At 34.1% G+C, this 72089-nt stretch overlaps 1 pseudogene; it reads left to right on the top strand.

Annotated features, from left to right (window-relative positions):
• Positions 1-35385: 35385 nt before the first annotated feature.
• Positions 35386-47913, top strand: LOC149542349 (DNA-directed RNA polymerase II subunit RPB1-like; annotated as a pseudogene).
• Positions 47914-72089: the final 24176 nt, after the last annotated feature.

Here is a 72089-nt window from a genome sequence, read left to right as displayed (position 1 = left end):
TATAGCCCTGTTGGAAGCTAATTCTCTTATCGTCTTTTGTGAGGCATCTCTTGAACTCTAAGCCTTGCATTTTGCGTGGTATGGTGAATTTTACTTGCATTGTTTCATCAACCAATGGAGGGTAGTTAAAATATCAACAGCAAATCATCTATATCCATCACAATATAATAGGAGAAAAATTGAGCAGTTTTGATGGAGCAATCTACTATATAAATGTTGCGTGTTTGTATGCTTTGCTTGTACCAACATATTTTCTCCAAATTATTAAGTTGGGTAAGAGTTAGTTCAACTCTTTGGAAATAAAAATGGCTGCAAGTGCTGCTATATTCCCTCATTCTTTCAATCACTGCCTTTATTCTCAACTATTGGAGGAAAATTCAGTCAAGGGTGAGATTTTAAATAATGTCATATTAGTGAATCACAATTTTTCTTCACTAATCTAGATTGTAGAGTCTTGACTTCAATTGTTGAATTGTTTATATTGAATATGAAAATCCACTACTGTTATTATATTCTATTGACCTATTTATAATTGATGAGCTAAATAAGGGAGTCCTAGCATTTACCTTCACATTATATAAAAAATTTGATACAATTTTTCATTTACTAATACTTACAACTCTTGCTTGAAGTTTCGAAAAACCACCAGAGCCGAGCTTGTGTGTCCTGTGCTTTTCTAGTCTTGCCTTTGTTGCCTTTGATGTGTTAGGCAATCTATGAAAAGTTTGAAATATGTTAGATAGTATAAATATGGAGGTTAATTAGTACATAATTAGATTCTCAACAGTATCACATACCTTGTTGTACTCTCCACTAGTGTAATATTATTTTTCTTGTCAGCTTTATACTTTCCATCCAAAATCAGAGCTTGCCACTCAGCCTCAGGAACATAGGGCGGACGCTTGTACCTGGGGTTATCCTGTAAATTTTTTCTATACTGGTCCCTAATATACTTCAAACATAAACTAGCTTTTTCAAGGAGCTTGTTTCTCTCGAATGCACGAGGTCCAAAGAGTTAGGTCATGCTCTCTATAAGATCATCCTTCAACAGTTTGCGTTGGTGATTCCACCTTTTAAGTAAAAAAAAACATGTTAGACTCATAAATGAAGTGAAGCTACCTTTAATATAGTTCAAGAAATGGACGAAAAAGAAAACTATTATAGCAATGATATGAAATCAAAATAGTGGTTTGGGGTTTTAGTTAGGATATGATGTTCCACCAGGTACGCATGGTGGGCCCAAATATTTGCAAACACTCATCACCAAGTTTTCTCCAAAAAAGATCATCCCCTACAAAACAATCATGGGATCATTAGTCGATGAAGAGTGATCAAAAATTAAATTACTATTATATCACTATAGAATAATAATAACTTTAAAGTACCTGGAACTTTGGCTACTTTTAATGGAATGCCTTCATCGTCGCCGACGATCAATGTGACATCCTTCACCGTTCCTATACTAGGAACGTAGGAACATCCAGGAAATGATGTTGCAAGTCCTATTGCAAAAAGTTTCATAAGTTTCACAAGTCTTTGTCAGGATCGAATTATAAAAGAACAAATGATAATTGATGTTATAAAGTTGTAAAAAAGAAAATGTTTGTTGCTGTCATAAGAGAGAAAAAGAGGGATTTGTGTACCAGCAGATGGTGCAACAGTCGATGCATGTAAGCTGCGTGTTGCTGACTCAGTAGTCGGAAAGAGATTTTTGGTTGTCCTGGATAGAGGCGGCATCATCGTAGGATTCAATTGATGTGAAGCTGAAGAATAAAATTGTTAGAGCATGCATAAATATAGAACGCATGGACTAGCATGGACAAGATTGTTAGAGCATTAAAAAAAAGGATTGTTCACGCATGTATTGTCAATGATTATGATCATTCCTATATATATTCAGTGGAAAACAGAAGTGGGGAATGGAACATGCGATCTACCTGAACCACCTGCAACACCCTCATCATGGGAACGAAGCTCGAAATCAAGCAAAAAACTCTGTAAAGACAACGCATCCATATTTTAATTAATGCCATAAAAGAGCATAACATAAAAACCATTATTGAACTCTTGTTATAATTAAAAATTTCATTAGTACTTACTTTTAAGGACTCAGAGGTGTGCAACAATTCAAATGCCCTATCTTTTATTTGTTGAGTCATAGGCTTTATGGTTGCCAAACGTAGAATTTCTTTGCTAATTTTTTTAAAATTAATTTTAATCGAACCGATTGGGTCATCGATCTCTACTAAATCAATATAGAAAGGGTCCTCCTCAGGGGGGGCCTGCCGAGGGACTGTAGGTTCCTTTCCCTCCCTCTGACCACTAGCCCTCTGTGACAACAATAGTATTAGTATTATCAAAATTACTCCAAAACAATAAAGAAAACAATATTAAAAAAATAAAATTTTGCTTCTATCTAGTTTGCACAATTACAAATGAGTTTTACCTGCTCATGTGTAGATGAGCCGGGAGCATCGTCAGCATCCCCTTCGGGCGGTTGCTCCATATTGTGCCCCTGTGTCAAAGATGAAGTATAAAAATGTTAGCCAAAAATTTATTGACTAAATGGTATGTTGGAGTCATTGATTAGAAGTTGGTTTAATAGTGTGTACCACCATGATAATAGCCTCGTTTCTATCTATGTAGTTCAAGTTGTAATCAATAAGAAGCTCTTCCCCTGCACGTATTGATTTTATCGCACAGATGAATACACGATTTCCCTCGCGCGCCTCAAATATGCAATTGGGTTGCTTTATAGTTGACCCAGGTTGTGTACTATTTATAAAACCCACAATATTCCCTGTTGCTTTTGGCCTTCCATCAATGTATATAGCCACACTTTTACTTTGATTATTGTCTTGCTATTGTATATAATTTTGCGAGAGGGCATACCTACGCATACTTTTTTTATATTTAACAATATGCCTCCAACTTTTGTAATCGTAACATGGTCCAACATACTCCATCAATTCAAAAACTTTGTTGTAAGACACCTTTGTGCCGTCCATAGAAAATAGGCACAAACCATGTAGTGATGATGGTGTTATGCGATATATCCTCTCGTTAACACAAAAATTAGTGTTTATTGGAGGAAGTTCCTTGGGTACGCAATGTTTCTGTAGATGTTGGTACCTCAAGGGCACCTCGATGTCGCCTTCCATCTCATCATCATAAGAACATGACCCCCCTTGAGCAAGGAAAAATTTCATGCATTTATTGAATTTTCTTCTAGTCCTTTGACCTCTAGTTAATCTCCTTGTTCTAGATAAACTACATGTCTCGCTTTCCTCTTCTATTCCTATATTTCCCTCACTCGAGGAAGACACTTCTGACAAATACCTATTCGTTGGTACCTGAAAATGGGAGAGATCTTAGAAGACATCAATATTACTATTGATAAGTGTATTAAATAGACTGTCTATAAGGAGTATTGACTTATACCTGTCAATCCATGAGACTGTGCGGGATGCTCCTGAAAGGGGTTCAATTTCCTGCAAATGTAATTCAATTATCATGAGCATAATCACATCATAATCATAATCACATCCATCATTAGCATCACATAAAAATTAAAAACATTAAAAGGTACACAATAAAATACTTAAATTAGGCTCACATTATAAGCCTACTAGGGAAGTAGGCCTAGTGAAGGGCTAAAACTGGGTTTTTGTATCAGCTGATGAGTTGAGGGCTTAGTCACCTTGGGGACATGCTATTTGAAGTTGTTTGATGTGTGTGGAGGTGGAGGAAACACCTAGACTAAAGCCACTTGCATAAAATTTTGAAATTCAGTTAGATATTTTATATTAATTAAGATAACTGTAATTTCTTCCAAAACCCATTATAATAATTTTAAAATGGATTACTGGTTTCTTTTTACTTACCGTGTAAATCCCATAGATCCAAGTACATGTACTGAAATAAGTTTTCTAGTTTTAGTCTGTAAATCAACATATTGATACAATGTTAGTCCTATTCTAAAATGAAATGTTAGAGATACTTGAATTATTAACCAACAAATTGGGTAAGCACTTATATTATGTTTTCCCTATGAATTTTATTCTAGGTACAACTCCCTTTTATAGATATTTAATGAATTCCCTTTTCTAAACTAAACACTTACAAATGCTTTTGACCTAAAAGAAAATAAGGCTCAATACATTCACGCATCAATATGTGTTTTAAATAGTTTTATTTAATTAATTTAGATTAATAGTTAATTTAGATTAGCAGTATTCTATTTGTAGTTGAAACTTGTAGCTTTTAAATAGATAATGAATAAACTATGTAACCATATATATAAGACAAATATATTTCTATCAAGAAATGAATATTAAATAGATTAAGGATTGATGGCATACCTCTAAATTCCATCATCATCATCCTCATCGTCATCATCATCATCATCATCATCATCATCATCGTCCTCGTCGTCATCATCGTCGTCGTCATCATCATCCTCCTCGCCATCATCGTCGTTGTCGTCGTCATCATCATCAACATCAACATCATCTTCATCATCATCATTAGTAGCAGCATCATCGTCATCATCTTCTTCTTCTTCATCATGAAAATTTGTGTCAAGAACATCATCCAATAACTGTCGATCATGATCACCATCTACATCATCTTCTACTTCTTCGGTATCTTCTTCTTCCATCGCATTATACTTTATTGGCCTTCCTCTCGGTTCATGTCTAACAACAAATGACCAACTCGGTTTATGTGGAACCTCTGAGTAAAACACCTGCTCACATTGGCTTGGAAGAACATAAGGCTCATCCCCAACTGGCTCAAACGACCTTGTATTAACCATTGTAAATCCATTATCATGTTCAATAACAGTTCTATTAGGATTATTTGGATTAAGTCGTAGCCTGTACCATTTGACAACGAAGAGTACTAATTTCAAGGAACTAAAGTCACACTCAATTATCTCATCCAAAATGCCATAGTATCAATTTTCAGACTCTTGAGGATGTAAGTTGTTTCTAGATGAAATATTAGTCACTTGAAAGACTGCAATTATTCCTAAATCACAATTTTTCTTCGTGTCATCCAACACTTTGATGCAAAATTTTTGACCATTACAGAACATAGCCTTGTGGTGTTTAACCTGCAATAATATGTGAAACATATCAAAATTATTGTATCGTGAGTTGATAAACGTACGGGTGATTAATAAATTTGTACGTACCTAGAAATCTCTTGAACCACATGCTAAATCTATTTCCCTTTGCGTAACATTGGAATCTCCATTACGATGAGCTTCTTTAACCAATGAAGATACACCTTCCCATGTTAATGTGCGACCAGAATGTTGACATCGTTCAATCCATTCGGTCATCCAATCAAGATTGTTTGCAATATACAAATGTAGTGCATCCCACTCTCGAGCACCTGTACAAAAAAAAAATAGACAACTTACAACCGATTTATTTTGAAGATTAAGAAATAATTTATTACAATAACATCTTATAATTTATTACCTCTCACTTTCCTCAATGTACCTTTCCCCATCAAGTACTCCCCTTCTAATTTTTTAAAAGGCTCGAGATCCCAAATGCGATCTACATGGATATTTGATGCAAATTTAGGAAGATATTCAGTAATGTACACCATAGTCTGGTATACCATATATCCCTCTACCATAGAACCCTTAGGATGTGCTCTTTGTCGAACCAAAGCCTTCAAATATTTCAAATGCCTCTCAACCATCCACATTGACCTAGTGTGTATAGGTCCACACAATTCAATCTCCTCAACTAGGTGTATGAGGTAGTGTTCCTTTGCATTGAAAAAAGTTGGAGGTAGACACTTTTGCATTTCACACAGTAAATGAGGAATTCTTCTCTTCCAATAGTTTATATCTTCTTTATGGATTTCTTTAGATGACAACGACCTACATTAAGAGATTCAAGTCACAAAAAATATATATATATGAGACTTTAAAAAATAATATACAATATATTACATAGCAAGAAAAACAAATCACGAATATAATAAATATATACAACAAATTGAACAGATATTACTGCTTACCTCATATATTTTCCAAGATCGTATATCACTTGTTTGATGTTATTGTTGAAGTGCTCTGGGAGAGATAGAGGAAGCACGTACTGCAGTAATTATAAACAATCATTTCATTGTTTTCTAACATAACATAACGAACAATTCACGTAGTTTATGAATATATTGTAAATACAGAAGAACATAACTTACCTTGACGAAAGTATGCCAATCATGCGTTTTGAGCCCTGGCCCAAATTCACTTTTTTTTTATATGAGATTGTTTATGTTCGCAGCAAATCCTATGGGAAATCAAATTTTTCGTATGACTTCTTTTATGGCATCACTTTGTTGCTCCATTAATAACCATGGAAGGGCACTTATATTAATCTGATCTCTGTTGCTATTTGAGTGAATGAAATTTTTCAATGCATGATTGTATTCATGTATGTCATTACAAATTTTGACAATTTTTTCTTTGTCACGCCTTCCATCCAATATTTTCCACAATGTCTCTGTTATATTCTTTCCAATATGCATAGTATCAAACAAATGCACAATTTTTAAGTGCTCGTAGTAGGGCAACCTACTAAATTGTCTAGGATAGCTTTTTATTCCCTTTGGAAGGTTGTTAGTATTGCCTTGATGACCTTCACGATCATCAATTACACAATTAGTCAACAAAAATCACAATAGAAATATATAAATTACAAACATAAACAATTAGGTGGAACGACATTACCTCGATGATTAATTCTATTATATTCCAACTTCCATAGGCGAGGTGTCCTTCTTCGTGGCTTTGATGTAGTCTCTTCTTTCCCATTGAAAAGATGTTTTTCCGTACTTCGATACTTATGATTCCTGTGGAGGAAGTGTCTACACTCATCAAATACCTGCTTTCTTAAACTTTTTGAATGACGAGATTTCATCTTTGGACCACAAACTAGACATGCAAATTTTCCCTTTGTTTGAAGACCTACAAGATAATGATGTAATTGGATTATTAAATATGTTGATTTTTATAATTAGAATTATTGTGCGCAACTTGAATTCACTATAACATACCACAAAAATGTGTTAGCCCTGGGGCATCATGTATTGTCCATGCAAGTATTGCATAGAATTGAAATTGTCTTTGTCGTATTGGTCTAGACACGTCATACATAGTGACACCGTTCCATAACTCCACCAACTCATCGATAAGAGGCTCAATAGATACATTCATATCTTTTACTTGATATTTACCTACTTGAATGAACAGTAACATTACATAGTTATTGTGACCGTTTTACTACAAGATTTGTAAGTACGTGTAAATTAATAACTATCAAATGATAAGATACCTGGAACAATCATTGCCAAAATAATGTGCTCCCTCTTTATTGACATCCACGGAGGAATGTTATTGTTGATAACAAAAATAGGCCACATCGAGTAAACAGATCTCATCTCTCCAAATGGATTGACACCGTTCGTTGCCAATGAAAGCCTGAGATTACGAGGTTCTTCTTTGAAGTGTTGCCACTTGTCCTCTATGTGCATAAATGTCGAACCATCCGCAGGGATTCGAATAATGTCATCTCGACTTCTATTGCGTGCATGATAATCCATAAATTGAGCCAAGCTACTACACTTGAATAATTGTCGCATCCATGGAATAATGGGGATGTAACGAAGAACCTTTTGAGGCACCTTTTTTGTTAGTCGATCTGTTCTATATCTACTCATATGACATACAAGGCATTGTGTTGCAAATTCATGTTCTTTATAATATATAATATGATCATTGGGACAAGCATGTATTGCTTCATACTCCATTCCAATATCTTTCATAACAGTAGTTAATTCTTGATATGAGCGAGGTAGAATATTTGATGATGGTAACAGAAACTCGCCTATCAATCTACAACAAAAAATATAAGTTGTTAATATAAACAATATTAGTGGTACATTATTCACCCTTTTTTAACTATTAAGACATATATGACATACCTTAACATACGTGACATTGTTATGTTGGATAAACCATTCATAACCTTCAAGTTCAACAACAACAATATAGCAGAGAGAAGAGTTGTTTGGGAGTCTTTGTATAGGGTCTCGTATTCCTTCTGAAGTAGAGGTACATCGAGGCTATCATCATCATCATGATCAGATACGCTTGGACTATATGTGTCATGGATCAATGTATTTATACCATCCTCTTCAATTGTGTTTTCTGGCGCATGATCGTCATCTTCCATGGGATCATTATCTTCACCTTGGATATTTGCACCTCCATGTTCCTCCACTTTGAAAACCATATTCTTCGGATTGTTGTGGTTCATATCATGTACTTCCCTGGGAAGATCAACCTATATAAAATTGATTAACATAAATAAACCATGATCATCAACTCATCATCAAGTGATTTCATATGTATATAAATTGTTAAAATGATATAATGAATGACTTACCAGTGGATGATAGTCATGCCCCCCTTCAATGTGACCATTCTCCCTACAATGTCTCTTAACTGTTTTGATTATCAGTCTTCTACGGTTTAAGACCTTACAAATATTGCAAGGACAATAACATTTTCCATCACCTTTTCTTTTCAAGTTAGACCACAATCTAGCGATTGTCTCCCTGTTTTGTTCTTCACTTATATTATCTGACATGATCGTTCTTTGTAGGAAGCAAAAATCGGGCTATGAAAACTTCGGTCTACAACTTTCAAAAACTAAGAAAAATTGTCGAAAGTACACAAATCTTCTTAGACCTAGCTAAATACTTTAATATTTTAAAAATACTTTCTTTGACTTTATTCCTAAGATTATTTGTAAAACTTTGACCAACTGCCTGAAGGTCTTATTTCAAGAGACCTTACAACATTAAGCCACTAAAAGCAATTTCAAAACATATAAGCTAAAAGTCTAGTTAAAATATACATTAGAATTAAAAAAAAACAATTTTCATACCTGTGTGCGTGGCTATAACTCGTGCAACGGCCTTCTTGCTTAGCTGCAGAAGCTCTCCAGCAATCAAATTATACAAACTACAAGGCCTAACAAAAATTTCAAAACATATAAGCTACAAGTCTAGTTAAAATATACATTACATTAGATTCAACAATAGCAAGCAATGTTATTCAAAATTAGATTCAACAGACCTTAGCAGTGTAAATAGCCATCTCCTCTAAATTGGACTCCAAACAAGAGGGGGCATTCACATACTCTTCCCCTAAAGGTATCCTGAAAAATAAAAGCCACTATTCTTGAGTTTGTGAATTGCACCTCGAGATGAATGAAGCTTAAAAGGAATGAAAATTGTTTTCATACATTTAAATCAGGATGTAATATTTATTCATAAGTAGATACCTTGCAAGCACTTAAAATTGTTGTTATATGTGTTGCGGGAAAAGAAGAATTTTATACTTATGTGTATAGACGCACTTCCTGTATCTGATCCAAAGCTTGAATGTTATCAAGTGTGTCCAATGATGGGGAGAGACCTCCATGCAAGCAGAAGATATGCAATGAAACAAAAGAAAAGAAAATTTTCTTATAGTAAGAACAAGTTTGTTGTGCTGCATAGGGTACAAAAAAAATAGTGTATAATATATTTTTCTTTACTTGGGTTTCAATTCAGCATGAGAGCCTTTAATAGAAAAGTCAAGTTGATAACATATTTAACAAGAGCTGCAGGGCAGCATAGTTCCTGCGTAAGTCCAAGAAAATGTGTGAGGATTGACATAGATTTGCGTAAGTCCAAGAAGATGTGTGAGCATTGACATAGATTTTGTGAACATTTTCTATGTAATGAAGATTTTACTGCAAATGGAATGAACCTGGGGGTGGATTGGTAAACTGATTATTTGTATCAAATGGTGTAAAATTGAAACTAAAAGCATTTCAATTGGCCACGCCACTCATGGACTGTTCCTCCATATGTTATAATACTTTCATCATATATCACAAATATGAAATAGAATATGTAGCACACTGAAATAAAGCATTAAAAGATAGTGTCTAAATGTAATTAAATATATGGAACTGGTTATAAGAATCTGTACAAATCAATCAGAATGGGTTGAAATCAGTGCCCAACTTAAGAAGATCAGCACTAATAATATGTCAAATATTTATTGTTAATTTATGCTCGTAGCTATAGGGAAATTAGGTAAGCGAGAAACAAAAGAGCTAATAGTTTGTAAGAGTATACCATTTAAACTGTGTATGCTCATTTAACAAGAGAGCCCATAATTTGGCATGAAATACTCAAGACAATATATTTGATATGCATCTTACTTCAGCATTTCATGTAAACGTGCATATCAACTCCAAGTGTCAAATGTCAGCTGTAAGTGCAACAATGAAAGTTTCCATCTGTGTAACTTGTTTTTCTACTACAGTCAATGTTGATACATCCTGCTTTAACATAAATAGATTCAAAAGGAAGCATTGTCAACTTAGGAAATATAGTAAAAATATACAGATGGATAAATGATGCATTTGTTTGGTATATTGTTAACTAGTTGAGCAATAACAGAAGCTACGTTGACTGCTTGAAACTTTTTGTATGGCTTTTCCTACCCTTGTGAAGAAGATGAAAAAATGCCATAGATAGTAATCAAAAGGAATTAAGCCTACTAACAACAACATGATTTGCATTGACAGAAAAAACCACAAATCCATACATTTAAAGAATGACTTGAGTGGTCTTTCAAACAATTTGAAAATGAGCTCTGAACAAATACTTTTAACCATATTTCCTTTTATTATGCTATGTCTCCCTGCAAGAAAAATAAATAGATCTACAAGAAAAATATTACACATGCTCATCTACATGCCAAACTAAACATGCAATTAAACAAGTGTTACACCATTTGTAGAAATGGGAAGCTCAGGAGCACCCTCTGCAAGAATGATAGGCCCAACACTTTGGTACTTGCTCCCTCATGCCAAAATGTGCCAGCAAGCACATCAACCTTCTGCTCTCTAACATCTAGATGATAGATCATAGAGTGAGATCTGAAACATTGTGATTCAAAAAACATATACAATCTCTTCTAGAAAAAACATCAAGTAAAATATTGGATAGCAAAAAAATTGTTATGTATAACAGAAAGTTGTTTTTAAATAAACTTAAGCAATTTTTAATTTACCAAAGTTTTTGCTAAGCCCACATTTGCCAATTGTGTAAGGAACTTCATATGATGCTACGAGGAATGTGTTGATGAAGCCAAAAAATGTGATTTTTTGATTAATCACTAATTGCCAATGTTCATGATTATGTAATTCTGAAGGACATGTCTGAATTGTATCTACTCTAATTTACAATCAATTTTCATCCTATCACTGTGAAAAATGGTTGAGAAATGTCAGGATAGCAATAAAGTGAAAGCTCGACTTGGAAGGGAGACATAGTGGTGCATGTGAGGCTGAGCCCAATAACGATGGAGTGAGAGGTTGTTCTTAAAATTGGTTGATACTCTACCAGTTTTGGAGGCTGGTAAGAGTATTTTTGGGAGATTTAATATGCAAAAGCTGATGTGTAATGAGGGGAGAAACCCGATAGAGGGAGCTCGAGAATGGAAGAATGGAGAGCGGGTATGAAACCCGATAGTGGTAATTAGATAGTAGAAGGTAGTAGAAAACTTTGATAGCAGAGTGGGAGATTGCAGGAGCCTGCAAGCAAGGAGGAACCGAGACTTAGACTAAGGTAAACAAAAACAAAGGAATATGTGTGATGACAAATTTCCTTACTAGAATTTTGACATTTAAGCTAGCATTTCCCATTTTCCCTCCAAAGGAAGAACAAAAAAAAGTAAAATGAACTTAAATTAGTCAATCTACAAGATCAAACTTGGGAAAGGAAAAAAAATTAAAAATTGCCATAAGGTGAATGTCTGTTTGTTTGTTTTGAACCTTGCCGATGCGGGTCTGTACCCGGCCCTTTCAATCTGTCGAGTTCACCTCGCTCAATGCCCCTCTTTTCCTTTCTGCTGAACTGATCTCCCTCCTTTCCTTTTCGAAAGAACCCTGTGATCTCTCGCACGATTTCTTTCAAATGAGGGTTTTCGGTTTTTTTTTCTCTTATATCCCGCAGCCGTTGCAATTGCGATGGCATCGGGCTAAAATTGAAAAAAAAAAGCCAAAAACACATTACCTTTTCCAACCGTCGCAAATTGACATCGCAAATTGACCTCTAATGTATTAGTGATACAATGAAGTATGCACTCTATTAGGAGATTTATACAAACACTTAAGTCTACCCTGTTAAAGGATTTGAAAAATGTATTAGGATGAAATAGTAGATCTAACTTACAACTTGATTGTTGAATAGATCTTGAAGTACAAATCACCTCTTGTGATTGATATGTCTTTGTTACTTCTTAATGACCTTGCTAGAACCTTTGCTTTGTTGCTGATTCACATTCACTATTCTCAAAACATTACATGTCCACTTCTTAACATACTCATGGCATAATTATTAATACATTGCAAATGATACAATACATTACATATATACCATTCCAATAATTACAATTGCAAGGTCGGCCAAATAGTAGAAAACTCGGGCTCTTCAAGCTAACTTGGTGATCTTTTGATACATGACATCCACTGCATTACTCGACATCATCATGCACTTGGTAGAAGTAGAAGCATGGTCCATACTAATCACACAATGTAGCTTGGAACTCGATAGATATAGTGTCACTCGATGAATACTAAAACCTTTGTTTACCTTTTTGTCACTCGGTAAACACTACACATCCATTGCTTGGTAGAAACTAATTTTATATCATGCAAACTAATGACTCGATAGATACTATGAAGCTTGATAACCATTATCTGTTTGGTGAACACTGTGAGCTCGGTATACACAGTTGAACCATTCATTCACTTGATAGCTTCATTAATACTCAGTGTGAATTGCTTAACTACTAAACTTACAAAGTAACCATTGAATGCTCAGTATAAACTATGGACTGAGTCATGAGCTCGGTAAGCATTCAGAATCAAATAAGTGTTGTCACTAATGACAAATACAACATAATGCCAACAATCTCCCCCTTTGGCATTAGTGATAGACACACTTACAAGCCAAAACTTATGTTCACTGATATTCTGATTTTTGATTTTTCAAAATTCATCTTTGTAAAGCTGTTGTATATACATATCTTACATATCTCCCCTATACACATGGCATAATATATACATAGCTTTATATATATATATACATATATATATACATATACATATATATATATACATATACATATATATTGTTGGCATTATGATACATTTTTGTCATTAGTTACAACACTTATTAGATTCTGAATGCTTACCGAGCTCACACCGGAAACCAAGCTTTACCTAGTTCTCAGTGTTTACCGAGTAATCAAAGTGAACAAAAAAGTCAGTGTTTACCGAGTAATCAAGGTGAACAAAGAATTCAATGTTTACCGAGTGATCAAGATGAACAAAACAATCAGTGTTTACCGAGTGATCAAGATGAACAAAGCAATCAGTGTTTACCGAGTGATCAAGGTGAACAAAGCAATCAGTATTTACCGAGTGTTCAAGATAAAGAAAGGAATCAGTTTTGACCGAGTAAAGATGTACTAAGATGATAATCGAGCTCTTGAGGTTATCAAGGAAATTAATTTTTACCGAGCTCAGATGGATATCAAGGAAACTAACTATCACCGAGTCACAAGGTTCTATCAAGTATTTCCTTTGATCACCGAGCAACAGTTCAGATAGAAGTATTCACTGAGTGACATCTCTTCTATCGAGTCTCCAGTGGTTACCGAGTTCAAAACTATTCGAAGTGTTTAGTATGAACCGTGCCTTCACTTCTACCGAGTGCATGACGATGCCGAGTAACGCAGTGGACGCCGAGTATCAGAAGGACACCGAGTCAGTTCAGTGAACCCAAGTTTTTACCTTGGGCCGACTTTGTATAGAGATTTGCACTTGTTGTTTTAGCCGACCGTGCATGTATTGTTTAGCCGACCTTGCATGTATTATTTATATGGATAGTATATATATGCAATGTATTGTATCATTCAAACAACAGTTATGGCAATGGTAATGAGTGGAAATGTGAAAGTGCGAATGTATGAAAGTGCGAAAGAAATACATGCGTGCGAAAGTATGTGGGCTGAATTGTGAAGATATTCAGCAGGTATAGTTTTGAAGCAAAAAAGTTTTATCTATCACATCAAGGTGAATCAGAGCATAGCGGATCTTATCAGCAATCAGTTGTAATCAGATCCACTGTTTCATTCTAACAGGTGAATCAGTTTTTGCAAATCCTTTAACAAGGTAGACTTAACAGTCTTTTGTAAATCTCCTAACAGAGTGCATACTTTATTGTATGTTTGGAAATCCTCTAACAAGGTGGATCTAGCAATCCTTTGTGCTCCTAACAGGGCAGATCACCAGAAGTGGTCATTGTAAGCCTTAACCGGCCAACTTCATACTGCAGTAACGAAGCTTGTGGGTTTCATCCCCACCCCAGTTTTACTTTCTATTTGGAAGGTTTCTGGGTCACCAAATCTGCGTGTTCAAGTGTTGCACATGATTTTGTTTCATGCTTACAATAGGTTACTTGGATGAATGATGAATATATCAGTATACAGTTTTATTGTTTGAAATTTTAGAAGTTACTGATTCACCCCTCCCCTCTCAGTAACTTGTCATATCTTGAATATTTCCAACAATTGGTATCAGAGCAATAAGGTTCTCAAGATAAAAGCTTCACAGCTTGAGCAAAGATCAAGGACAATGGAGATATTCAAACTTGACAAAACTATTGAGAATGAAAAGCTAGATCTGAAAATGGCCATGGCTCAACTCAATGAAGCAAAAGAGCATCTTTTACAATCCTTGGAAAGAAGAAAAGAACTTGCAAAGCAAATGAATGACCATCAGTATGTTGAAGAAAAGATTGAAGATCTCTCACCATCAAATAGTTCAGATGAAGCTGACAAAGCAATCAAAGAACTCTTAGAAAAGAATGGATCTCTACAGGAAGAAGTAAGAAAGCTCAAAAGGGAACAAGGAATCCAGTCCATCAGGCTATGCAAAATCTTGGAACAAAGGAACAAGGCAGCTGAAGACTTAGAGGTAAGGAATAATCAATCCTCTCAGCTTGAAAATATTGTAACTCAATTATCTAATGCAAATGAAGAAATTATGAATCTAAGATCTGAGAATGAGATTTTGAGAAATGACTTAATTACTGAAAGACAAATCAATGCAAGCTTACAAAGTGATCTAATCTCTGAAAAACAAGTCAATGAGAGAATGGTAAAATCTCAAAAGGATCAATTGAATCTGCAAAATGAAGAAAACTTTCATAAACAAAATGGTAAAGCAGGCCTTGGATACAAGGAAGAAGGTGAATCCTCCAAACAGGGTACTCAAAAGAATCAAAAACCTACTTGCAGCCACTGTGGTAAGTTAGGTCATACATCTAACAGATGTTGGAGCAATGGAAAAGGAAAATTTAATGGAAAATGCTACAATTGCAATCAGCATGGACACAAAGCCAATGAATGCAAAAGGAAACCGAAATTTGAAGGTAAATGTCACAAATGCCAAAAGCAAGGTCATAAGGCATCACAATGCAAATTCAAATCTTTTAATCCAGCTGAACAACTTGTCAAAGAAATATTTGGTTGGGACTACAACACTTGGTGCAGATGTCATTATTGTGGAGAATATGGTCATACTGGCATAAACTGTGCAAGGCATCACCTAAGAAAAAGGGATACCACTGTAAGATGTTATACATGTACAGAACTTGGTCATATATCTAAAAACTGCATGAACATAAAGAAAGTCGAGGATGAGAAGAAAATCAAAGTAGACAATATTCGGAAACAAATGAAGCAGCAATGGATTCAAAAGTCTACCGAGCCAGATAATTCAAGTAATGGAATGATCACTCAAGAGGTGAGTGACTCTTCCATTTCCAATTAAGACTCATCAGGATAAGACCAGGACTGTATCCACAAGCAATATCCTAAGCAGTCCTAGAATGAAAATATGATCAAATCAGTATTTCAGATACATCAGGATCATGGTTGGTACATGACCTTATCGAGCTCAGTCGGGTGCAATAAGGCTTCTTTCACCACGTTGCACTTACCGAGCATGGTTGGTTCTTCTCTTACCGAGTTAAGGGCGGATTAACCTATTTTCTTTTGGTCACCGAGTTGCGAAGTTTAAGCCGAGCTAGTGGATGACAGCCTGTCAATCACAGCTACCTCTGTGCTGAACATTAATGACGAATTTTTCATCAAAAGGGCAGATTTCAACCTCATTTTTTCACCGCGAATTCGAGATTTCCAAAAGAGGGCTTTCAAGCGAATTCAAGTGAGTTGAAGAAATTTTCCAGCGAAGTATTCTTACAAAATCTTCTTACTCACCGAGTAGCAATGGCTTCCGCAAGCACCAGCAGCAGCAAGGCGAAGAAAGGATCCGAAATGCTTGTGAAGGGAACAGAATGGAAGGCACCGACGTTCAAGCTTGTTCCTGCTATCGCTGAATCACTCGACCCGCATGGAGCTCAATCACAGATTCCTCCAAAGGTACTTCTAATCAATGATATTCGTACTCATTTCAAGTGTACTGTGCAAGAAATAGGGACACTAGATATGGATAGCACCCTAGCCGAGTTATGCATGGATGGAACCCTAAAACCTGAGTTCAAACATTTGGAAACCAAAGGCTTAACCCATATCCTGCATCTGCCAAGAAGTTTCCAAGTGAAATGGGTGAGGTATATCTTGAGCCGAGTACATAATGGTCAGTTGTGGTTAGAACAACCAGTTTTGATAACCAAGAAGATGATTCACAAAATCACGGGTCTCCCAATGCTCAGCAAAGCCAAAACCACCAAAACCCTAGGACGGGATGAGTTACAGAAGAAAACCCAAGCCGAATGGGATGGAAGAGGTTTAAAACTCAACAATGTTTCAGATATAGAACTGAAATTTGGTATTTATGTTATTGCATACAAACTGTATAGTTCCAGCAGGCTGAATAGTGTACCTTGCGAGGCTGTAGATTTGGCATATAAAATTGTAAAGAAAAATATGGAGTTTGACCTAGCTGATGTATTATTAAAACAATTCAACAAAAACATGGAAAGCATAAGGACTGCAAAGACAAACCCTTGTAAATTTGGTTCTTTTCTAGTTTGTTTATTCTTCTATGTACAGAAATTCTTTCCATCCAAAGGTACAGTTGTATGGAGGAAAGATACTCCAATTTTGTATCAAATAAATGAATTCATAGTAGATATGGGTATGAATTTTGACAAAGTAATGGACAATTATTTTGAAGATTTCAAGGAAAGGATGAACAACAGATTCATAATACCTCCAAAACTTGTTGAAGAGTATAAGGATGATGTCTGTTTCATGGTTGACTGTGACAAGGTATACATACAGGCAGTCAGACCCCGAGTTGCATGGGTGAAACCTCTTCCATATGAGGTAAATATTGATGAAACCAGGGATATCATTGAAGCACTGGTAAATGAGCCAGTAAACCCAAGGCAACGAATTTTTGGTACTTATGATGAAGCAAAGGCCATAATTGAAGTAGAAATCAAAATTCCACAGGCCATCAGCAAAGGTAAAAGGAAAATGGCCAAACTAAAAACTGAAATGAGTTCTCTTATGGTCACCGAGGGGAAAGGTGAAGATAAAGAAAGTGAAGAAGAAAAAGAAGGAGAAAAAGAATAAGAAAAAGAGCAACCGGAAAAGAAGAAAGGCAAGGTAATCATTACCAAGCCCAAGAAGCAGCCTACTGCAGTATTCACTCGAAGAACGAGAAAAGGTATTCAGGAACCTGTATTGGTCAAACCTGCACCTACATTCGAGCAAAGGCTCAAAAAATTGGAAGAAGGAGCTGGCATTGCAAATTTCAAGGCATTGAGATTTGAGACAAGGAGTGATGCAGAGAAAATGCAAATTGAGGAACTGGTACTTAACAAAATGGGAAAATGGAAATACTCCCCGGACCAGATTGCTCCTCATATCTCTAAAGAACTACTGGAGAGAGTACAGCCAAGATGGGAGTTAGCCATCAAGACGGTAAAAGATATATATGAGCAATCCCTGAAGAATCTTCGGCCTAGTCTCACTGGAGCAGAGGTAAAATCTGAACTGAAAACCTATGAAGGTAAAATGATGATCAGATTCCACACTTGTTTAGTTTTGATCAAAGATATAGAGCATGTTGTAAATGATGCTACAAACATGTAGAAAAACATCTATCATCTACATAAGCCCAGTGTAGACCCAGTAGAAATAAAGGATGATGACAGCAGCAACAGTAGTGATGAATCAGATAGCACTCCATCCATCACAGTTACACCAGGAGAGTTGCATGCAATGATGGAAGAAAAGGAGGAAGAAGACAAAGAGGAAGAAGCTGAAGAGGAAGATAAGGAAGATGATACGGTAAAAATTGCAGCAGCAGTTATTGCATCCCTTCATCACTCCCCAGACAAACCTATGACATCATCAAGGTTGGAGTCAGCTTTAGCAGGTTCATCTACACCAGTTTTACCATCTACACCTGCCATATCTCAGCTCCAGGTATCATCAGTGGAAGTGACTACCACTTCATCTACCGAGCTGCATCCCTCTTCGTCTACCGAGCTGCACCTCTTTTCATCTACCGAGTTAGCCTCCTCGACTCCATTATCATCAGCTGGCATTGCTGTAAGTTCTCAAATTTTGACAACTCAAATTTGTTCTACAATTTTGTTGCCATCTACTTCAGGCACAGTGAGCTCAGATACTATATTACCGAGTGTATCACCATTTTTGGCCAGCACTCAAATTTTTGACCCTGTACATACTTCTATTGGCACTCAAACCTCAAACATCCCAGTTTTTACTGCTAGTCCTTCTATCTCTACTGTTGTGTCTATTCCAAAGGTCAAACCAGTCATCCTAGAAGTCAAACAAAAGAAACTATTAAAACTTATGATCACTGGAAAGGAAATTCCTGAAGATATTGACTTGGACACAGAGATAGTAATTCCAAAGATTGACTTTGATAATGCTACTATTGAAGAAATGAGGTATGCTAGTCAACTTATTGAGAAAAAGGCTACTCAGATGCAGTTAAGATCAGAAAGGGATAAGGAATATAGGATAATTGAGGAAGCCCGGAACATAATTACTGAGGCTATAGGTGTTGATGTTGATACTTCTCAACACATTTTGATTCAACTAGAAGAGGCAGTCAATAAATTCAATGAAGATGCCTCCGGACAAGAAAAGCTAATTGAGCGTGCAGAAAAGAAATTTGATAATAAGGTATTAGGGCACATTGCCCAGAACATTGCAATAAATCAGGTTGCATTAACCTCAGTTTTGGCAGATATGGAAAATTCTTTTAATAATGTAACATCTCTTTTTGCTAAACTTTGTGATGTTACCAAATACACTAAAGGAATAAGAGAAAAACTAAATAAAATTGATGAAGATCTGAAGGTAAGCGCACAGAACTTGAAGCTTGACCCCAGTTCAAGCTCATCTCATCACCTCAGAATCAAATTTTTGTCAGAGAAGCAGGCAGAGCTGTTGAGGGAAGAGGCAAGGATCCGATCTACATTGATAGATATCCAAAACATGATCCTTCCCATCATGGATTCAATGCAGAAGCATATTGCACATTCAAAGACATTAATCCATGATAATAACTTCTCCATTGCAAATCATGTGATTGAACTTTCGGCTGAAATTCAAATAGCTCTTTCTACCTGCAAAATTTTGCAAGAGAATTGGGATAAGACTCTCCAGCTTATTCTCTAGGTACATTCAGAGTTCATCTCTCATTTTGGTGTTTCCATATAAGTATATATATTCTTTATTCTTTGGCATTATTGTCAAAAAGGGGGAGATTATTGTTGGATATGTATACTATGGGTGAATAAGTGTTTTCAAAATTTTTACAAAGGAAGAGATATACAGCTCATGTAAATAATGTATATACATTCTATGGGGGAGTTGTATATAACAAAGCTATTCTATGGGGGAGTTGTATATAACGAAGCTATGTATATTCAGAATCAGTCATCAGCATGTCAGATAAATTTTGTCTCATAAGTGTTTTTGTCACTAATGCCAAAGGGGGAGATTGTTGGCATTATGATACATTTTTGTCATTAGTTACAACACTTATTGGATTCTAAATGCTTACCGAGCTCACACCGGAAACCAAGCTTTACCTAGTTCTCAGTGTTTACCGAGTAATCAAGGTGAACAAAGAAGTCAGTGTTTATCGAGTAATCAAGGTGAACAAAGAAGTCAGTGTTTACCGAGTGATCAAGATGAACAAAACAATCAGTGTTTATCGAGTGATCAAGGTGAACAAAGAAATCAGTGTTTACCGAGTGATCAAGGTGAACAAAGCAATCAATGTTTACCGAGTGTTCAAGATAAAGAAAGGAATCAGTTTTGACCGAGTAAAGATGTACTAAGATGATAACCAAGCTCCTGAGGTTATCAAGGAAATTAATTTTTACCGAGCTCAGACGGATATCAAGGAAACTAACTATCACCGAGTCACAAGGTTCTATCAAGTATTTCCTTTGATCACCGAGCAACAGTTCAGATAGAAGTATTCACCGAGTGACATCTCTTCTACTGAGTCTCCAGTGGTTACCGAGTTCAGAACTATTTGAAGTGTTTAGTATGAACCGTGCCTTCACTTCTACCGAGTGCATGACGATGCCGAGTAACGCAGTGGATGCCGAGTATCAGAAGGACACCGAGTCAGTTCAGTGAACCCGAGTTTTTACCTTGGGCCGACTTTGTATAGAGATTTGCACTTGTTGTTTTAGCCGAACGTGCATGTATTGTTTAGCTGACCTTGCATGTATTATTTATATGGATAGTATATATATTCAATGTATTGTATCATTCAAACAACAGTTATGGCAATGGTAATGAGTGGAAATGTGAAAGTGCGAATGTATGAAAGTGCGAAAGAAATACATGCGTGCGAAAGTATGTGGGCTGAATTGTGAAGATATTCAGCAGGTCTAGTTTTGAAGCAGAAAAGTTTTATCTATCACATCAAGGTGAATCAGAGCATAGAGGATCTTATCAGCAATCAGTTGTAATCAGATCCATTGTTTCATTCTAACAAGTGAATCAGTTTTTGCAAATCCTTTAACAAGGTAGACTTAACAGTCTTTTGTAAATCTCCTAACAGAGTGCATACTTTATTGTATGTTTGGAAATCCTCTAACAAGGTGGATCTAGCAATCCTTTGTGCTCCTAACAGGGAAGATCACCAGAAGTGGTCATTGTAAGCCTTAACCGGCCAACTTCATACTGCAGTAACGAAGCTTGTGGGTTTCATCCCCACCCCAGTTTTACTTTCTATTTGGAAGGTTTCTGGGTCACCAAATCTGTGTGTTCAAGTGTTGCACATGATTTTGTTTCATGCTTACAATAGGTTACTTGGATGAATGATGAATATATCAGTATACAATTTTATTGTTTGAAATTTTAGAAGTTACTGATTCACCCCTCCCCTTTCAGTAACTTGTCATATCTTGAATATTTCCAACAATTGGTATCAGAGCTTTGGTATTCTGATTTTTGATTTTTCAAAATTGATTTTTGTAAAGCTGTTGTATATACATATCTTACATATCTCCCCTATACACATGGCATAATATATACATAGCTTTATATATATATATATACACATATATATATATACATATACATATATATATATACATATACATATATATATACATATATCTATATACATATATATATATATATATATATATGTATATACATATAGATCAATCTATTTTCTCCTTTGATTTCTCCACAAGTCTCTTGACTCCCCCTGTTCTCTCCCCTTGTTCATCTCATACTCCCCCTTTTTAACAATAATGCCAAAGGGTATATACATTATATTCAAATAGAGACACCAAAATGTGAGAGAAACTCGGAGTGTACCTTGAGAATAAGAGCCAGTGTCTTATCCCAATTATCTTGCAAAATCTTGTAGGTGGAGAGTGTCACTTGAACTTTTGCAGAAAGCTCAATCATATGATTTGCTATTGAAAAATTGTTGTCTTGGACCAATGTTTTTGAGTATGCAATATGTTTCTGCATTGGATCCATAATTGGAAGGATCATATTTTGGATGTCAATCAGTGTAGACCTAATCTTGGCTTCCTCTTTGACTAGCTCTGCTTGCATTTTTGACAAAAATTTCACCTTCATGTAATGTGATGACCTTGAACTAGGGTCAAGTTGTAACCTTTAAGCACTAGCCTTCATGTCCACATTAATCTTATTTAATTTTTCTTTAATATCCTTGGTATACTTGGTAACATCACAAAGCTTGCCAAACAGTAATGTTACATTTGTAAAGGATTGTTCAAGGTTGCTCAAAACTGTGGATAATTTTGTTAGAATTCTTTAGAATAACTAAGAGGGGGGGGCAAATCAATTATTCAAGGTCCAATAATGTCCAATCAAAACTTTCTAATAAAATGAGAGTGAATCAGAAGTACTATCCTTTTTACTTTCTTATCATGCATGCAATTAAACATTAAACAATCATGAAAAGTAAACATGCATCACACTATAACACAAAGGATTTTGGTGACCTAGAAACCCTCCAAGAATAAGAAGGTAAAATTGGGGTGGGGATGACACCCAAAAAATAACTACGCAATTAATTTCAACCACTTCTAATGGTCTACCCTATTAAAGGCTTTACACACTATAAGATGTGACCCTGTTAAAGGATTTTTAAACCCTGTTAGGAGTGTGCCCTATTAGAGGACTTAAGAACATTCAACTTAGAATGTCTCCCAATTAAAGGATTTACATAGAGCTATTAGGCTCACCTAAGTCCATGGGATTTACAGTTACCTTCTCAAAAGAATTTTTTATCCCTCTCTAAGGATCTCCTATCCTCCTCCTAAGGATCTCCTATCCTTCTCTTGAGGATCTCTTTATCCTTCTCCCGAGGATCTCTTTATCCTTCTCCTAAGGATCTCTTTGTCCTTCTCCTGGGGATCTTCTATCCTTTTCCTAAGGCTTATCCACCTAGCTATTAAGCTAACCTAGCAATGTAGGATTTCAATATCTAATACAATGGTAAGAAAGTATTAGAAGGGTTTTAACCTGATAAAGATTGCAACCCTATCCTTGTAGATTTTAGATCACTCTTCAGTTCTTTTCTTTGTTTGGCTTTTCTTCCTTGTAGTGCTGGCAGCTTGTTCACCCTTCAATATCTGTGTCCTTGAGTTCTTCCACTCGTAATGCCAATGCACTCTTATGGTCACTTGATCAACTTAGAGTCTTGATGCTCTATTCTTACTCCTCATTATGTCCTCTTCTTGACACTTCACAATAGCCTTCTCTTGGCTTCTTCGCATGACCACACTTATGACCAATTCCCTCGCATGTTCTTTTGATCTCTGACTTGTAACTCTTTATAAAGAAGTTATGTTCTTCATTTCCCGCTCAAGTCTTAATTTGATCTGGGAAAATGATATTGTTTCCCCTCCAAATTGCTTCTTCTAGAAACTTCATGATAAATCTAATAGCATTCACCTTGAATTGGTTTGCATGGTTCACATGAAATTCTGTGACATCTACTCATCATCCTTATCATCCAACTAATTCACAAATTTCAATGTAACAAACTTATCATTACTGATCTGGCGAATCTTTGACTTAACAAATAGTGCAACAACTCGGCATCATTGGTTTACTGATGCTCGACACCTTCTATGTTACTCAACTCCTACTATATTTACTGATGCTCGACACCTAAAGAAACTTTCTTAGCATCCACTACCTTTTTCTAATACTCAGCACCTGAAGGATTCTGTGTTACTCGGCACCTGAATAATCACTCAGCTCACACTGAAGTTGAACTTACTCAGCTCTCTCCAATGAACTTAGTTAGGCTTTACAAATGACTTAGTTAAATCTTACATCTTTGATGTGTCTCAGTGTGTCCATCCTCTAGAGTATGTCATCAATACACTATTTCATCAATGGCTTAGTTGATACTTATACTTTATTACAACATCATAACTTCAACCTTTCTCTAGGTGCTCTAGTTACATCTTATTGATTCCCTCCTCCTTGTCAATCAACCAATTGATAGTATTTGGATCACTTAAGCAATTGGCATTCCTACAAGTAGCAAGTTTGACATCAATGGTAAAAAAATGATTGAAAACATTCTTTACCTGTTCTATTATTCTTCATTCATGATCCTTTCAATAATTTCCAACAAATTCTACCTAATTTATTACAATGTGCTCAAGCACCTTATTGTCAAATTTCTTCTCAGCCTTCTCAATGAGCTTCTCTTGGCCAAATGTGTCCTCATTGAACTTATTTACAGCCTCTTCTAATTGTAACAAAATGTGTTGAGATGGATCAACATCAACACCTATAGCCTCAGTAATTATGTTTTTGGCATTCTCAATTATTGTGAATTCTCTATCTTTCTCTTCCCTTAGTTATTTCTACCTTGCCTTTTTCTCTAAAAGCTAACTAACAAATCTCATTTCATTGGTTGAGGTAGTGTCCAAATCTATCTTTAGGATAATAATTTCTTTATCCAAGTCAATATCTTCATCAATTGCCTTACTAGTAAGTAGAAGTTTTAGAGGAGTCTTAGGTTTTACTTCAGTGCTTACTTCCTTGGATTTAGAAATAGAGACAATAGTTGATGTAGTTGGACTAGTAGAAAAGATTTGAATGGGTCCAACTAAAGGAAAACTGAGAGAAGTATCGGTTGTATCCAAAATTGATGTGCCTCCCAAAAATGATGTACCAATAGGTAATGTACAAGTTGGAATATTTACAATTGAAGAACTAACTGGAACAAAAATTGGTGTAGTTAAAGTTGTGGTAGAAAAAATTGTAGAATAAACTGGTAGACTTACTGTACATGGTGCAATAGAATTTGATATAATTGTGGAACTGGCAGCTATGCACACTATTGAGATGGATTGCTCAAGTGCTGATGAAGAGGTCTATAGCTCGGTAGATGAAGTAACTGATACTACTATTGAAGATACTTGGAGCTGTGAGGTAGTAGGAGCAGATGATATTTCTGATGTAGTTGCAATCAATCCTGCTGAAGCTGACTCCAACCTTGATGATGTTGTTGGCTTAGGTGGAGAGTGAGGAAGGGAAGCAATGACTTCTGCTGCAATCTTCATTGGGTCATCTTCTTCATCCACTTCCTCCTTGTCTTCCTCTTCACCTTCTTCCTCTTTTTGTTCATCATCAACCCTTAGTGACTGATAGTCTTCAACATCAATAGTAGTACATGGAGTATTATCATCTTCTTCATCATCACTGACACCATCATCATCCTTGATCTCAACTGGATCATCACTAGGCTTATGTAGATGATAGATATTCTTCCACATGTTTGTTGCATCTCTTACAATGTCTTTAATTAAAATCAAACATGTGTGGAATCTAATCATCATTTTACCTTCAAATTTTGGTTTCTCCTTGCATTCATTAGCTTTGTGACCATGTTTGATACAATTGTAGCATTTTCCATTAAATTTTTCCTTTCCATTGCTCCAACATTTGTTTGATGTATGACCTAACTTACCACAATGATTGCAAGTAGGTCCTTGATTCCTTTGGGCACCTTGTTTGGAAGATTCACCTTCTTCTTTGTAACCAAGTCTTGCTTTACCTTTTTGCCTATAAAGATTTTGCTCACTTTGTTGATTCAATTGATCCATGTCTGCTTCAGATTTCATGATTCTTTCATTGAGTTTATTTTTAGAGATTAGATCAGCTTTCAATATTTCATTGATCTGTCTTTCAGTGATTAAATCATTCCTTAAGTTTTGATTTTCAGATCTCAGATTCATGATTTCCTCATTTGCATTGGAGAGTTGATTGATAAGGCTTGCTTGCTGAAGGGATTGATTTTGATTTGTAGTGTTCCTTGTCTCCAAGTCTTCACTTGACTTATTCCTTTGTTCCAAAAGTTCACACATTCTTATTGACTGAACTTCTTGTTCTCTTTTCAATTTTCTTACCTCTTCTTGTACAGAGCCATTCTTTGCTAGGAGCTCTTTGATTGCCTCATTTGCTCCATCTGAACTACTTAATGGGAAAAATTCTTCAATCTTTTCTTCAACATATTGATGGTCATTCATTTGTCTTGCAAGTTCCTTCCTTCTTTTCAGAGATTGGGAAAGATGCTCCTTTGCTTCCTTGAGTTGAGCTGTGGCCATTTCCAGATCTAGCTTCTCATTCTCAATAGCTTTGTGAAGTCTGAATATCTTCATTGTCCTTGATCTTTTCTCAAGCTATCAAACTTTATCCTAAGAACCACAATTCTTTGATACCAATTGTTGGAAATAATCAAGACTAGCTAGGTTACTGAGAGGGGAAGGTTGAATCAATAACCTCAAAAACTTTTAAATTAATTTAGCACTTAACCATATGAATCATTCACCATTCATTCATTTAATCTACTGCATGCATGAGAAAAGATAAACATACATAACACATGAACACAATAATTTTGGTGACCTAGAAATCTTCCAAATAGAAAGTAAAACTGGGGTGAGGATGATACCCAAAAAACTTCACTACTGTAGTATAAAGTTTGCCTATTAGGGCTTACATTGACCACTTTTGATAATTTTCCTTGTTAAGAACAACTTGGATTGCTAGGTCCACCTTGTTAGAGGTTTTGCAAACATACAATGAAGTATGCACTCTGTTAGGAGATTTATACAAAGACTATTAAGTCTACCCTGTTAAAGAATTTGAAAAACTAAATCACCTATCAGGATGAAACAGTAGATCTGACTTACAACTTGATTGCTGAATAGATCTTGAAGTACATATCACCTCTTGTGATTGATATGTCTTTGCTACTTCTTAATGACCTTGCTAGAAACTTTGCTCTGCTGCTGATTTGCATTCACTCTTCTCAAAACATTACATGTCCACTTCTTAACATACTCATGGCATAATGATTAATACATTGCAAATGATACAATACATTACATATACACCATTCCAATAATTATAGTTGCAAGGTTAGCTAAAATACAAGTAAACAAAATATTATTGAGTCAGGCAAATAGTAGAAAACTCGAGCTCTTCAAGTTGACTCGGTGACCTTTTGATACTCAGCATCCATTGCATTACTCGACATCATCATGCACTCAATAGAAGTAGAAGCACGGTCCATACTAATCACATGACATAGCTTGGAACTCGATAACCATTGGAGACTCGATAGATATAGTGTCACTCGGTGAATACTGAAACCTTTTTTTACCTTGTTGTCACTCGGTAAACACCACACATCCATTGCTCGGTAGAAACTAATTTCATATCGTGCAAAATAATGACTCGGTAGATACTATGAAGTTTAGGAACCATTATCTGTTTGGTGAACACTGTGAGCTCAATATACATTGATGAAATGTCCATTCACTCGGTAGCTTCAGAAATACTCAGTGTGAACTGCTTAATTGCTAAACTTACAAGGTAACCACTGAATGCTTGGTATAAACTGTGGACTGAGTGATGACCTTGGTAAGCATTTAGAATCGAATAATTGTCATCACTAATGAAAAATACAACATAATGCCAACACTATTTGTATCTTCTATTCTCTTTTTCCATTTTTTATTCATTTTCTTCTTAATTTACTCAATTTCTACTTTTTCTTTTGTCTAAATTTCTAAATGTAGTTGAGTCATGAAATTCTCGCTCAGATGTCCAAACTTGTGACATTTGGAGCATGCATTGTTAGGTGTATTATTCTTCCTTTGATTTTTCTAGAAAGGTTTTGTATGTGATCTTCACTCATGTGCTCTATGCTCATACTTTTGACAGGTATAGCAATATCCTTCAAATCTAGATGTAGTAGTTGTATTCCTCAATCTTTACATACACTCATGTATTTGATGTCCTTGTTTCTTGCACTCAAAATAGTAATTAGTAAACTTAGGTTTAGATTCTAGAATTTTGTATACTAAATATGGTAGAAATGGAAGAGCATAAATACTAACCCTAAGGTAGGGAAAATTTTGAAAATGATGATTTTTGATGTTTGTATATAGTTTTAGGAGATTCTGCAACCTGCTCCAGACTGGAAATGTCAAGATGGAGAAAAACTAGAAATTTTTTACCTTTCTGAAAGTAGGTCGACCTTGACCTAGATAGTGGGGCACAATTTTACCCCTTGCTAAAGGTCATCCCTAACCCCAAAAAGTCAACCTTGACCTCCACTACTCTGACAAAAATTATATTTGCAGATCTTGGAAGTTCACTGAAAAGGGTATCCAAATCTACACTGATCTTCATTGGTCCACACCTATACTTGTAAGAAGAATGGTTTATTTCTTTGGATAGGCAGTTTTCCTTGGTCAAACCCTAGTTTGAAATCAACCTTGAACTGCAATTTTGCAATATAAATAAACAAAGTAAATAGAACTACTCACATTGATTATGTTGAAATCCTTGTGGAGGATTTGAATCCCTGAATCCACAAGTATAGATGCTCCAAATGAATGTAGAATTGTGTGTAGGATGTCTCAAATCAATGGAATTAGATCTTCAACGCCAATCTTGAATGGATATTAGCATAGGAAGAAGCTTGAATGGAAATCAATGAATCTTCAACAAGAGGGCTCCATAGAGCTTGAATCCTTCAATGGCTACTAATGGACCTCCTTAATGAATTGAGTGCTTGATATTTTGAAGGATTGAATGCATAAATGCTTGCTTGTACTTGAGATCTCAATCATGAAAGTGGATTCTTGACCATGGATAATAGATAGTAGATGCCAAAATGAGAGTAGGCTTCCTTATATAGTGATCTAGAGCACAAACTTCTAGAGAGACTGACATTGGAGAATTAAAACCCAATTAACCTTAACCCTAGAAATGGACCTAGATTAAATGAAATTTAATATTTTACCATTTCCAAACCTAAATAGCTAACCCAAAAGAAATAAAATGAAACTTTCCAAAGCCTGATATCCCAGAACCTCTAGAACTTAAAATTTGGCCCTAGGTTCAGGGTTGAGTTTGACTCTTCCCTAGATTAGGGTCAAGGTCAATGTTGACCCTTTAGGTCATCTTTGACCCCATAAAGTTAAAGTCTTTAGTTTCTTAGAGAAATTTGTTAGAAAGAGGCTAGAAATAGGGGGAGAGAAGCAAAATAGCAGGAAACAACCTGATCCGTGCAAAGATCCATTCAAGGCACTTGACATGACCCCAGACCACTTACTCGAAGGAATAAAAAATCTTACCATGGAAGTGTTTCCATTTTAAGACAATACATTATGCCCTAACTTTAGCAAGAGTATGTACTTGATGCAAACTCTTGGTAAAGGAGATCGTAATGAAAAGATAATCTTATTAAAATCAAAGTGATAAAGATATCCTCAAGCCCCCAGGGACTCAAATCTTAATCAAATCTAGGATCATAATAAGAGAAAAATCTCTAGAAAAAGAGAAAGAAAGAAAGAGTGTGATTATCTCACCCAATGAGGACTTATGTCTCATTGTGAACCACACAAGGAAACAACACAACTAGAAAGATGGAATTGAACTGTCTAGTGAATGTGGGTACTCATTAGTCAACCTATCAAGGATTCACCCTCAAGAATATTCTATTCCATAAGAGTAAAACCAAAAAACAAAAGAGATCTAGTCTTAAGGAAACCTTTGACCTTAAGGGATCAAAATATTTGAAATTGTAGGAATCAAGAGATCCTAAAATATAAATCCATTCTTTAAGGATTAGTCACTAATCCAAAAAGGGAGAAAAGGTATCTTGAAAAATAATATATGTGTATTGAAAAGTGTGTGTGTGCAATAGGTGAGCAGAGCATATGCCCCCACATTAAATTCATTGCTAACACTTTAACAAGAGCAATGGCTTTAACAAATCCATTGATTATGTTTCCACTATAAAATGCCCCCAGACAAAGGCAAATCAAGGATAATACCACATAAACATAAAGAGAACACATAAGGGATCTACCTTAAGATTATATATATATATATATATATATATATATATATATATATATATATGAAATTGCAAATGAATGGACATCATTCCCCAAAGAAAGTAGAACTACAATCATAATGGAGGAAAAATCACATGTAAGAGATACGAAGAAGAATCTTTTCAGACCATGACTTGGAGACCAAAAAGAATTAGTGCTACCAAATCACAGATCCAAGTAGATTACACAAAAAAACATGTACAAACAATAGCATAGGTAAAACATAACATGAAACAACATATGGAAGAATAAAGATACATATAGAAGAATAGTACAACAGGTTCAATTCTTTTATCACATTGCACTGACAAAGCAACAAGGATTGCATAAAATAATCTAACAAAATTTAGCAAACACATCACTAGAAAAAACAATACAACAAAAAAACACACAAAAAAGCTACCATAAAATACAAGCTAATAAAGTGGGCCACCTGCTCTCCATCTTTCTATATCATTTAGGGAAGGTGGGTAACTGACAAGAGGGAGTACTTGCAACACAGTAGGAATGATAGTCAATTCAAACAAGGATCCTCTTGAGAATCACAATGTTTGATACTAGGTGTAAGTGTCAAATATGGTGAAAGCATATTAGGTAAATAAATGTCAATGTTAATGGCTCCATATTCATCATTAATATCATCAGTATCATTAAGAGTATCTTCTTCATCTAAATTAATCAAAATAGGATCTAAGATATGAATGGAATCATCGGAATCATGTATCTTAACATCATTATTAGCAACAACTTCTTCTAACACATCATGCATAGTTGTATCCAAAGAAGGTAAAGATTTTTGAAGAATAGAATTATGAGCTTTATCTTGAGCATGACACTTCTTAAGATTTTTATTAGCAGATCGATTACATTTGTTTTTTTTGAAATGTGTTGAGAAATAGGAGGAGCAATTACTTGATCCTTCACAGGTTCTATCGGAGGATTAATAGGATTATTAGTAGATGAACAAGCGATAGTAGGAGCTTGATTACCAGATGTAGAAGCCATAAATAAAGGAAGTATGGAAGGTGTAGGCAAAAGACCATGATTAAGATCTAGAGGAGGTAAACTCAAGAATCTTACAATGCGTATAGGCTTGATAGGAGCAAAAAAGATGATCAGGTCAAGAAGGATATGAATTAGGTAATGAAGGCCAAAAAAAGTCAAGGATAGCATAATCCCTGGGCCCAAAAGGGTGATATAAACTATGATTAACCATCTTCACTTCTTTACCATGAACAAATTTAAGACATTTTTGAATAGGCAAAGCAACAACATGCATGGTATTTAACCATGAAAAACCTAGCTTAACTTGAAACTAATCAGAAGTAGGAACAACAACAAAGGTAGTGTTCAAATTTTTTTCACAAAGTTCAACTGGTAAATTAATAGAGCCAAATGATGGATAAAGAAAACCATTAAAAGTTTGAATCCACACATTAGATGTATCATAAGAATTGCATTGCAATATTTTCATAAAAAAGATTTTCTTCAGTAATAACATTGACTAAGGATGTAGGATCAAGAAGACAAACATGAGTAGGTATGTGAGAAATCTTGTCATAAATATAAAAGGGACCATCAAGAGCTTTAATAGTCTTAGAATAATCAAAGGTAATCAAAAGGTCATGAGGTCTTTTATTCTTAGGTTGCTATTGAGGTTTATGTTGAGTCTTCAGTTTAGGCTTAGGTTTTAGTTGAGGTTGAGTTAGAACTTGAGATTGAAGCTGAGGTTAAGACTAAGGTGGAGATATAGATTGAACAACATGCTCCACTTGATTAACAATGTGATCAAGATCATCCATATTTGAATCATATACAATATCCATAGAATATGGTTGAGAAATGGTATTAGTATCATGTTGAGGTAAAGGATTTTTATAGATTTGAAGATTTTGATTAGGAGGAGAAACATATTTGTTCCCACTACCATCAAAATTATCAACAAACAAGGAATTAGAATCAGTTAAGTCTTGAACCATATGTTTAAAAAAATAAAATTTCTCAATATCATGATCATTTTGATGATGATATTGACAAAAAGCTTTAGAACCAAAAGATTTAGATGCCATCATAGTAGGTAAAAGAGGTTGAATAGGAGGTAAAGTAATCATATTAGTAGTTAACAACCTATTCATAATAGAATGTAAAGATTCAAAAAGAGGATTAAATATACAATTTAATCGAAGAGCATTGGATGCAGAAGTGGCATTGTGAGATACAACAACAACTTGATCAGCAACTGCACTTGCTTGTTTGTTTATCATGACATAGTTTTTGAATTTTTGAAATTTATTTGGATTAGGAGCAACATCACTTTTATCAATAGGAACATGAGCTATTGGAGTGTTTCTCTCAAATTGACTCACTTGTAATTGATAATGATGAAGAGCTACACAAATTTGTTGAAAAGAGGTAAATTCAGTAAGAAGAATCTTATCTCTAATATCCTTTTGCAAATTTGAAATAACCATACATTGAATATCAATATTAGGAAGAAGATAGGAAATATGAGCATGTAAATGCTTAAATATACCAATAAATTAAGTCAATTTTTCCTTAGTACTTTGTTTAAAATGAATCAAATCGGTCAAAGACACTTGTGGGCCAATGTTGTTTTGAAAATTTTGAATAAAAGAATTGGCAAGTTGTGGAAATGAATCAATAGAATAAGGAGGCAAAGAACAAAATAATTGTAAGGCCTTGTCATGAAAGGTTCTAGCAAAAAACTTAGCTAAAATCCTATGATCATGTGCATAATCACTACAAAGGATTTGAAATGTTTTAACATGATGAAAAGGGTCTCCCTTACCATTGTAATTATCAAGATGAGGCATATCATCTTGCTAAGGAATGAGAGTAAGAATGGTATCTTGGGACAAAGGACTTCCCATGTCACACGTATAAATACTAAACTTTTTTTGAGTCAAGGATGCAAGTTGTTGTTGTATAGTTTGAGGAAAACTTGTAATTATTGAATCATGAGAAGAAATAGGAGAACTAGCAACATTAGAAACACTAGGTAAAGTGTATGAAGCTATAGGAATAGAAGACACAACTAGAGAAACAATGGGAAATACAATTGGCAAAAGATTAGAATAAGTAAAAAGAACATTATGATAACAAGGTTGTGATATAGGAAGGGGCATAGGGAAAAATCATAGAGGGAACCGTCTCAATCACCAAAGAAGGAGTATAGATAGGAACACTAGGTAAAGCAATAGAAGAAGGTTCTACACTAGTGACAGGAGGAATCAACCCTAAATCTTGAGCTTCTTGAGCTAAAGGTTTAACATTTGAATGCACAAGGTGAGTAACACCACGCAAGAGGTTAACACCTTGATTACTATCATGAAGAACTTTCTTAAGAACCTCTATAGTGTGAATAGAATCTTGATTATGATTTTCTTGCAGAAGCCAATTAGCCATTTTATCAAGTTCAATTGAAAGTTTTTGAACTTGTTTAGGAGGAACTCTTAAAGCATCATCCTCATCATGAGATGAGTGAGAAGAGTTTTTCTCCATAATAGGATTGAACTCATGATTAATCAAATTATCATCCAGAATCTTAAGGAAAGTGGAAGAAGATTTAGGATCAAAGGAACCCATAAGTCTACAACTTCATCTAACTGAAATACTAGAGATAGGAAAGCTCATAAACCAATGCAATACAAATGAACTAAACTAAGAAAGCATAAATATTTTTGTATTTTGAAAGAGATTTTGCAAAAAAATAAAAATCTTATTTTTGAAATATAAATGCAAGAAATCTAATTAGCATGCGAGATTTAACATAAAATAAAAATTTAACACCAACAAGATAATATAAAAGGAAATCTAACACCACGAATCATAATAGGACATCTAATTCCACAAAAGGAAAGAGGGTAAGCATGTTGGGTTCACCAAAATGAATATGGTAGAAATGAAAGAGGAAAATTACTAACCCTAAGGTAGGGAAAATATGGAAAATGATGATTTTTGATGTTTGTATATAGTTTCAATGGATTCTACAACCTGCTCTAGACTGGAAATGTCGAGATAGAGAAAACCCAAGAAATTTTTATCTTTTTGAAAGTAGTTAGACCTTGACCCAGATAGTGGGGTACAATCTTACTTTGGGGCATAGTTGTACCTCTCATTGAAGGTCATCCCTAACCCCAAAAAGTTGACCTTGACCTGTACTGCTCCGACAAAAAATATAATTGCAGATTTTAGAAGTTTGCTGAAAAGGGTATCCAAATCTGCACTAATATTCATTGTTCCACACATATACTTGCAAAAAAAATGTTTTTTTTTTTGGATGGGGGTTTGCCTTGGTCAAACCCTAGTTTGGAATCAACCTTAAAATTTAATTGAAATTGTAATATAAACAAACAAAGTAGATGGAACTATTCACCTTGCTTATGTTGAAATCTATGTGGAGTATTTGCATCCCTAAATCCTCAAGTATGGATGCTCCAAATGAATGTAGAATTGTGTGTAGGATGTCTCAAATTAATGCACTAGTATATTTTGACCCAATTTTTGACAAATTTTGGTTGAAATTTTAACCCATGTTGGTCGAAATTGCGACCAAGCAATATGTCACAATTTTTATCATCAAAATTTAGACCAAAACTCAAATTGGTCAAAATTTTTGACCAAAGCTTTGGTCAAAAATATTGCATTTTGGCTAAGCCTAATTTGTCATTATTAGTCAAAATTTTGACCAAATCTTGGTAGAAAACTTTCAAGAGTTGGTTGAAATTTTGACCAATTTTGGTTGATCCCACAACCAAGATGTCATGGTCACAACCAAAGAGTTGGTCAAAATTTTGACCAACTCTTGTGGAAAACCTTCAAGAGTTGGTTGAAATTTTGACCAATCTAATTAGTTTTAAAAAAAATACAATGGGTTGCAGTGGATATTGATTACCATCAATATGCTATGTAACTACTATAGAAATTTTCTACGTGTGTAAATCCCCAAATGAATGCTAACCCGTGGACTCTCTCTTAGATAATCTTCTTTGATCACTCAACCAATGCATTTTTAGAAGAGGCTTGGCAGTGGTTGCCATTCTATAGCATGTATGTTTAGTGATTTTGAAGTTGATCTAATGGTGAGCCCTCATCTAGCATTAGGTGGCTAATTTCTAGATTTTAAATATTGGCATTAGAATCCTTTCTATTGGAGAGCCATGAAGCATCCTGATTTCTATGTGAGGGCTCCCCAAAGTCATCTCTATGGAACTTCATTGGCACAATTTATGGAATGGTTCGGCAATGGCTATCATTCCAATGTGTCATTGTGGTTGCTTAGAAAGTGATTTGAAGGGTGAGTTGTCGTCTAATAGTTGGGCTACTTATCATGAGTGACAAGGGAGATTTTGTTATTAGAATCTCCCTATGGTCATTGAATGGAGTCATTACTTGCATGAGCAGAGAATGAATGTAGTCTTGGATTCCAAATGAAATCAATGACATCAGATCTATAAGAGTGGAATGAAGTAGCATCCCATTTGCTATGCTTAGCTCCCTAAAGTTGCTTTTCTTTCTCACTCCATTGGAAAAAATTTGGGAGTGTGGTTGAATAGTGATTGTCATTCTAGTGTGTTGTTGCAGTGATTTGGAAAGTGATGGTAAGGGCGAAGCTTGCATCTAGCACTTTGGATGTTTGTGCAAGCGAGTAGGGGAGCTTATATTATGCAAGCCTAGTTAGATGGAGTAGAGCTATTGGCACCATTAGTAACCACAGATGAATCCTTAAGAGAAGATTCTAATTCCATGAACCATTAGGGGTGTCAAATTTGATCTTCTTAGGGAGGCCCTTTAAAGAATCAACCACCACAAGGATGCACATGAAGATCTTCCATGATAGCAAGGCTTTAGCGTAAATTTAATAACTTGGCATGTGCTAAAGATAACATGACATTTTCAAAAGGCTTAAATAATTTCATATAATTGGATTCACTAGAACTTTCTACACCTATTAGATAAATTAGATTTGAAAGCTTCTTGGACTAAATTTGAATCAAGACACATCTACATACATTTGATAGATGTAGTTAGTTATTAATAATATATCAATTTGCTAATGATTTCCCTTTGATTAAAAACAAATCAATTTGTCAGCAACTTCCCTTTGACCAATTTGTCAATATTGTTTCATCTTTCATCAATTCAAATCTGTGCTGGACCACTATGTTCAAAGTTCACATTTCTCCATTGTGCTAATGTTTTTGCTAGATATGCATCTTCATGGAATCATTGTTGTGACAATCACCAAAATTCAAACTCTCATTAGATCACTGCATCCATAGGTCAAGTGTCTTCATTAGGCTAACATATCTACAAGACATGTGTCTTCATGGGACTATTGTGCTCATAGGTTTTAGGCTTTCATTTGATTGCAATAAGAGCTCATCTTGTTGAAAAAGGTGCATTGCAATGGTCAAGTCACAACATTGTTATATTAGTCATGGACCCTCATCAGACTGTAGAGTTGTTAGGTCATGTGTCTCCACTAGATTGATGCATTTCTAAGATATGCACATATTCACTAGATTATTGTGCTCATAGGTTGTAGGCTTAAGGTAATAATATCATGGCTTATGAGGCCCCCAAATTCATACTATAGATCAATTTTTTTTATGGATTAAATAAGGATCAGGTATGTAATATGTGCATGCCACCACAACATCCCTTCTTGTTATGTGATTGCAAAGTTGTATGTAAACTTGTTCCCTAGTGTAATGGGACATTGTGTGATGTACAAAGATCTATCTACCCAGCATGATTTCAAATACTTCACCCCATGCCTACAATAATCACAAATATTTAAATCTCAATAGAAGATCTATCTAATGTTCATTAAGATAAAAATAATGAGGACATGGGTAGTATAATTTGGAGCATAGTATTTTATAATTACCATTGAAGAGTCACATTATAGGGCCCATTGTTGTTCACATCAATGACAAGATTATCACCTTCATGAACATATATAGTGGGGCCATGAAACTTTCCATTCATTGTCATAATTGTTTTTGTGTCGCACGATCTAGTCACATTTTGTGTTAGAATCTATAACACATTTTAAACAACATGATTACATTAGACTCATGCATATTACATCGTAAACTACCGTAAAATAATATTCAAATTACTTCATTGAGTCTTATTTTTCTACGTGAACATAAAAAATAAAAAGCCTATATTTATTTTTGAAACATCTTAAACATTCAAGAGTTGGACTTCATCATAATGTTGATTTCATCCTCTAAATATTTTATATGAAACTATCATTTCATGTTAAATTTTGTATTCCTTTGTTCTTTGGTTTTCAAAATGTGTGCATAATAAGAAGAAATATATGCCTTCCAAAGTTTTCTTTATTTGATAAGTAGGAGATAATTTCCACAGCAAGTCAAATTGTGATATTGCTATCAGGATTTAACTATGTGATTTTCGAGTCAAACTCATTGACCCATATTTCATGAGTAGTGATTTGACATGAATCCATCTCTCATGAGAATAAATTTAACAATTAGCACTCATTGGATCTAGGTGATGCTCACAAGGGTGAAGTATTGGGATGGGTGACCTCCCGGGAAGTCCCGGTGCTTCACCCCTATGAGCATCACCTAGATCCAATGAGTGCTAAGTGTTCCATTTATTCTCATGAGAGATGGATTCATGTTGAATCAATACTCATGAAATATGGGTCAATGAGTTTGACTAAAAAATTGTAATTAAATCCTGATGGTAATATCACAATTTTCTTTATTTTTTTATTTCACGGTGTCAAGAAATTCTCATAGCATTTTCATTTTAAACTAAAACTAGTTGAAAATAAAAATTACATCAAAGGACGAATGGAATTTTTTAAAAATTTAATTCAAATTGTTAAAAAGTTATCTTAAACCCATATTTGAGATTAAGGTCAGATCATATACTCATACTTGAATTCTTCAATGGGCGAAATTGCTAAGCCATCAAAAAAAAAAGAGAAGATGTGGTCATTAATGGTGGCCATCTTTAAGGAAAAGTGAAATAGGTCTAAAAGAAAATCAAGATTTTTGAGCAAGAAACTACTAAGTTGTAAGAAATAGAAATCCTTTTGATAGAGATACATAGATAATGAAATGCAAATAGAAGTTTTCATAGAGGAACACATATTAGTGAATTAGTGACACCTTCTTGACTCTTTTTGTTTTTAATAGCAATTATAGATTCATTCCAGCTCTATGTTATTTAGTTAGGATACAAATCTCATGGATTTTTTATCCTAGAATAACTAGTCTTAGTAGGCTAGCACATCAAGGGATAAAGAAAAGACACTAGACAAGCTTTTTATTTTACTTTCAGAAGAAACTCTAAAAAAACTTAAGGGAGAAAAAAAACTAGTGCATGATAGAACATGTACAACCTATTAGGAATAAGGTGTCTCAACCTTGGATAATTCCTATTCTTTTTTTTTTGTGTGTAAATGTATTTTTTGCAAATAATGTAATTAAATGTAAGTGTACATGTCTAGTTGGCATGTTGATGTGTCACTCCACTTGCATGTGTTAGAATCTTGAATAGTGTGTAAGGAGATCATGATTGAAATGGTTATGATGGATTCTTCTGACACGTAAGAGTTATTTTTGGAAGATATGATTATGGGTGAAGACATCTGGCAATTGATTATTGAGTATTGCATACTCGAGTCTCCATCTAGTGCGCGAGGTTTGGGGCATCACCCCCAAAAAAAATTTGGGATCCTACTTTTCCAGAGAATGGTAAAACCCTAATATGGTTCTTCTTTGGAAGTTGTCCTAAAATGGGAAGTTCATGATATAAGTGACTTTACAGTTGCAGATAGGAGAGAGTGAAAAGTTTATTGTTGGTAGTGTTTTATTGCGACTGGATTTGTCTTCCATGTCCTGAAAGAACTTGCATTGCAAGTGTGTTGTAACCTTTGTGTTGAAGATAATACATTATGCAGGTTTTGGAGGGGTGGGGTTGTGTTACCAAAAGGTTTTTCCCCATTGGCATATCTTTGTGTTTGTGTTTTCTTTCTTTGTCTATTTTTTGTATTCATGGTTGACTGTAATATTGTTGTTTACATAATATTGAATTTGAAATTGTAAGGATTTAAATAGAATTTGCACAAAACTTTCCTTAAGGGATTAGTGTAGGAAGTTGTTTTCACACTTGCATTACCTTACAAAACCCTATGATGGTATGAACATTACAGATGTACACACACACATAACATAAGTAATGCTAAGAAATATAAGATTATCATTAATATAGTAATGCTAAGAAATATAAGATTATCATTACTATAGTAATGCTAAGAAATATAAGATTACAAAAGAATTCTAAAAGAATATAATTATATTTTGAGACTTGTTGTTCTAGATGTATGCCATGGTTTCACTAATATATTTGCATTTTACAAGGAGGAAGTTGGTCTAGATGTTGCTTGTAAGTTTTTAGGTCACACACAATGGCTTGTAACTACTAGTTGCTACAACATGGTTTCAGTATTGGTATAGGGGACACAATTGTTGATGCTATAACCATGGAATTCATCAATGAAATGATTTCAAAAGAAAAGAATGAAGTCAAGAAACTTATTAAGGCTTCATAGGACAACCAATTGGAGGTAGAAGTTGGCCAAACAATGATGGAGTCGTTTGAAAATAAAGTAAATCAAGTATCTTGAATCAGTTAGATATAAATAATTTCCATTAAAAATCACACCTTGAATCATAGTTCATTGAAGTTACAATTTTTAGAAATATATTTTTTTTAAATTTAAATTTGAATCAATTTACAAGCTTATGATAAATGTTGAACATATAGCTCATTTGAAAAATAGTAGCAACTTAGGAACTTATAACATATTCAACATTGAAATTGAAGCAATTAAAAGAATCATAGCATTTTTACTAAAAGTATATATATAATATATCAATTTTTTACTTAATTTTGTGCCTCATACCTCTGTGTCTTCTATTTTCCTTTTCAAGTGTTAAATAAGGCTTGTGATGATGTAGGAAGCAGTGCACAAAATTTTTTATCCGAGAGTAACAATTTGAAGGTGTAAAGTTTCTAAAAATTCTTTGGACTGAATATAGACTGGATTCTACCTTCTTTATCTCCTTATAGCTTGCTGTGAATAACTTCAAATTATTGCCTTTTTACTTTTGTAATTCATATGACGGAAGTAATGACTAAGGAGCAGACTTGTATTTTTTCTTGTGTGTCCTTAGACTTCATCCTTACTCTCTATAAGTATAGGAATCAAGGGACATGTCCTTAGAAAGGACATGTCTCTTCTAAAATCATTTTTCTAACCTCTAGAAGTCAATGACTTTCTAAGAATAATTAAATATTAATCACAAACATAAACAATGTTGTTATATTAGTATTAAACCAAAATCCTAAGGATAGACACCATTCTTGGAAAGGGAATAATGCAAAGACTTAGTCCTTTACTTATCATGCTATATCAAATCTGATCAATTTTTTATCAGATCGATATGCTTAACAAGTTACAGATTTAACATTCCCTCTTAACTTGATAATCATACTGAGAGATATCATATCTAGCAATATTAATAAAGATGAAAAAGAAAGAATTGATACTCTATATCTATCTAAATCTCCTTAGCATGTGGTATCATAGAACACATGATACAATGTCATATTACTAAGCCTGTAGTATGACAAATCACTGCTACTAGTGATAACAATATTGCAAAGAATACAATGTACAAGATAAATCTGAAGAGTAATTTAATTTCTTCATTTATCCAAGTTGTGAATCATAGATACTGATACTTCTATATCAAAACATGATCCTGAGTTTAAGATCTACCAGAACATAGGATAAACCTGGAGAATAATAAAATTCTTCCTTTATCCAAATTGTGACTTATTGACATAGCAATGTCAACATCACAATATGATCTTGAACTCATCTAGATCTTATAGTAGAACTATATTGTTTAGCATATTATCTATGAGATCATCATCTCATAATGTCTTTTTATACAAGTGTTCATTATCTCAAAGATTATCACCTCTTAAATAATGAATACAAATGGTGGAGCCCATAATAGTCAATAGCTTGACAAATAAAATTATTTTATTAATAATTTAAGGAATACAAATGGATTACAACTCAACCATACCAAGTCTTCTCCTGAAGTGTTCTATCTTCACTCTAGATAGAGGTTTTGTGAGTATGTTTACTATCTAATCTGCAGTGCAAATGTATTCTAATTTTATAGAATTCTTGTCTACCATATCTCTTACATAATGGTAAGGAATTTCAATATGCTTGGACCTATCATAAAAAATTGGATTCACTGAAAGCTTAATGGAACTCTAATTATCACAATGAATAATTGTAGGATTCATGGCTTGCCCAAATAGTCCCACAAGTAACTCCCTTAGCCAAATTGCTTCTCAAGAGGCCATTGCTATTGCAATGTATTCAACTTCTATTGAGCTTTGAGCTACTAAAGACTACTTTCTGCATATCCAAGATATCATTGTTGATCTTAAATTGAAATAGCATCCTAAAGTACTTTTACTATCTTTAACACTTCTACCCCAATTTGATTCAGTGAATCCATGTAAATCAAAGCCAACCTTCTTAGTTTTGAGTCCAAAATTATGTGTGGCTTGTAAGTATCTCATAATGTATTTAACTGCAACTAGGTGAATCTCCTTTAGCTCACACATAAATTGTCTTAAGGCATTAAAAGCATAGAAAATATCTAGTCTTGTATTGACTAAGTACATAAAAGATCCAATCATCTATCTGTAGAGAGTAGAATCTATGGAAGGTGATTCTGCAGTTGCTTCTTTAAGTTTATTTAGATTAGTCTCCATTGGAGAGGACATAGAATTACAATTACACATTTCAAATCTCTTAAAAATGTCTGATGTATACTTCCCTTAATTAAGTATGATACTATCATAATTCTGCCATACTTCTAGTCCTAGGAAGTAATGGAGTCCCAAGTCTTTCATCTCAAATTCTCTAGTTAGATCTTTCTTGCATTGATCTATAAGATGATCATCACCTGTTATTAGTAAATCATCAACATACAGTATCAAATTTAACATATCATCTTTATCTCTTTTATAATATAAATTTGGATCAATTTTATTCTTGGAAAATCTTAAGTCGATGAGATAGTTATCAATTCTTTCATACCAAGCCCTTGGATCTTGCTTAAGCCGATAGAGAGCTTTCTTGAGCCTACAAACAAAAATGTTAGGATCATGAGTTTCAAATCCATTAGGTTGCTCCAAATATACTTCTTTTGTAATCTTTCCACTTAGGAATGTTGTTTTTACATCCATCTGATTTACTTTCCATCCCTTCGATGCTGCAATTGCCAAGATTGCTCTTATAGAGGTATATCTAGCAATAGGAGAAAAGGTTTCTTCATAATCAATACCTTCTTTCTAAGAAAATCCTATGGCTAAAAATCTAGTTTTATACTTCTCAATGCTACCATCAACAACATGCTTTATTTTAAATATCCACTTGGAAGAAACAACAGATTTTCCTTTAGGTCTTGGAAAAATTTCTCAAACATCATTCTTCATAATAGATTGGTATTCTTCTATCATAGCTTCATTCCAGGTTGTATGTTTAACAACATCTAAAGGATTGGTTGGTTCTATTTTGGACAAATCATTCATATTTTATTTATAACTAGAAAACCTTTTAGGTCTTTTGCTTTCTCTGACTGTTCCAGAAGGTGTAGCAAAGTCTTGTGCATCCTCAACTATTTTAATGGCCCAAAGTGGTCTTTTCTTTGAATTTTGAGTTTCTTCAAGATTTAGATTTTGAATTTCATCTTAAATTTCTTCTAAGTTCTCCCTCTAAGACTCGGGCTCACTAATTCTTTTAGAACTAAGAAAAGGAGAAGGTTCTTCAAAACTTAGTGCTTTTCTAAATGCTAGATTTTCTTCAAAAATTACATCCCTACTAAGTTCAATACTTTTTTGTCCAGGTATGAAAATCCTATATGCCTTAGACATTTCACTATACCCTACAAAAATACCTTTCTTCCCAGAGGGTTCTAGTTTAGTTCTCTTTTCTTTCATTATTAGTTCTAAGAATTTTAATTTTGTGTCCTGATAAGTTCTCAGTTAATGTTTTGAATTCTTTAAATCTCTTTAGGATTTCTTCTAATTCTTTGTATTTTAAGAAGTAAATCCATATTTTCCTAGAGAAGTCATCTATGAACAAAATATAGTACTAGAATCCTCCAAGAGAAGGAATAGACATAGGTCCACATAAATTTGAATGAATTAATTCTAAAACATTTTTCTTTTCTAGTGCTATCATGATATGGACTTCTGGTGTTCATACCCAATGCGCACCCTTTGCATATGCTTGAGTAGTCTTTATTGAGTTTAGGTAAACCAGTAACCATCTTCTCCATAGTTGATAAGGTTTTGAAGTTTAGATGCCCTAATATTCTATGCCAAATTTCATTTATGTCTTTAGCTTTATGAATTAAGGCTTGAATAGGTTGACTAGATTCTAAATTCAATTCATACAAATATCCTTTTCTCTGACCAATCAACTTTTCTTTCTTGATTGAGGAGTTCTTTGCCCAAGTTATTACTTTTTCATCCAAAAATGCAACATTATGCTTATCATCTTCAACTGTTGTAATTGAGATTATTTTCTTTTAATTCTAGGTACATAGAGTACACCTTTGAGAAGAAGAGAATTTCCAGATTTTAGTTTCAAGGTACAATTTCCAATTCCTTTGATGAGATGTGTTTAATTATCACCAATGGTAACTTCACCATTGACCTTTTTCTAAAATAGAGTCTAGTGCTCCTTTGTATCTTGTTATATGTCTAGAAGATCCACTATCAATCACCCATGCTTTACTTGAAATTTAATTTGATAGTGATGAGTACAATACATGATTCTCAGGATCATAGGTATCTTCTTCCCTAGTAACATTTGTACAGTTTTCTTGTTGTTTAGAATTCTCACGACAATTAGATTTGTAGTGTTCAAACTTTTCACATTTAAAACACTTTATTTTGGATAAATTTTTCTTGGGTTTTCCATTCTTTTGATTTCCCTTTTTCTTCTTGAAATTCTTCTTCTTTCCCTTATAGGAGTTTGTATTAAGAACATGAAGTTCTTCATCTTCTAGTTTTAGTTTCCCCCTTTCTTTAATTTTCTAGATTCTTCTTGAAGACAATCCCCCTTAAGTTTGTTCAATTCAGGGAGTTTATCTTTGGCACTTATTCCTTGTGCAAAAGTTTCCCATGAATCTAGCAATCCATCTATAGTCATTAGTGTTAGTTATGTGTCACTAATAATGGTTCCTATACTTGAAAATTCATCTCTAATGTTGGCAACCCTTAGGAAATAATAATTCATTGATACTCCTTTTTTTATTTGAATGTGATTCAGTTGTCTTTTCAATGTGAGAACCCTAGTTGCATTATTGACCTCATATTCATTTAGTAATTCATTCATCATATCAAATGTTGTCTGATGTTTAGTTAGAATAGGTACAATATCATTCTTTAGTCCATCTAATATAATTTGAATTATTTTCCTATTTCCTTTGCTCCAGATGGATTTATGAGGTTCAACTGGCGGCTGTTTGGATGCTTTATCAACAAATTGTTTTACATCATTCTCTTCAAGAATCATCATGATTCTAAATTTCCAAGCATCAAAGTGTTCTTTCCCATCAAACCTATCCTCGGGTCTGATTGTGTATGCCATTGAAGATAGGAGATAGTTGCTAGATATATATAAAATTTGATTACTTAATTTTGTAGAGCCTAGGTTTGACTACTAGAGCTTTGATACCATGAATTTTTTTTACAAATTATTTTGACTAAATATAGATCAGATTCTACCTTCTTTATCCCCTTATAGCTTGTTGTGAATAACTTTAGATTATTTCCTTTAATTGGATTAGAAATGTAATTTAGAATTCTATGTTTTACTTCTGCAATTTGTATAAGGGTAGTAATGACTAAGGAGCAAATTTGTGTTTTTTCTTTTGTGTCCTTAGACTTTATCCTTACCCTCTATAAGTATAGGAATCAAGGGACATGTCCTTACAAAGGATATTTCTCTTCCAAAATCATTTGCCTAACCTCTAGAAGTCGTCGACTTTCTAAGAATAATTAAATATTAATCACAAACATAAACAATGTTGTTAGATTAATACTAAACCAAAATCTAAGGATAGACGCCAATCTTGCAAAGGGAATAATGCAAAGACTTAGTCCTTTACTTATCATGTTATATCAAATCTGATCGATCTATTATCCAATCAATATGCTTAACAAGTTACAAATTTAATAGAAGGCTATGGTTACTATTGGGTCAAAATTTCATTAACATGTCTTAAAAAATTGCTTGTGTGGGACAACAAAATGTAGAAAGAAAGTGAATTCCTTATGGATTTCATGGAAGAACTCTACCACATTTTACAAAGGATGATAAAGGCCCACAAAGTCAAGGATTTGTGGATAATTCCTATCTGCATGGATTGACTCCTCAGGAGTTATTTTTCCATGTAATGGGAGGATGTGAAGGTTTGATAGATACTGTAGTGAAAACATTAGAAATAGGGTATATACAGTGTCATCTTGTGAAAGCTATGGAAGACATCATTGTTAAATATGATGGGACAATTAGGAATTCACTTAGTGATTTCATCCAGTTCTTGTATGGCAAGGATGGTATGGATGTCATTTGGATTGAGTCACAAAAAAATGATTCTCTGAAGATGAAAAAGAAAGAGTTTGAAAATGTTTATAGATATGAAATTGATCAAGAAAACTAGAATCCTAGCTACATGTTACCAAAACATGTAGATGATTTGAAAACCATTAGGGAGTTCCAAAATGTTTTTGATGTAGAATTATAGAAACTAGAGTCAGACAAATGATAGTTAGGCATAAAGATTGCTCCTAGCGGTGATAACTCATGGCCAATGCTTGTAAATTTTAAAAGGCTCGTGTAGAATGCCCAAAAGATGTTCAAAATGAATCCAAGGAAATGATCAAATATGCATCCTATGGAGATTGTATAAGTAATTGAAAAGCTTCAGGAAAGGCTAAAGGTCATTCTAGAGAATTATCACATCAGTATTGAGGCCTAGAAGAATGATACTCTTTTCTTGAATATTTTATTGCACGGTACATTTGTAAGTAAATGTGTATTGAAGGAGTACCACCTTACAAAGGAAGAATTGGAATGGATAGTTGGTGAGATTGAATCATGTTTCCTTTAGTCCCTAGTAGCCCTAGGGGAGATGATTGGATGTGTGGCAGTGTAATCTAATAGTGAACCAGCTACTTAAATGACATTGAATACTTTCTATTATGTTGGTGTTAGTGCCAAAAATATTACTTTAGCTTTTACTCAACTTAGAGAAATTATATATGTGGCAAAGAAAATAAAACACCATCACTTTCAATGTATCTAAAGCCAAAGGTTAACAAGACAAAAGAAAGAGCAAAGAATGTCCAATGTGCTTTAGAGTACACAACCTTACAAAGTGTTACACAGGCTACTAAAGTGTGGTATGATCTAGATCCAATGAGCACTATCATAGAGGAGGATGTTGATTTTGTCAAATCTTATTATGAAATGCCAGACGAGGATATTGCACTTGAAAAATATCTCTGTGGTTGTTGCATATCAAATTGAATAGAAAGATGAGGGTTGATAAGAAGTTAAGTATGGCAGAAATTTTAGAAAAATAAACCTCAAGTTTGACAATGATTTGACATGAATTTTTAATGATGATAATGTAAAAAAACTTATTCTACATATACATTTTATGAATGAAGAGGATCCTAAAGGTGAAGTACAAGATCAAAATTCTGAAGTAGATGTTTTCCTAAAGAAAATTAAGAGTAATATGCTTATAGAAATGGCTCTCTGAGGCATTCCAGATATTAATAAAGTGTTTATAAAATTTGGAAAAATTAACAAGCTTGATGAGAATGAATTATTTAAGCCTAAGATAGAATGGATGTTGGATAAAAAAGTGGTGAACATGTTAGCTATTATGTGTCATGAAGATGTTGATGCTACAAGGACAATAAGTAATCACTTGATTGAATTGATTGAGGTTCTCGGAATTGAGGCTATGAGGAAATCTCTTCTAGATGAGCTTTGTGTTGTGATTTCTTTTGATGGGTCATATGTGAACTAAAGGCATTTAGCCATTTTGTGTGACACAATGACATATCAGGGTCATCTAATGGTCATTACTAGACATGGTATCAATCGTAATGATACAGGCCAATGATGTGATATCAATTTGTTTGAGGAAATAGTTGATATTATTTTGGATGCTACTATTTTTGTTGAAGTAGACCCTAAGGGGTGTTACAGAGAACACCATGATTGTCTAGTTGGCTCCAATTGGTACAGGTGATTGTGCTCTATATTTGAATGACCAGATGCTACAATAAGAAATTAAACCTCAACTACCTGGCTATATGGAAGGAATGGTAGACTTTGGCATGACACCATCTTGGTCCCCAATAATGGGAACACCACACCATGATGCAATGATGTCACCTAGCTATTTTTTGAGCCTAAGTCTCTGTAGTTCACCAATTATAGATGCCCAATTTTCTCCTTATGTTGGTGGGATGGCCTTCTCATTATCCTCATCTCTTGCCTATACCTCTTCATCCCTAGGTTATAGCCCCTCATCTCCTGGATATAGTCCCACGTCACCTAGATATCATTGGCATTCCAATCATGTTTTTTATTAGTGACATACACTTATTCAGATTGTAAGTTCATACTGAGCATATTGTACAATTAATAGTGTTAACCAATAATTTCAGTTGCTACTGAGTCCTATGAACATATTTTAGTTTGAACTGAGTAGTTACTATAGAGTTGAAGATTAGCAATGTAAACTGAGCATTTCAGTGTAAACTGAGTTGTGTAGTGTTTACTGAGTTCATAGCTGATTTGTGAGTCTAGTGTTGACCAAGCTACTCAGTGTAACCAAGAGACTCAATTTATACTGAGCTCGAGGTGATAGTGTTTACCGAGCTATGCAGTGTTAATCAAGTGATTAAGTTTATATGTCGAGTTTCACAACTTTCACTGAGTCACCAATGCAAACCAAGTTTAAGACTACTTGGAAGTGATTAGTATGGATCGAGCTTCTATGTCTACCAAGTGCATGATGATGTTGATTATTGATAGTGGATGCTAAGTATCAAAACCTCATTGAGTCAATCTTTAGAGCTTGAGTTTTTATACTTTGGCCGACTTTGTGACATGTGTATAAACTTATATTGTGGCCAACTTTTTAATTGTGTAATTGGATTGATATATATGTAATGTATTGTATCACATCCAATGTATGTATTGAATCAAATAATTAATGTATAAGGAGCAGCAAACATTCATCTATCATAGCAAGGTGATTTGTACTCACAAAGGAATCTTATTCATCAAACCAAGTTGTAGATTAGAGATCAGCTACTATTTCATCCTAACAAGTGGATCAGTCAAATCCTTTAACAAGGTAGACCTGACAATCTTATGTAAATCTCTTTACAAACTATCATCCCCACTTTATACTACAATACTAAAGCTTGTGGCTATCATCCCCACCCTAGTTTTACTTTCTATTTGGAAGGTTTTTGGGTCACCAAATCTTGTGTTAAAGTGTTATGTATGTTTTCATGCTTTTAGTTTCTCATGCATGAAGTTAGATCAGAATTCATATAAAGGACTAATTACTAATTGGGATAAAAAATTTAGAAGTTACTGATTCACCCCTCCCCTCTCAGTAACATAACTTGTCATAATATTTCCAATAGATATAGCCCCACATCTCTAGGCTACAATCCCACATCTCAAGGATATATTCCTACATCACCATCCTACAGTTTGAATTCTCTTAGATACAACCCTATGTTTCTAGCATATTCCCCCACTAGTCCTTCTTATTATCCCACTATTAGATTTGACTTGAATACATGATTATGAAATATAATCCTATCATTTTGCAACATGACAATGATTGTGACATTTGGAAAAGATCTATCGGTTGATCTTTAATCTAGTTACTCAATAGAATAAAGCCAAATAATTAATTCGATGTTATACTAGATGGCTTGTCTTGTTTCCATCTATTATATAATTCTATAAATTTTTGGAAGGGTTTCAATCTTTAATTCAAAAGAGACATCATCTTCACTGAAGTGAGTCATTAATATATTAACCAAATGCCTCCCATTTTTCAAATATGAGGGTGAAAGTGGTGGAGTGGCCCTCATAGCTATGTCTTCTACTGCATATAACAATCTACATGTTGTGGTTAATGCAACACTGCACCAAATTCACCACTTTTACTTTCTTCTGTGACAAAATCAACACATATGGCTTCAATGTGCTAAGTTCTATTTACCTTTGATTCTAGAAGACTTTGTAGCATCTAAATGCACGTCTACAATAGTAGGCTCCTATGGCAACATTGAACCAGGTAACTTTTTTTCAGTGTTTCACATGACACTTCCTTACATATTCTTTTCAAATGTGTTTGTCTATCTTTCATGATCTTTAATACTTGTAGGATTTATAAACTAGGATTTGATGCAAAACACTTTTAATTTTTGGGTTCAAGAAGTATTCATGTATAATACTGTTAATATATCAAGTCTTAGTTAGTTATGTATAAGTTACCTTTTTTAAGAGTCGGTCTATAATTGTTGATTCATGTATGTTTTATCCAAAATATGCATACATATTGAAAGTGGATGAGAAGAGAGATGTATATAGCTTGGATTTGGTTCTCTTGGAGCTGGTTATAGGAAGAAGGCATGTTGGAAAATTTGGTGATGGAGTGGATATTATTTAATGGGTGATAAAGATGATAGAATCTACAACTAAAGGAGTTCCCAAGATCTTAGATGCACCATTACATAAGGTGATGCATGTTTTTTACATGGAAATGATTTGTCTTGAGGAGTACAGTATGGAGAGACCAACAATGTGAGAACTTGTGTAAATTATCTTTGAGCCTCCAAAGATAAATCCCACCAATTGCAATGCCAATAAAGTTGTGCAAGCCACTTCACCAATTGAAGATATCAAGGAGTCTAAGGATTCTACAACATCGAGTGACTACAGCTACCAGATTGTCATTGGATAACATTGACAAGTAAAATGAGTCATTGTCTTCTAGTAGTAGGATGGAGGTCAAGTTGGAACCATCGATAGGGAGCACATAGATACCTTACTCTCCTTTATGCAAAAATGGGGATTTAGATTTCCCATATTATGTTTCCTTCTCTTTGTCTATTATTCCTACTAGAAAAAGTAGGCTTGGCTACCCTTTTCTCTATTAGAACACATTAGAATATTCCTTGGCATGATTGTACTCTATTTATTATCATTAAGGTTTTCAAATTTGAAGTCTACATGGTAACAAGGGATCTATAAAAGCTAGCTCAACAACGAAAGTTGCTAATGAGAAGAATAATTTTTTTTCCTTGCCATAGACTTTAGTTAGGAAATATTTAAATATAAAGAGAGAAGGTAATTAATTCCATGAAAATGATATTCCAAAAGGATACACAACAAGAGGTAGGGAAGAAGCATTTTCTGATAAAGGTGGAGTTGTTCTAATAAGGACTCTTATTCCTTCTGAAAAGACAAGACAAAAAAATGGTTGAAGAAGACTTCTAAGAAAATAAAGCATGGAAGAATAGAAACTAATGTTTCCCAAGAAATAGGTGTCCAATGTTTTAGGATATTTTTACATCAACATGGAATGTTGGAGGTAAAGGAACTCCTCTAAGTGATTTAAATTTAGAAGAATGGTTGAATAAATCACCACCAGTGGACATTTATATTTTATGGTTCTATGAAATTGTCCCTTTAAATGAAAGATGTCCTAAGAGTAGAGTATATTGGCCCTATACATAAGTGGTTTGGACTCATTTGTAAGACACTCAAGAATTAGCAGGGTGCAAGCAATAACACAAGTTCTAGAAACCCTCTATCACCTATTAGTATAAAGTCCACAAACATGCAACACCCAATTATAAGTTTGGATTCTAACTTGAGGGTTTTGCATCAAGTAATACCACACAATTTCTCCATAGGAGATCATTTGAAGACTCAATCAAGCCTTTTATAATGTAGGATAATTCCTTCTACAAATAAATAAAATAAGAGATTTTCATGTTTCTGATCAAGTCTTGATAGGATGAGCAATTGAAAGGACAAATGATGATAATAGCATCAAATATGCATCCTAAGATGATGAAAATGGAATATGTATAAATGATTAAGATTGCACCATGGCTTACAGAAATCCATGATTTTGATTGATGGAAGGAGAGAATGACAGTTTGTATATTATCTATCAGGTGTTAGCACTGATCGAGGTAAGTCATTTGTAATATCTTTTACTCTCTTTCTGTCAACCATAACTGGTAGATAGGACATGTCCATAACATTTGGATTGAAGGTATTTTTGGTATAGTATAGTAGTAATTAGGCCAAAAGATAAATCTATGATTATAGTGGAATTGTAGGCATATTTTATATATTTATGCCATAGATATACTTGCATAAATTATTGATCTTTGTGACTAGTCTAAATGATTTTTTATTGCACACATGTAAAGGAAGATTTGTATGATAATCAATTCTAAATTTAGAGGAAGTGGATTGCAACTGGAAAGGATAGACAACCTTCACAAGAGGTGAAGGAAGAAAGACCTTCATGTTCTTATTGAGGACACCAACCTAAGATGGAATGGAATGGACAACAAGCCTTCCGTGCTAATGGACCAAGAGGATGAATGGAAGACTAACCTTCCATAATCTTGAACTTGACCAAGGATGGAGAGCTTCCAAGGGAATCTAAGGGATGGAAGGAGACCTATCATCCATGCTCTCATAGTACAAGGGTGATAATCCTTGAGACTGCAATAAGCAAATGTTTCAATGAATTCCTAATGAGATAATTATGGGTTTCCACATTGACTATTGCCTTGATTTAATTTTTAATATGAGTAATGTTAATATGATCTCATGATCCATACTGCAATTAGCCGAAATAGAGGTTAAATTGTCTTATGACTTAAATGTAAATTTCTAGTCACTATTAATAAATGATAGCATAAATAATCATGCACATTCTTGTGTAGCCACCTTAGGAAAATATGTTGCAATGCACCTTGTATTATCTAGATCAAGAAACTCCAAAATCATACCATTCTTCCCAACCTGTAGGTTTCATAAACAAGATTAATACAAGTAGAAAATATAAAACTATCTTCAAAATATGCATCAATACTCAATAAAAGACCAGAATGTCAATCCAATTTCTTAGAAAGGTCAATCCATTCACAAGGCTTGGACAAAGTAGTTTTATGGTTTCTCAAACCAAGTATCTTAGTTGGATAATTCAGCTTAAAAAATGTCCACACACATGATCAAATCAAGAAGAGAATGAAATTGCCCAAATGAATGAAGAATAATGTCTCAAGAAATGCACCTCCCAGTCTAGATAATTGGTTGCAAGCTCAGACACAATACATTGTAAGTATGGTATTTCCTTGACCTGTATAGGTGGGAAGTGGTGATCATGTAAAGCGCTACAACAAAAATTGTCATTTCAAACTTCTTAAGCTAAGGATAGTAGAAAAGCTACACAAGGATTAATGTATAATAAACTTTAACCAACATAAGATATGATATGAAAAGTAATAAAAAACTTGAAAACTTTTGAATTTTGATCAATTATACATCAAGCTTGAAAACAACAATAAAATTTTATGGAATTAACAAGTGAGGCAAGAAGTAGGCAATATTAAATAGTTTGCTATTAATTTATTGATGCATATGAATGAATATATTAGACAAATGGAATACAATCCAAAACTTGACTGATTTCTATATATTAAAAATTTTTATCCACATGCATCCCCTCTTTTATTACTCTTTTCCCACCCACTAGTCAAGTCTTCACTCAACTCCTAAAAATTATTCTGACTGAAAGTTCAATTTCATTAGTATATTTCCAAAGACAAAAACTTGACCAATTTCTATGTATTAGAATTTTTTTTCCATAGTTATTCCCTCTGATACAAATAAAGCTTCCTTTCTTTACCTTTTGCCCACCTTTTAGCTCAATTTAGGACAGAAGTATATTGCCTCAAGTTCAAGCAATTTCTAAATATTCGTAAATAACTACAAGTATCCTATGTTGCCAAATTAGATGTTATACCTATTGTACCCAAGTATGAAATGTTCCAAATTGGATTTTAATTTAGACCATCCACACATATTATGACCTTTTTCTACTCTTCCAAACATGTAAAAGGTGAATAAAGCCAAATGCAATGAAGAATAGTTTTGTGGACTAGAATTTTAGTTGACTGATAATATAATATCACCTCTCTTAGAAGGATATTGAAGAGTTAGTAGTGATGGAGCCCTATTTTTCTGCAAAACATTATGGCCTCCATTTAAGAGATGATGTTGAAGATTTGATGAAGTATTATGGCTTGACAAATATATTTACTATTTTCATCAGATTTTTCTAATTCATCCCACTTCAATAGCTTAATTCTTTACCAATATTCTAACAATAGTTTCTTACCATATCTCTCTATATCAACATGCATTGAAAGAAAACCACATCAAACATAATAATATTACTCTTAAAAAAAAATTTGCTGCACCTTCTACGATAGGAAAAAAATATATCTATCTATAATTAATATACTCATTCTCACTAATTTTATGTACAAAAATTTTTCTCTCTACAAAATTTTATATAAAATATTAAATATATCTAAATCACTAAAGATAGTTGTCTTTTTCTTTAAAAAAAAAACTAATATGGTTGTCTTTGAACTAAGGATCTACTAGAGAAAGAAAACTAATATTAGTTTAGCTTATGTATAGAACTCTCATTCGCATCCCCCTCATTGCTAGCATTTTCTCCTTGTCTATGAACTAAGGATCTACTAGGTTACAATATTTGAGAGTATAGATGAAACTCTAACTCCTCACATATCTACCTCATGGAGGGTCTATCTTTAGGACTTCTTTCAACACACCTCAGCCCAATTTGACCCATAAACAACATCATATCTCTGTTATATGCTTGTATCATAACAAAATGATCCAAAATGCTCTCTAAATCACCCTGTACAAGACTTGGCCTAGCCTGCCAACACAAGCAAGAAAGAAAAATATAATTGAATTTCAATGCTAGTAGAAAAAAAAGTGAGTGTTAGTCCATGAGAAGAGAATGATGTGTATGGCATGAACATATAACTCACCCATTCAATGATGTTATAGCAAGGTTTCCTTTTGCTAAGATCAATGGCTAGTCTTGCAGCAACCAATTGTAAGAGAATGACAACAAAACTGTAGACATCACTAAATGGTATAAGATGGTAACTTGAACAGTAGTAAGGATCCATGTAACCAGGTGTCCCTTTAACAAGGATTCTCACATGTGACTCACCACCTAATGGACCTACCCTCACAAGCCCAAAATTAGATACTTTTGCTTCCATTTCATTGTCCACCAAGATATTGCTAGGCTTAATGTCTCTATGGATGATGGTAGGCCTACACTCTTCATGCAGGTGATTAACCGTTGCACTTGACCAAATACTAGCAAATATTCATTCTTTTCTAATGGTAATATTGGCAATAATAGTTCCTATTAGAACTACACAAATTTAAGCTGATTTGTTTAACCGATTCATATGAAATCATAACAGTGTCTCTAATAAAACCTATTTATTAGTATAAATTACATAATCATCTAAACTAATTGAAATCTAAAATGTGTCATATAAATCTAGTTTTAAGAACAACATTAGTAAACATTTTATCACCCAATTATGGGTTAATATGGTCATTATTCAAATAAAAGCAATTTAAAATGTTATCAAATGAAGGGTACCTTTAAAAATCACATACTCATATGTTGCTTTCTTTGCTACCATCTTTGAATAGTAATACCAATTCTGAGCACCAAAAAAGAAAGAGGAGAAATTATTTTAATAAAGTTGGAATATGGATATAAGTTTACAAGTCTTTCCATGGTATACAAATACAAAGTAAATGGGTTACCTTGGTTTGGATGTAGTAATGAAGGTATCTCCAGCAGTCCTCATCGACTATCACTTGCAGATTTCTATTGGGGTCGAGGTAAATGGAGTTGATGGAGGATGTGAGGTGTTTAGAGCAACTGTCAAATGACTACATTTTAATTATACAGTTTATAATACAAATTAAAATTAAAATGTGTGTGAACATATTTATATTTTAACAAGTTCCTATGTTATAAAAATAGGTTATAGAAGTTGTTCACTTTTGTTAGGCTTAAGCAAAATTAAGGCACTAGCTTAAGTTAAGCTTCCTACTAATGCCTGATGTCAATTTTTCCTTCTCACATGAAAACACCAGAAAAATATGTTAAAAAGGGATCCCAAGTCATTCTTGAGGTAAAAAGATAATAAGGATCAACCTCATCCAAAACCATGAGGCTTGTCCAACCTCATCCAACACCCTCCCCAAAGAGTCTCTCGATTTCAGTAAACGCAACAATGGAAGGGCTAGTTCTATTTCCTTGGTCATTTGTTATGATTTCAACTCTATCAAAATGTCAAACACCTACACAGATATAGGTGGTGCCCAAAGCAATGCCAATAGCTTTTTCTCTTGCCATACTTCTGCTTTGGAAAAATTATTTACAGGCAGTAACATACTCATGACATGATCAACACTTACTACTTTATAGTCACAAACATTAGTACTATATTAAATTGTCACAACCATTGAAACATGTTTTGAAACTAGATCATTTCCACTAATACCACATCAATAATAATCAACTCAATATGTACCTACTAAAGAAATCTATGAGCTAACTTGATTTCATAGAGAGACCAAATTGTGGTTTTGACAGGTAAAATATTCTAAGAATAGAAAAATGATTGAGGAACTAAATTTACTGCTCATGTGCCTTCTCAAGTAAAGGTATATCAAGACCATCTTCATCATCATTATCAGATGTGCTAGTACCATCATCATGATCATCTTCATCACCTATGCCAATACCATCTTCTTTAATCATGTCCTTTGGCATATTATCATCTTCTTCCATGGGAGTGTTAACCTCAACTTGGATATTCACACCTCTATGTTCCTCTTGTAGGAAATCCACATTCAACAAAAATCATGGCCCCCTTCAATGTGACCATGTTTCCTACAATGACTCTAGACTATTGTGATTAGAATTATTCAATTCTTTAAGCCCATACACTTTTTTCAAGGACAATTACATTTATCATCTTTTCTTCAAAACTGAGACTGCAATGTAGCCATTGTCTTGTTATTTTGTTCTAGGTTCATATTGTCAAGTGTGGTCTTTCTCCATAGGAAAATATATCGGCAAAAATATTGGACATGTTGTACTTAATGTTTATATCTACACATACGGTTTTGAAAGAAAAATTTGATGTAACTAATGTGCACATCTGCAAAAATATTGGACATGTTATACTTAATATTTATATCTACGCATATGGTTTTGAAAGAAAAATTTGGTGTAACTAATGTGTATATCTGCAAAAAGATTGGACATGTTGTACTTAATGTTTATATCTACATATATGGTTTTGAAAGAAAAATTTGGTGAAACTAATGTGTATATCTACAAAAGAAATGGATATGTTGTACTTAATGCTTATATCTACACATATGGTTTTGAAAAAAAAATTTGGTGTAACTAATGTGTATATAATCTACAAAAAAATTGGACATGTTGTACTTAATGTTTATATCTGCACATATGGTTTTGAAAGAAAAATTTGGTGTCATCAAGAGTTTAATTGTTCTATGAAAGTCCTAGTTTATTCATACTTGTCCAAAAATTGTAAACTTTCTATTATATGTTTTGATGGATTAGTGCTCGCATTAAAATTCAACCCTTTCCATCTATATTATTTAGTTTGTAACATGGATCTTTTGGACTAAAATTTATTCTTGGACTAAGAGCTTTTATCCATCCATAAATAGCACCATCAACCTCCTCTATGTTATATCAGTGGCCAATATTGATAACTCTAAAAATCAGCAATGTAGGTGTCCACTGAACAACATTGTTCAAACTAAGCCAACTTCTCAAAATGATGTTTAGGGTCAAATTTGTCAATAAGCCTCTTAGTCAACTTTTTATACGAGGTACTCTGATCATGTCCCATTACGATCATTTAGTGGTGCCACCAATCATGAGCAATAACAACCAAGTGAATAACAACATATTTAAATGGCCTCATCTTCTAGCATGGGGATAAACTAGAAATAAGTATATATTTTTAGAACCCATGTTCTTGTCATTGTCTTACCAGACACATCATAGTAGAAGAGGATCAATTTGCCAACCTTTTTCTGCAAGTCATTTTCATATGGTCTTCAACTCTATAAATTAGTCAGAGGTCCTCATAATCTCTTAAAGATGTCTCAGGTTGGACCTACACTTGACTATTTTGTTTTAGTCTTGCATGAAGTTATCTTGCAAACCATTTTATGTAGGTTCATTTTTAGCTTGTGGTTGGACTCTAGGAGAAATATAGGCTTGAGAGGTCTACTATTAATTATTCTACCATGCTAATTTGTAGTGTTTTTATTTAGTGAATTGGTCCCTTGGCCATTATTGCCAGCACTTTTGTTGTTATTATTACTATTGCTATTGTCCCTAATGAGCCACCATATCCACCAATAGTGCAATGCATTGATTTGTTTATGTTGTCCCCTAACCAACATGTTTACAATGTCCATTGTAGGATCTTCTCATGTGTTTATCATCTATATTCACTTCTCTCTATTCTATGACTGCTAAATGATTAAAATTACTTGTTTAGATCCTTGAAAGTGGATACTAATGTGAACCAAGTACTCTAGAAATTATTTTCCCTTCTAGAACTTCTAGGGACTACCACTTTCTCTATTTCTGCAAATATCTCTACTCTCTTCTACTCAAAATAAACATAATAAAACATGATAACCAACTCTTATTCCACAAGGATGGTCTATAGTATTAATTCTTTAGTTTTGATAATTTCTTTGAATTTGACTCTCATGTGAACTATCAATTTAATGCAATGTCTTTTGGTCTTGCTTTGTTGTTGAAATTTTATGGCTCATTTGGAAGTTTAGAAATGACTATGTTTTCAACGATAGGGATATAGCTCTTGCTGAGTCACTAAGTAGACTCATTTTCATAAGGTGATGTGCAGGTCATAGTTACTTTGAGATTAGTCATGAAAAAGTTTGAAAGGTTATTACAGGATATGATAGAGAGAATAATTATGTGGGAAATCTCCCATGGCTTCACATGGGCTAGAAGATTTGTGGGGAAGTCCCTGTTTGAGATTTCACTAGAGAACATTGTAGGAGAATTGAACGAGCAATGTGGGAGGGATAAACAAGATGCTATTGCAGCAATACTTGTGGCTGCAGTTTCCATTGCAGGAGTGTTAGGTGCTGAGATTCCAATAGTTGAAGTGTTGATACATCCATTCAGAGACTACATACATCAAGACAGAGCGCTATGTTGGAAGAAGGGTCCTCTTGGTTGGATAGTGTCAGTGAAAAGGGTGTAACACATATGAGTTGCAGTCCTGGTTTATTTTTTATGGCATATTGGAGATATTTTACTAATATAGATGTACTATTGTTGAGAAAAGTTAGATGTGAATTTTTATGTTGATGTTCTATATGATCATATAGATAATGTATATGTTGATATAGCTGACAGATACTCTATAATGCTTGCAGAACTTGCTAGAAAATGCAAAAAGAGTTACTCTTCCACAAAGGTTGACTTTCATGTTTTTGTCTTTGTTTTAATAAAAAAAAAAATTCTTCATGTAGGTCTTGAGGGGAATTTTTCATGACCTATGATGAAATATAGAACAAGACAGTGAAATTAATATTTTTAACTTTTAGGAAATCAATTGTTGATATCAGATTAGTTTTGACAAGTGAATGTCAACACACTTAAGTTACTTAGTTCATGTTGAAAAAGTAACATATGTTGAGAAAATCATAGACTAAGCTGATTCATAGTGAGTGTCAAGCCACTCATGTGTCGAGTCACTCAAGTGTTGAGCAGACAGTATATGTTGAGTAACACAAGAGCCGAGTAAACAATGGATGCTGAGTAATGCAAGTATCAAGTCACAATAGGAAGATTAGTGCATGCTGAGCATCAGAGACTTTAGATGTTGAGTGACACAATTTTGACATATGTGTTTGTAATGGCACAAACAACTATGTAAACCATTTTTGAGCCGACTTAAGATTGAATTTTTATATTTTGGAGATAAGGACAAATCTCTAGTTGGATTCCCTATGCAATTACATGTAGCCAATCAGAAAATGAGAAGTATTAAGCAGAAAAATAGATGAATCTTAGTCGTAGATTCATACCTAACCCTAAGTCACTAAGTCTTCTTAAAGAGGACGAAACCCTAAAATCTTCATGAATGAGTGTGTAAGGAATTGAAGGAGTAAAGAGAGGAATTTTCATGTGCAAATAGAGACTTCATGGTGGCTTATAAGTCATGAAGTGAGATTAAATTACAAAATTAGTTAGAGAAGAATAGAGGATAAAGAAGAGTATACAACATAGAGACATTTGATCGAGGAGGATCAAAGGACAAATGTTTAGAGGTGATCTATTATCAGGCAAGCAAGTGCTAACCTCAAGATCAAAGCTAAAATATTTTAATAGGTGATTCAATCAAAATCTCTTAATAGAGTAGTCCTAATAGGCTATATGAAATCCTTTAATAGGGTGCTTACTTAATTGTAAGTTAAAGTCCTTTAACAAGGCACACTTCTAATAGGGTGTTGAAATCCTCTAACAAGATGAGACCTAATAGTCTTTGTAAGCCTTTAACAGGGAAGACCATTCATAGTGTAGATCATGACTCATGATCAAAACATTGTAACCTTCATTGGATACACTTTATTACTATAGTAGTAAATATTTGTGGATGCCATTCCCACCATAGTTTTACCTTCTCACTTGGAGGGTTTCTAGGTAATCATATATGGTGTTATGTGTGTGAATGCTTACATGTTTACATGATTTAGATGTATGTGCTTTACATGTTTACTCAGTGAATGTTTGAGATAGATGTGTGGTGAAATTTTTATGGGTCCAAGTTTAAACTACTAATTCACCCCCCCCCCCCAGAAGTTTACCTTTCCTATTGTATTTCCAACAATTGGTATCAGATCTTTGTTCTCTAAAAGAGAAGTTTTATAGCTTTGACGAAAGATCTTGAAATAGAAGTATACAAGTTGGGAAATACTATTGAGAACCAAGAGATTGAAATACATCTCATACTACATCAACTGAATCAAGCGAGAGAAGACCTAAAGAATTCTTTCAAGAGAAGGAAATAAATTGCCATTGTGGAGAATGATAGACAATACAAAGATATAGACACTACTAAGCTATTTGTAGATGGAGACTCAAATGAGTTTGATGCAGTAATTGCAGATCTAATGGAAAAGAATAGAGCCCAAGCTAACGAAATCAAAAATCTCAAATTAGAGCAAGAATCACAAGCTATATTGCTATGTGAAGTGGTTGAACAAAAGAAGAAAGCCATGGAAGACAAAACCATGATTGAAGAACAAAAAATGATTTTAGCCAATAGGTTGAAGAGAAATCATTAGAACTAACCATGATTTCCAACATGCAATTGGGTACTCTAAGTCAAATGATGAATGCAAACTATGAATTGAATATGAGTTGTAGAATGAACAATTTTAGAGTGACCTAAAGAGGGAAAATGAATTTTTTGAAAGTTTCAACAAGCCAAATGAAGCCATCAAATACTTTGAGCAATTATTAAGATCCCCTAGATCCAATAATGATACATCAGGACTGAGTTACACAAGCACTAAAGGAGGAGAATCATCAAAAATTGTAGAAGAAAGGAAAAACAAAGGTAAGAACTCCAAACCCACTTGTCATAATTGTGGTAAGAAAGGACATACTGGTAATGTGTGCATGAGCAAGACTATAAATTAGAATGTTAAGCCTAAGAACATGATTCACTACCATAAGTGCAACAAGTAAGGTCATCAAGCACATGAATGCAGAACCAAGACCATGAATACACAAAGATTTGAAGGATATTGCTACAACTATTAGAAGTATGGACATAGAGCTTTTGAATGCAGATCAAAACTCATGTGGTCATCAAACAGACGAACAAAAGTAAGGAACAATGGTAACTCTTATAACTGGGATTAGAATACAAGATATAGCTATCATTTTTATCAAGAATATGGACATGTTCCTAAGAATTGTATAAAGACACACTTCAATGGTAACTATCAAAGGCAGTTAAGTCAAACTACATGTTTCAACTATTTGAAGACCAGTCACATTAGTAGCTATTTGAACTTACATTATTGTATACCTCTTGCTCTCTCATCCTGATGATGGATCACGTAGTGTGATTCAAAACATTGATGAAAAAAATCTTTACACAATCTAATCCAAAAAAATAGTACCCATAACTATCATGGATTGTGGAAATTTGATCGCATTAATAGATATTGTCTAACTAGGTCAAAGGCACCGAGTTGTGAATTTGATAAAGGCGAAGGCAAGGTAGATGTTGAACACATTAGAAATGAGATGAATAAGACATGGAAAAAGAGACATGATTGCAACACATCAAATGGAGAAGGGATCACTTCACCCAATGGGTCAGGTGATCACACCTCATCAAACTAGGAAATCAAAAGGTATGTGGAACTAATATTTAAAAGTTATATCATACATCAGTTCCAAGAGGAAGCTAGTACTAAAAGGGCTACATTAGCATGAATAAAGATGCAAGATGCTATTAGTAATTCAAGATAAATCTCTAAGTGTTTTCATGTTGTTGTGGAGCATGAAATATTTCCTATGTGTGCTGAGTGAATTATTAGAAGATGCCAAGCTAGTAGTCTAACTAGTTGATGCCAAGCTCCTAGTGAATGTCGAGCGATGGTAATGTTAATGGATGCCGAATGAGCTTGAAATTAGTTGATGTCGAGCTTATAGTTGTGTAAGCACTCAACATTAATTACAAATTTTTCAAAGGGTATTTGATTAATTTTAGCTCATCTTTCATCATTTCAATTTTGAGGAAGAGCAAGCAAAGAAAAAGGCAATGTATAAATCCATCAAAGAAGTTGTAGAAAGATCTAAGTAGCGATCTATGTCAGTTCATCAAATTTCACAAGGTATTTATCAAGAGCCAAGCTATGCAGTTTAAAATTTTGTAAACCCTGGTTTCTCAATATGGCATCTAGTTTGAAGAATGTGGAAGGGAAGGAAGTTTTGAATGTTCACTTAGTAAGTAATGAGGTCAAGAAACTTGTTTTCAAAGCTATTCCTAACATTGTGTATAAGCAAGACCCTTCTGGTGCATTATCAATGATTCTACTAACTGTAATAATGGTGCAAGATGTAAGAAAATGTTATAACTACAAGATTGGTAGCATTGGTGACATGGAGATTAGGGAGGCATATGAAAAACTTTGTGATAATAGTGTTTTGAAGGAAAAGTTCAAAATTATTGAGAGAAAGGGATTAACATGAGCCCTAGATTTTCCAAATATTTTCAAAACAAAGTGGATTAGGATAGTGCTTAGCCGAATCTATGACGGTTCATTATGGGTGGACAATGGACCTATTAAAATAGCTAAGAGAATAATCCATAGGGTTACTAGTTACCCAACCCTAGATCAGCCTAAGACATTGAGAAGTGATTCTAAGGAGGTGATTGAGAAGAACACTAGAGCTGTCTGGAATAAGAGAGGTATGACAATAGATACAATCACTGATCCTCTTATTAACTTTGGTGTAAGGTTAATATCACATAAGATCTATCAATATAGTAGATTAAATAGTGTACCCTGTATAGTTGTGGATGTGGTATATAAGATTGTAAAGAAAGATCATACATATGATCTAGCAGAACTATAATTGCAACAATTGATGGAGAACCTTGGAGCAATTAGGAAAACTAAGAGTGTACAGCACAAATTTGGTTCAATTTTGATTTGTATATTCTTTTATGTGCAAAACACATTCCCCTTATTTGGTACTATGGGATGGAAAACCAACATATCAGTAGCAATGCAAATTGGTGAGTACATTGAGCAGCTAGGAGAGAATTTGAATCTCTAATGACAAACTATTTTGAAGACTTCAAGAAGTCAATGAAGGAAAGATTAAGAATACCAGTATCCTTGGATGAGAAACACTATAATGATGTATGTTTTCTTGTGGATGCTGACTATACATTTGTTTAAGTTGCTACACCAAGAGTAAGATGGTTGAGGCCACTTGGTTAGGAAATAAATATGGTTGAAGCCTCTGCAACCATCACAACTTTACTATCTGAAGAGGTAGACAAAAGTGCAAAGGTATGTGGTAACTATTAGCTAGTAAAATCCAAAATTAGCATGGAACTGAAGATTGCCTCTGCCATGAAGAAAAAGGAGAAAATAGTAAAGAAATTGAAAGCTAAGTTCAAAGAGGATGTCAAAGAGGAAGAAGAGGAAGAAGAAGAAGTGGATGAAGAGGAAGAAGTAACCCAAGCACAAGCACCTCTAGCTTTGACAAAAGGCATGGGAGAAGATCATGAACATGAAGAGACTGGAGGTGCCAAGGGAGAAGAAGTTGAGGAAGCACCTACTCCTTATATCGAGCCAAAGAAGAGGAAGGCCAAGGCACAACCTGTGGAAAGGGCTAAGAATATTGTTAAACCAAACCAAGATAAGCCCACTACACCTACTACAAGAGCCAGAACATGTGAAACTACACAAAAGGCCAAGGAAAAGACAAAACAAACTGAACAAGGAGGTCAAGAGAAAAGAGAACAAGAAGAAAGTGTGTGGCACCAACAGAGTCTAATGAAGAGAAAATGAAATCAGATGACAATAGCCAATTTAAGGTGGTGAGTCATAATCCTCTTTTAGATATTGATAATTTATGTGAAAATGTTAGAAATAGTGTAGACCTATCAGGATTTGGTCATGTTGATTTTGATAAATTGGGTGAAGTAGAGAAGAATCAAGTGGAGGAGGCCATTTATGCCATGATGACAAAATTCAAGACAACTCCACTAGAGATTGCCAACTCAATGCATAAGAGTCTATATAATAGAGTTGAGCAAAAATGGAATTATTGTCTAAACTTGGAGAAATAGATAAGGGAAACATATCTAGTCCAAGTGATGTCAGAATTAACAAAGGTGCAAATTGGGTGATACAGTTGGAGGAAGAACAAAAATGCAAGAAGATGACAAGGCAACAATTGGGCTTGAGTAACCAGAAGAATAAAGTGTTCAAGACACACAATTGTCGAGTGGTAGTCCTCCACATGTCACAAGTGAGACTGTTGAGAAAATAACTATCAAGGATGTTTCTGATATATCAGCTCAAAATATCAATCCCCTTATTGAAGATGATTTGAAGAGGATCTTAGATCAGTCTACATTGCAAGCCAAACTTTGTGGAAATCCTATTTTGGTCAGTGTGAATGAGTTACAAAAGTCAGTGATTCATGTTGCAGGGGAAAAGGTGAATCCAAAAGAACCACCTTCCATCATCCCTCCAATCACTAATATATAACCTTTGGTAAAGATCTCAGAATCCATATCAAATAAGGTTGATACAATTGCCAAGATTGATATTGTAGAAAAGAGCATAGTGGAAGCACAAGTTTCTACTATAGAAATAGGTTAGATAGACTTATTTGCACCTAGTGCATGAGGACAAGGTGCAAGTTAGATCATTGTGGTAGAATAGGGCAAGCTTGAAGAGAGTGAGATGACACCATAGCTGAAGGAGCAAATTGCCATCCAAGCCTTAGTAACCTTACCAGTATCTGGTACTCTATCAAGTCATACTCTTTAGAAGTTGAGCACAGAAGCTACTCCATTGCAAATCTCAGTATTGAGCCCTAGTTCATCAAAGGCTAAAGAAGTAATCCAATATGGAGATGTGAGCCTTGATGAAGAAATAATTTTACCAAAATTTGATTTTGATACCATCAAAATAGAATGAATGGGCATATTGCATCAAGCTCTAGCAAGGAAAAAGCATCCAGAAATGCTTAGAAGGGAGCATATGCATAAGCAAGCACTTCAAGACATCAAAGACATCTTTTTAGATGCATTTAGTTTGCCAACTCCAGATGAGACCAAGCCACTAATGGATCAACTGACAGATATAGTGGAGAAGGTCAGTAATGAAGACCTGGACACAAATGCCAAATTACTTGAATGGTCAGAAAAGAAGTTCCAAAACAAAGTAAATGAGAAAATATCTGGTGAAATAGAACTAGCACAAGTTGAATTGGAAACTAAGTTGAGGATGTGAAGAAGGTACTTGAGAACATATTCGTATTGCACACAAAATTATGCAATCCAATACTCCTCACCCAAGAGACCAAAAGTCACATTCTAAGTCTGGAGAGCCAAATTTTTGCATCAGGTGCAAGGTTACCAACGAATCCAACTTAGAGTGAGAAGCTTTTTAGGACATTTCTTCAAATAGAGAGTCAGTTAGTTGTATTGATAGTAGATGAGGCCAACATAAGGGCCAAACTGACTACCATCCAAGCAACCCTCACCCCCCATATGGAAATAATACACAAGGAGCTAGGCTATGTTGAAACCCTATTGAAGAAAGACCCCAATCTTTCTACCTTAGATGGTCTAGTCCACCTTTTTGTCGAGCTTGCAATCCAAATCAAGTCATTGGATGTAGCATGTGAGAATTGGGATGCATATCTTAAGATGATATTTGATCTCCATAAATATTTTCTAGACAAACACATAATTAGTGTATAGCCCATTAACATAAGTATCAAAAATGGGGGGGATTTATATTTTTGGGGCAGATATACATTTTTGGGGGAGAAAAATACAAAAGGGAGAGAATAAGATAAGGAGAGAGATATTATTTTTGAGAATGAATAAGAGAATAAGAGAATACAAGGAAGTATCAACATGAAGTCAAAGTGTATCAGTAGAGACACATTTACTCAATAGGAGTACCACCTTTTGGATACAGAACAGACATATCAACTCATGGGGAGTTATCAAATTTTAAGATATCTAAGCTATTGCAAAATTCTAAAATTTTAAAGTTTTGTATATAAGCTGAGTTGAGATATATTATGCTCATAAGATTAAGTATGATAATGTATACTCAAGTGTTTTTGACACTCATGTCAAAGGGGGAGATTGTTGATCTCAGATTGGTTCTGACAAGTGAGTGTCAACACACTTAAGTTACTTAGTTCATGTCGAACAAGTAACATATGCCAAGAAAATCATAGACCAAGCCAAGTCATAGTGAGTGCCAAGCCACTCATGTGCCAAGTCACTCAAGTGTTGAGCAAATAGTATATGCTGAGTAATACAGGAGCCAAGTAAATAGTGGATGCCAAGCAATGCAAGTGCCAAATCATAGCATGAAGATTAGCGCATGTCGAGCATCAGGGACTTCAAATACCAAGTGACACAGTTTTGACATATTTATGTGTAATGGCACAAACAACTATGTAAACCATTTTTTAGCCAACTTAGGATTGAATTTTGATATTTTGGAGATAAGGAAGAATCTCTAGTTGGATTCCTTATGCAATTACATGTAGCCAATTAGAAAATGGGAAGGATTAAGTGGAAAAATGGATGAATCTTAGCCATAGATTCATACCTAACCCTAAGTCACTAAGTCTTCTTAAGGAGGACAAAACCCTAAACTCTTCATGAATGAGTGTGTAAGGAATTGAAGGAGAAAAGAGAGAAGTTTGCATGCAGAAATAGAGCATTCATGGTGGCTTAGAAGTTATGAAGTGAGATTGACTTGCAAAATCAGTTAGAGTAGAACAGAGGATAGAGAAGAGTATACAAAATAGAGACATCTGATTGAGAAGGATCAAAAGAAAAATGTTTAGAGGTGATCTGTTATCAGGAAAGCAAGTGTTAACTATAGGATCAAAGCTAGGACATTGTAATAGGTGATTTTAGTCAAAATCTCTTAACAAAGTAGTCCTAATAAGCTATATGAAATCCTTTAACAGAGTGCTTACTTAATTGTAACTTAAAGTCCTTTAACAAGGCATACTTCTAACAAGGTGTTGGAATCCTCTAACAAGGTGAGACCTAATAGTCTTTGTAAGTCTTTAATAGGGTAGACATTTCACAGGGTAGATCATGACTCATGATCAAAAAATTGTGACCTTCATTGGATACACTTTATTATTGTAGTAGTGAAGATTTGTGTGTGTCATTCCCACCCGATTTTTACCTTATCACTTGGAGGGTTTCTATGTAATCATATTTGGTGCTATGTGTGTGAATGCTTACATGTTTACATGATTTAGATGTATGTGCCTTACATGTTTACTCATTGAATGCCTAAGATAGATGTGTGGTGAAAGTTTAAACTACTCATTTAGCCCCCCTGCCCCTCCCCCCTTAGAATTTTACCTTTCCTAATGCATTTCCAACATGAATTACATACATTTAATTTTAATTAAGCGATTTTCAAGATTGGCAACCAAAACGTTGTGCACAGTTCATACAGTACTTTCCCCAAATTTTCCAACCCATTGAAAAAGTTTTGCTCATGCCTTTAAAGGTTCCCCCATTGGTTTCATAAATATTTGAAATAGTTAGAGCATTCCAAACACAAATTTGCAAAATCTTGCAAAAAAGTTGTTCTCATCAAGAAAACATTGTCATGACAAAATGACAACGTTTTAGCAACTTTTTCCAAAATTGGAGTTAGACCTCCAAACTTGTTCCAAAGACCAAGTGAGAATATAATATGCATTAAAAGACCTCAAATAACATATCCAAGTCCATGGGAATCTTAGTGGAACATTTTACCCTTTCTAGAACCTAAGTCACCTAGTTGACAACATTTTTTACTTTGTAGCAACTTGGCCATTTTGGGTCTTGCCAACTCTCCCAAACACACCTAAGGACCAAATATGACCTCTTATTAGACTAGTTATGTAGCTAATCATCACTACAAGACAAAAAAAACAAGGAAGATACTAGCCTACCTAGGTGCTCCTACACCACCTACTAGCTCACATTGACAAACAAAGACAGTGTGTATCTTGGATGGTTAAAAATTGTATCTTCCTTCTTGTAATGCCAAAATAAGATATATGGATGCAATGTAAGAAAATACCTTATACCATGATAGAGTTAGTTACCAAGATAGGATGAATTCATTGATTGTAATTATATTCAATACATTACAATCTGACAATCATTATAAGGTTCTAACCAAATGCTATGTTTGAACTACTAAATGCTCAAGAAACTATACTACTAAATATAGGGAACCTATTAATTTAGTTTCTTACACTAGATCACTTATGTGTGAACCTTTCTTAGTCTAGATTTGGGACTGTTTGGTTGATAGCAGTCACTCTTTGCATCTAAAGATGTCTAGTTTGCACCTAAACTACATACTTCGCGCCTAGCACCATACATAACTTGATCACAAGTATACACTGCTGCAAAGATATTACCCAAACACCTCTAATGAGCTGAAAAAGTCATGCCCAAGAGGAAATAAAGCTCATGCCAAATGTAAGTGTATCATGTGCCAGCGACATTGAGAATTGAAACTCCACACTACCCAAACTTTGACTTGTAAAATGCCCAGATTAGAAGGAAATTTTTGCACTAGAATGTAGGGAAAAAAATTCAGATAGAGTATACTATACTATGTAAGATTATATCATGGCCTATGATCTATAAAATTCTAAATCCCTTAGTTTTATTTCAGCTACCTCCTAATCCATATCTAAAGCTTAGTTCTTAGAACATTCTATTAGGGGAATTATTTTCATGGAGAACTCCATCACATCCTTAATTATTATTTATATTGGTCATGCCTACATTGTTAGCATTTTCTATGTTTTCAACAAGAAATTCAAATGGACAATTATTATGACTCTTCCTCTGTCTATCCACTATTATTTAAGAGCAACACAAATTTATAACAACAAAAAGACTAGATTCCCAATCAGACAAAAGATAATGCAACTAGTTCCAAATATGAATTGTCCATATTGATATCCTTATTGATAAAAGCATCTTAATTTTTTTTATCTTCCCCCAACTCCTTGTAATCGACTACATATTTCAAAGTTTGATATATTATCAAGACATGGTTCAAACTGTGAAGTTAGGTCTAATTACCCTAAAGTGTTCTTTCCTTGTTGCAATTCCTAGAAGAGTGATTTACCTTTTGTTCCTCAAACAACAACTATTTATATAAAGCAATGTGTGTTTAGAAAACATGTGATTCAAATAAATACAACACATCATGCTTTGATTTGCGACTCTTTATCTCATAATCCACCACAATAGTATGCCAATTTCAAAACATTTGAATGAATTAAGGTTCTAAGATTATTGAGTATAGGAAACTAGTCACTTAAAAGGCAAACAGTAATATTAGAAACAAATTTTTTTATGTCCACAAAACATAGATATAAATTCAAAGTGACCAATTCCAAGAAAATAAATAGGATAACCAAAGCAACATAAGGAGTGATACTTCAAGTCCGAACCAACCATGTCAACATTATCACCTAGACAGTTAAAATGCAAACCAATCAAATATATCTCAATGGAGGTTTCAATAACTTGAGCAGTACAAACCAATATATAATGATACTACTATTAGGATTTAACATATATTTCAATGGAGGTTCCAATAACCTGAGCAGTACAAACCAATAAAGCATGATATTGCTATTAGGATTAAACTATGTAGTTTTCAAGTCAAACTCATTGATCTATGTTTCATGAGTAGCAATTCAAAGGAACCCATCTCTCATTAGGTCAAATGATACACTTAGCGCTCATTGTATCTTGGTGATGCTCATAGAGGTGAAGCATTGGGCCTTTCCAAAATGTGACCCATCTTAGTACTATTTCAACTCAAGAACGCATTACCATGGAGTTGCCTCTAAGGTTAACCCCACTTAGCTTGTTGCCCCATTTGCAAAACCTTCAACAAATGTTGTGCCTTATGAAAAATTGAATATAAAGTCCCTTTAGCTCATCAATTGACAAAGAGGAGATATATTCCATAGCAAGTCAAATTATGATATTGCTATCAAGATTTAACATAATTTGACTTGCAATATCATAATCTAACTTGATGTGGAAAATATCTCCTACTTATCAATTTATGAGCTAAAAGGGGCTCTGTAATGAATTATTTACAAGGCACAACACATAGCAAGCTAAGTGGGCATAAGCATTAGGAAAACTCCATAGTTAAATGAACTTGAGTTGGAGTAATACTAGAATGGTTATTCTCCCAGGAAGGTCCAATGCTTCACCTATGTGAGCACTACCTAGATACAATGAGTGCTAAGTGTACCTTTCATTCCCATGAGAGATGGGTTATTGTGAACCACTACTCATGAAACATGAGTCATTGAGTTTAACTTAAAAACTACACTTCAATCCTGATAGCAATATTTTTTTCACTTTAGTTGAAAATATCTCCCATTTATCAAAGCAATAAATGTTATAAGGTTTATCAAAATAAAGGTGAACTACCTCAATAACTAAACAGATCAAAATTCATGGTCAACACAAAAATTTCATATTCATTTATAAAATGTTGTGATTTTTTGTTAGCATCTTCACAAGATTTTTAATCTTGAGTCCAAAATACATGTATGCATTTCTTGTTTAAGATCATACCATTTGATCCTCAAAAAATTGAACTACAATCATTAGCTTGGACTTTACAAAGACCACAATTTTTTTGAGTGAAGAAACAAAATTATAATACTAATGAGTATCACTATAAGTTTCAGTTCCCAAAGATTAAATGTAGTTTCTATTCAAGCAATTTGATCTTAGGTTGGTTGTGACTTACATTTAAGGAATCTCTAAAGGTACTCTAGTAGGACGGTATAGCAGCAATACTTTTGAGTGAAATGAACTTCTAAGAAACTTTGACCTTTACTTTTTTTGCAATGGTCTAACCTATATACCAACATATTGAAAAATTGAAATCATTCCAATGGGATTGTGGGCTAGAAAGATCTAATTCCTCAAAGAGGTTCTTTTTTCTACATCAAGCTTAATTATACTTGTTGCCTTCCAACATCAAGAGCAAAGATGCATGCATTTTGATCAAGAAATTCTGCAATTTCTTGACTCCCAAGATGAATTTCTTGGTTTTGAAATTGGTGTACTACTTGCATCCTAAATTCTATCATTTAAATTTTCCTTTCAAGTGTGTTGATTGTAATATTTGTTGAAAGGTCTAAACACAAAATGTCTCATAATATTGGCATAGGTTTGAAATATAGATTTAGTTATGATCTATTTAAATTTCACATGTCCAAATAAAACTAGCTATGAAACCAAAAATAAGCACATGGTATCATTTTACCAAAGCAATGCATTAATCATTAGATAATGCTATCATACATGATGACATCAAGTTATGAGGGCAAATTTAGAATTTTTTTTGCAAATGAACTTTGAGACAAATAATAAAATAGGACATGCAATTCATATAACCTTGGCTTACTACTTCCAACATAAAATTTCCAAGTTAGCCAAAAGCACCTAGATCAATAATGGGGCTTTTCACACTCCCTGTTGTTATATTCAATGTCATGTTGTGGTTATCTAAAAATCAAAGCATAATGAAAAGGCTAAAATTGTTGTGCAAGGGAAATGTCCATGAATTTTTTACTACATTTCTTGGGGTATATGGAAATTTTTTTGGAATATGTAACATCCCCTTTTGGGATATAACCAATTTTGCTTTAAAGAATAACAAACCT

This window comes from Cupressus sempervirens, chromosome 8 (genome assembly GCF_028749045.1).
Source record: "Cupressus sempervirens isolate cs-2001-9-10 chromosome 8, ASM2874904v1, whole genome shotgun sequence".
Classification (NCBI taxonomy): domain Eukaryota; kingdom Viridiplantae; phylum Streptophyta; class Pinopsida; order Cupressales; family Cupressaceae; genus Cupressus; species Cupressus sempervirens.
Note: the sequence above shows the minus strand (reverse complement) of the source record. Positions and strands in the feature narration are given on the sequence as shown.